Source organism: Haliotis rubra, unplaced genomic scaffold (assembly GCF_003918875.1).
Source record: "Haliotis rubra isolate DU_JTF1 unplaced genomic scaffold, ASM391887v1 Scf323, whole genome shotgun sequence".
NCBI lineage: Eukaryota > Metazoa > Mollusca > Gastropoda > Lepetellida > Haliotidae > Haliotis > Haliotis rubra.
Genome location: NW_025766995.1, coordinates 1,069,405 through 1,141,493, shown reverse-complemented (window position 1 = coordinate 1,141,493; position 72,089 = coordinate 1,069,405). Strand labels below are relative to the sequence as shown.

Below are 72,089 nucleotides of genomic sequence, written 5' to 3'. Positions count from 1 at the left end.
GGGAGCAAACTACTCAATAAACTGCTGAAAAACATGGCACAAAATTGAAAACAAAAATAACTGCCAAACGGTACATTTTAGCGACTTGATACGTCCAGGCAAGATTATTTGGAATTCGATTGTGCATCTGTACAAGAGATTTGGAAGTGTTGGAACAATTAGTTCTTGAGATATTTGCTGTCAAACTTTGAAATTTTGGAATTAATCTTGAATTATCTCCCCTTTGCTATCGGGCCTAGAGCCTAGATATTTTTAAGGGGAATATCTTCACCTTGGTGGGCATCTGTGTGATTGTTTGTAAGCGATTCGGAGCATTGGCTTAGGAGGTATGTTTGGTACAAAAATAGGAGGAATAATAATAAATAATATTAATAATAATAAGACTTGACTGATCCCAAAAACTTCCGCCCTATCACATGTTTGAATACACAATACAAAATATTCACAGGGTGTTTGACAAACCTCGTGTCATCTTACTGCTCTTCCAATGACATAATTTACAGAGAGCAGAAGTGAGCGAGAAAGGGATGTTGGGGGTGCAAGGATCAACTTCTTGTACAGAAAATGATTTTGGAAGAGGCTAAAACATATCACCGCAACCTCTCCATTTGCTGGATTGACTACAAAAAAGCATACGACTCTGTCCCTCACGAACGGATTCTGAAGTCTCTGCGTTGTTTTGACCTCCCGGAGCGACTACTTGATTTACTCAAGTCTTTAATGAGTTGCTGGTCGACTCAACTTGAGATGTACTCGCAAGGGCAGGTGCAGACTTTGGAATCTATTCCAATCAGAAGTGGAATTTTCCAGGGGGACTCATTCAGTCCTTTGCTTTTTTGTTTGTCTCTATATCCTTTGAGTTTTCTGCTCAATAAAGAGGAGGGTTACCATCCCGGACCTCCTCAGCACAGATCCCCAACACCGCTTACTCATCTCCTTTACATGGATGACGTCGAGCTCCTTGCCAAAGGAGATACCAATTTGAAAGAACAGGTTCTCCTTGTCGAGTCCTATTCTAATGATATTGGCTCGACAAATGTAATACTCTTCATCTGAAACGTGGCAAGGTAGTTAATGGTGGATCGGTCAAGTTACAGGAGGGAGGAGTTATTGAGCATCTCTTGGAAGATCAGGCCTACACCTATCTTGGAATGCAAGTTCGAGACAAACACCAGAATGCCAAAAATTCAAGACAAACTTCCTGCCGAGTACAAATCTCGTTTCAATAAAGTCACAAAACTGCATGGTTCAGTACTAGTCGTAGATAACCGTGTCAGCTCTACAATTCGGCAGGCGGTCGTGCCGGTTTAGACAGAATTAACTCTGCGGTTGTTACGATTATTGGTAATATTTCTAAAAATACTATGCTGTAACTTACATTTATCATTTGGCACCATTTTTTCCCATTCCATTCCCTTGCTTTATGCTAGACTTACACTATTTTCCCGGCGGCCACAGCAGCCCCGTTTACCGGGATTTTGGCCATTTGTTCACCTCCAAAGTCAAGTTTTGTTAGCGCCTGCTAAATTTTCTCACGGTCCCGAAAGTTAAAAGGCGCACTACGGTTCGGCCCGCAAGTCCATAAATGGTGTCATTACTTTCCTCCCGGTGTGTCTAGTTCTGATGGGTTCATCAAGGTTTTGGCACGTTTTGCACGTTCTATCATGATGCGACCTCTCTCTGAAAAAAATTGTATATCATACTGCTATCATCCTGATAACAATCCACACTATGAACACTGTAATCGGTAGTTTCCGCCTGTGGTCGACAAGTGCTTGTCCAATTTTTTTAAAGGTTCTTTCATCTTTATTCGAACTCATGTTCCCAGCTCATTAAAGTTGAGCTCGTTCGGGTTCGAGTCTGGGAACGGGAACACCATTGTTACATAAGAAATTGTCAGAACTGTAGTATTGGGCATAACGTTGCCCTGTTGAAATGTCAGTTCTAGACATTGTAACTGCATGAATGGCAGAAGTACTAGTTATGAAAGTTTGCCCCTATATTCTCTCTGAACACCAGCCCGTAAAGGTCCGAGTTCAGCAAACCATGCTTGTCGTAGGAGGCGACTAACGGGATCAGGTGGTCATATGTCATCGGTTCCCAATTGCGCAGACCGCAGATTGTCTGGTCCAGACTCGATTATTTACAGACCGCCATCATATAGCTGGAATATTGCTGAGTGCGGCGTTAAACAACCAACCAACCAACCTCTCTGGATAGACTATTTGTTAAAGTGGAGGTTGCTGGCATGCAACTGTTGCGGATATGATGTATCCTGATTTGTATATCATCTGACACAGTGGCCCATGCCTTGTGCGATCTGAAAGGGCGCTTGTTTGTTGCATACGATACCACCGACTGTGTTGTCGGACTCAGTAGGCCTGGGCGCGTGAAACTGCTGTGCAACGTATTGTGCCAAGCCACTACCCTCTTACGTTGCTGATGTGCGAATCTGTACATGAACTTACTGGGTCTTTGTTATATGAAACTTGCTACGTTTATGCTTTCCTATGCTTGTATTGCAATGCAAGTGTTATCGATAGGATGAGCACGCAACTCGTTGTACGTTATGACTGTTTTCCACGCATTATGACCATTTCTTCAGTCGTCTAGGCTGTGTTCAAACAGCCTTCGTCATTGTCGAGTGTATTGCTCAAGAAACGGAAAAAACCCAACTATTATCAATAATGCGGGTGTCGAGTATAAATGGCCTTCTTCTTATTTATATCCTCAGTTTTGCACAAAACTCACCACATCTGCAATTATATTGGGAACAAGAACAAAATATCAACAATATTCACTATTTATTGAACCAAAGCATTTTTACATTTTTAACGAATTTCGAAAGATAAATACCATAGAAATTCCACGAGTTTCGAAAGATAAATACGATAGGAATTTCACGACATTCGGGAGATAAATGCAATAGGAATTTCAAAAGTTTCGAAAGGTAAATGCGAAAGGAATTTCACGAGTTTCGCAAAGTCGGATACGACTGAAAGGCCAGAGGTCAAGTACATAAATAAATTCTATAAATAGAATGAAAACTACATGCACAGACCTATGCATAATATAAAATACACTTACACCCATACAATAATACCTACAAACATACAATAGAACATATGTACAAATAATACGAACATAAAAGTATATCAACGAACATACATTCAATGATACCTACAAACATCCAATGGTTCCTACTAACAATGCCTACACATATACAGTATACTTACGTATATACTTACAATGATACCTACATACAGTAATACCTACCTACCTACATACATACATAGCATTATGTCAGCATTATGTGTTCAAGAAACATATCTGAAAAATGCAGATAATTATAGGAGTATATACGGCAGTACAGTGATCATAAGTCATTCTCTCCTCCAACAGATAAAGCGAGTGGAGGTGCTTCTAGTATTGGTGCGGCGGGGTATAATACCTAGCCTCTGAATACAAACTTTTAAACTGTAGCTGTTCTTTTGACCCTGCCCGTTGCGTTGACACTGTGTAGCTTATATATCCCTCCCTCTTCCGATATCCCACAGTCGGATCTTCTTCCGAAATCATGTATCATCATAGGCGATCTGAACGAACACAACCTACTTTGGGGAAGTGTCCATACTATCAATAAAGGTAAAATCCTTCAGCAATTTATTTCAGAGAATGATCTCTGTATATTAATATTTAATGATGAATCAAACACTTATCTACATCCAGCTATTGGAACATATTCTGCCCTTGTCTTGGGTCTTTTAGAACTTCTCCTGTTGACAGTTTCTACATCAAAGCGGATGAGCCACCCCTTAACCAACGCAGTATACAACTATCCTTACAGTACATAACCAAATTATATTCCAACGAGTCTAACCTGGCATTTAAATCTATGAGGATTTGTACAACAAGAAGTCATCTCTTATTCCACCTCTAGAAATGAGAATAAACAAATTCCTTTCTGCGGCTGGCATTGAGCTACAAACTATAGGCAACAGCTCTATTTTTACAGTAGAAGCAAACGCAATATTAACGACTCTTAAATATCAAGACACACCCTACATATAAACAATATATAACATTTTCAGATTCCCTTTCGTGTATAGATGACACGTAGAGCGACACGCATCGTTACAGCTCTCCAGAAGAAAAGATTGTGTTATTAATATCTCGGACGAGTTAACATCATAAACGTATAGAGTTTTGAAGCTCAAACCATGGAGAAAAGGAATAAGTGAAAATGGATTTGCGCCGCATTGGCAGTAACCTGTTTTTTCCAACAAATTACTTCCGTAGCGACCAGTGGCGTCTATGACAACCATCATGGCCGTTACGGCCGTTACGACGCGATTCGCTTTGGGAGGGAGCAGCTCCTTCAATTACAAGGATTGAATGATGTAAGTCATTTGAAAATGTATCTGCAACCGGAATGTGCATGCTACAATGATAACAGTAAAGGAAACGAGGAAAGCGAGGGGGGCTTTGACAAAAGGTGAGAACCCGGAAGTACAAACCGCCTCTCCCAACAATTTTTCTATCACATGTCAGAAGTCTACGTCGCCAAATAAATGAAATTGAGGCTTGTGTAAAGTATATGTATGAGTTCCGAGAAAGCTGTCTCCCGTGCTTTACGGAGACATGGTTGAACGAGTCTGTGGACAACACAAGTTTGGAACTCAGTGGATTCGGATCACCGATTCGGCTGGATAGGGATGCGGCAAAGACCGGGAACAGTGTCGGAGGAGGTGTGTGCGTTTATGTAAACGAACGCTGGTGCAAGCAGGTTCGAGAATCTATCCGCATCAAGGACATTGAACTTATGTGCATTTCACTCAGGCCATATTATCTTCCTAGAGAATTCGGACCAGTTTTTTGGACCACTGTATATTTTCCGCCGGATGCTAATGTGAAACGAACTGCCGACACTATTCAAACCACTATGGACAAACTTAACGGTTTTTCACCAGAGGCACCAACATTCATACTCGGAGATTTCAGTGCATGTGACTTAAAACATGTTCTGCCATCATACCATCAGTATGTAAAGTGTCCGACACAGATCTAGAAAAACTATTCACTTGTGCTATGGTCTATTGCCATGAAATGTTTGGAGCGTATTGTTAAGATCTCATTGTTGAATGTGAAGTCAGCCATGTCCTTGACCCATTATAATTTGCATACAGAACATGGCGTGGGATAGATGATGCAACAATCACTCTGTTAAACAATGTCGATAAGCATTTAGAAAACTATGGTACTTATGTGAGAATAATGTTTGTTGATTTTTCATCTGCCTTTAATACTATTCAACCTCATTGTTAATTGATTAACTTTTCAAAATGAATGTTAATTCTAACATCATCAAATGGATTAATTCATTTCTAGCTAACAGACAACAATTTGTACAGGTTAATAATGTGAAATCATCAATTGTAAACACATCAACTGGCGATCCACAAGGTTGCATTATTTCACCAATTTTGTTTATATAGTATAACCAATGACTGTGTATCCAACACAGAAACATACTTTACAGTCAAATTCGCGGATGCTGCTGCATTGGTAGGCCTTGTTTGGGAATCAGAACTTAGTTACAGAGCTGAAATTTCAAAATTTGTAGAATGGTGTAAATCAAAAATGTTATTTTTGAATGTGCAAAAATCCAAAGAAATGACCATAGATTTTAGAAAAGCTAAGTCAACAATAAATGCTGTAGCAATTGAAGATAATGAAATCGAAAGAGTAACTGAATACACATATTTGGGTACTGTCTTAGATTCGAAACTCTCCTGGAACAAAAACACTGAGAAAATATGTAAAAAAGGACAGCAACGCTTGCATTTTTTGTGGAAGTTGAAACATTTTAAAATCGACCAAACTATCATGATGTTATTTTACAAAAACCTTTATTCAAAATGTCATAAACTTTAATTTCTTGAGTTGGTTCGGGAACCTGTCTGTTCAGAATAAAAACAAACTTTCAGAAATCGTAAACACTGCGTCTAAAATTATTGGGCTTGTTATCGAAAGTATCGGCAGTTGTTATGAGCAGCAAATTTAAAAAATTGCAAACAAAATTTTAAGTGATCCTACTCACATACTCTTTTCTGAATATTCATCATTACCTTCTGGACGCAGGCTGCGTATGCCGACTTTTAGAACAAACAGGGTTCGCCACTCATTTGTTCCAGCTAGTATTAGATGCATTAACAACAAATTATGTGAATGACTTGTCTTTTAATTGTCCAAATTCTATTCAATATCTATTCTTGCGTACTAAATTGATGTATTTATATCCTGATTAGTTCAAGATTACCAATTGCAATGTTATGTATGGCTGCTTTATGAATGAAAAACTGGAGAACGTATGATTCAAAACAAATTTCCCTTGGGACAATAACGAATTATCTTACATACCACATGTCACATATCACATACTAATTACTGTCATATCGGCAGTATTTCAGCCATATCGTGACTATATCAAGTTATCTATTTATAATAATTATAGGTAAATTTTAAAAACCTGTCAACGAAGGACAGTAAAACAACACGTTTATCACAGATATAAATTTAAAAAACTAGTAATCAATTTTAAAACATTTTACTATACAAGACGAAACAATATAAAAACAGGGTATAGACTGCCAACAACCGAAGATAGATCACCATACTAGAGACGATGGGGACTTACAGAAAAGAGTAGGGGGAGTAAGTGAGTGGATTAGTTACAATTACAGTCACAACGGCATTATTTCAGCCATATCGTAACTACAACAACTTATGTTGTAAACTCTGTCGACAAAAGCAGTGTATGAAATAAACCGAAAACCCAGCCAGACATCTGGGCTGGTAACTTAAAAAACTTACCAGCCCAGAAGAGATTTAACCAGTCCTTCTTAAATACTAAATAGACAGTGCCAATGGACACGTTATCTGAATATTTTTTTTTACCTGTCCATCGGGCTGGCTAGCTGTAAAATTAGAAAGCCCGGCAGAAATCTAGCCCGCCTCGGGCTGTCGGACGGGCGGACGGGCGGACGGGCCTTATTTCATACACTGACAAAAGACATTAAAATCTAGACTATCACCGTTAGGTAATTAAAACTAGCATGGATCTTTAAAATGGACACTATAATATAAAAACGGGCTCGTGACACGATGGACAAGTTCACAAACCATACTGCCACTAAGGACATTACAACGCAAGCCAAAGTGGGCAAGAGGAATAGATAATAATAGTCCTGAAACTCAGTTTAGTAAATTCCACAGACGTAATATTGATTCAAAGCACAAGTGTTTGCCACTAATATGTCAATGTCCACCGCCGCTAAAGAATGGAATAATCATAACATATTTACTGCTTTTAATGTTTTCCTCACATACAAGATGCCTGAAATGACTGGTGTCTGTATATCACCCAATATAGGCAGTCGACATAATTGAAGACATTGGGTACAACAGTTCATGCCATATCTTGTTAACAAGAATCGGGACTTACGTACGGACGGACGGACGCCGCTGAAAACATAGTCCCCCGTTCCGCGTTGCGGCGGGGGAAAATCGAACTCATTTCCACTTGTCTGAGAATTTTGGAATCTGGATGCAGCTTCTCACGTCTGGCGTCATCCTTGTATTTACTATATCACATTTGCATTGTTTCCATGAGGATCTTTGCCCTTCATGAGGTCAACTTAAATGTCCGACTTGTACAAGCTCACTCAATGAAATCACATAACATGTCCTAAATAAATACATGAATGCACCAGAGCATATAGCAAACATACAGTATCCATACCTCGTCAGTCGTAGATGTGTCTCTGGCACAGTGGACAGGTAATATACTACAGGAACTGTCAAGTCGGTGACGATGATGGTGATTTTAAAGGGGGACCCATTTTGTTCTGGGGAGCTACGGGGGTCAGCAAGTTTGTACACACGTACTGGTGGGGGTGGGGGTTCAGCAATTTTGTACATAACTATATGTTTAAAATTATGGTTAGAAATTATGGGGAGGGAAGGGGGTCATTGATTGTGTACATGACATGCAGGGGGGTCACTTATTTTGTACATTAATTTTAGGGGGGTTAATTCACATTGTACATGCTTCTACATAAAAATCATCATCACTCCGCCTAGCCATACATTATGTACGGTCCCGTAATTGAGTTTAGTAAATTTCACAAACGTAATAGAGATTCAAAGTACAGTAAATATCATCCCACTTGAAGTCATAGAATTTTGGAAGTTGGATGCAATCACCATTACCATAAGGTTCGTAGGGCCCCCATGGTGGGGATGTGACGGTGGTGTTGTCAAGCCACTGCCACTTCTTCACATCATCATTAAATCGGGCTCCAATCCAAAATCCGTCATCAAGGGCAGCTGCAAATTGTCAAATTATGAAGTTAGTTTGCTGGATTGTTTCACACCACATTATATTTATTGTAGATTAAGACAAAATAAACAGAGAGAGTTTGGGTTGTCTTGGTACACTCGGGCTTATCATTATATCAGGTACCCTTGCCCTACACGTAACTCAGACAACAAATGGGACTTCTCCAGGAAGCACTGCCTTGTCAAACCCAAGAACGTTTCGAAGAGTACAGGTGTGTAGACTCCTACCTATCTACCTGCGTCGGTGTATTCATATTCATATAAAAACCTTGTCGCTGGCGCGGATAGTTAATGTTTTGCCTCGTAAGGTTGGCGTACTTGGGTATGCATGTGTCCCAAGGCTGCTTTAGTAATTTGTCATTAATGTGTGTAACTTCCGGCAAGACTGCTGGCTTTGCACACTCTGAAAGTGAGGATTGTAGGTGTTGCGCCCAGTATATTTTGGGACCGGCTCTTGGCCTCTCCCTAGGAGTACATGTTTCTCCATGAAAACCATCACACACACACACACACACACACACACACACACACACACACACACACACACACACACACTCACACACTCACTCACTCTGATCGGTGCCTTTGTATTTATTGTCCAAAATGCAGAACAGAAAGTGTAGTGCACATATTGCATTTAAAAGATGCCTTTGATAAATATTGGCTAACTGCATGATACACCTCACACTGAATTCATTGCACAAAATATATATTGTTATAACTTAAACACCCACATATTTATATATGCTGAATCCCAACATGTAGAGGAATGATTGCTGACAACAGAACGTTTAAAATGAAGTGAGTCAGTGAGTTAAGATTTATAGTCGCACCGGAAATATTTTAGCCATATCGAGAGTGCAAAAAGTTAAGAATACATGATAAACGCAATTAAATTATAAAAGTCTGTCAACAAAGGACAGTAAAATAACTAGATTACCACAGATAGAGAATTAAAATAGCATGTAACTGCTTTTTGTGGACAGTACAATCTAACAAGAGTCATCAGAAGATGACATACCCCCCTGGCCCCCACATATTTGAAAGAACAAATCATCTGACAGTTACTTAAAGTCCAGCTTGGTTATCTTTTAGACTAAATCCAAATCGTTTCCATGGAAATCATGAGTAATATCAATGCCAAAAATATGTTAATAGCAAAAGGCACCATTTCAAAAGGTGCCTAATATATCTGCCAAGTTCTGTTGAAAGATATTGAATGTTTTTCAAGTTGTGCTCCGGAAACGAAACCCGCCCCTCCGTTTTGAGACTAAGTCCGAATCGTTTCCATGGAGACCAGGAAAAATAAAAATGCCCCAAACCTGCAAATACCAAAAGGCACCACTTAAGGTTTAGTCTCATATATCTGCCAAGTTTGGCTGAAATATATTAAGAAGTTTTCGATGATTGATCATTGTTTCATACATAAAGCTCTTTTAAGTTTACTTGACTATATTGATTTTTCCATCACAAGGAATAAATATTTAAATGTCAAAACAGGGAAGGATCTCTTGAATGTCAGTTATCATTTAATTATTGCATTTCTAAAATAAATATAATTGCTAGATATATTTTAATAAGTGGTTTGTAAATAGCTAAATATTTTAGTATTGGTAGTTTAGATTAGTAACTGAGAATGTTAGTGGCTGTACCCTCAAAGGTGGTTGAAGGATTGCAAAATTATTGTCCTCCTGAGAGGGTACGTAAGTCAAAAACATTCAAAGTCAGTTTAAATCTATCCAACCTTTTTAATCGTAGAATATGTGTATTTTTAATGTATGGCCAAGTATGTCTAAGCTGCTAACGGCTGAAGGGATGGTGTAAATCCAGATTGGGTCCATGCAGGAAGCAAGTATACTGTAAGTCCCTAGTATGGTGATCTACCTTCAACTGTTGGCAATCTATACATTGTCTTGTCATTTATAGTAAAAATGTTTTAGATTTTATGACTAGTTTGGTAATGGATATCTGTGATACACTAGTAGTTTTCCTGTTCTTCGTCAACAGGTTTTAATTTCTATTTGTATTGATATATGACATAATCATTAATTGTTCTCGTCACGATATGGCTGAAATATTGCCGATGTGACGATAAATATTAACTCACTCACACTTTTAAGTTTAAATGTTATTTGTGTGGAGGAACTTCTACTTTGTGAGTGTGTGAGTTAATATTTAACATCACATCGGCAATTTGTCAGCCATTTGGAGAGGAGAATAATTTTACGTTTTTAAAGAATGTATGTATATATGTATGTATGTATGTATGTATGTATGTATGTATGTATGTATGTATGTATGTATGTATGTATGTATGTATGTATGTATGTATGTATGTATGTATGTATGTATGTATGTATGTATGTATGTATGTATGTATGTTATAAAATATTATAAAACCTGTCGTCAAAGGACCGTAAAGCAACTAGACTACCACAGTTCTCCTTTGTGTTATGTTTCATATGTATTATCATGATATAAGTATGGAATGTTTCATACGTAAATCAGTTTCCCTTAGAAGATTCCTCAATGTGCCAGTCTTGTTAGCATTGTCAGGTCTAATGAGATGTCCATGGCTCATGGTGCAGTTTCTTTCAGCCTCAGCCCAGGTCATCTTCACTCTTCTTTCAATCATGTAGCACATGGCAGTGTCGGAATCCCATGTGTAACCAGACGACGATGCACAGGCAACTGAAGAATAAACAATAATATGCTGATTTATGCTCCCCCCAAAACCATTGCTTATAGTTTCTGCACAATATTAATTTTGCATATTGGTCTTGACACATTCTTATGTAATGGTATTGTATATCCCAGTTTAACAGTTTAAATGTATATAAAACCTCAAAGTCAGGCACACCGTGGTGGAGAGGTTAGGTGAGCAAACTGCCTTACTTAAAAAAAATGTCCACTTTTCAATTTCTGCGAAACAATTTTACTTAATGTTGAATCAACTATGTTTAATTTGTAGACTATTTTTTAAGGAGACAAAAACATCATGTCGCACACAAAAATTGCTTTCAACTGATTCAGTTCCAAGGGTTGTAACTGCCAATACTTTTCTAAATAACACCAGTGCATCTGAAAATATGGAATGTTGGCGAAGAATAAGTGGGTTTTGAGAATCAGGGTGTTCATAAAAATTATATTTATCCATATGGTGAAACATAACCAGTGTCATATATATCATATGTGCACATGTGCACATATTACTTTTGCCTAGCAACTACTGTTTCCGTATATTATCGTCTGTGATGTCATTTAACAATTGAACGTGACGTCAATGAACAGGGCTGTCACACTTGCTTACCGTGTTTTACTGCACAAATGTACATGAATAAAAAGGATAATAAAGAAATTATTACACCCGCAAGTGTGCCACACGACTGATACGAAACTCGTGCAAAATTGCGTATTGCCCTCGGTCTCGCTCGGGCAATACAAAATTTCACACTCGACTCGTATAGGTCATATGACACACTTGCTCGTGTATTAATCTCATTTTATATAGTCTCACTGAGTTTATTGGAGGCACCCTGATCAACAAGCAAAACCTGCTAAACAGTTGAGTATACCTTTGACATTGCGACATGTGTTACCACGAAGGTTGTACCCAATGTCACAACTACAGGCACCTTGGTGACAACGAGAGTTGAGAAGCGTTTTGCAATCCACGTCCAATTCACAGCCAGAACCAAACCTTGGCAAAGCTGAAAGAGTGGTATTTCATTTTTAATTTGGACCTTGTGTACTTTTCTTGTTATCTGTCGTTTGAAGACAGTCTAGAAATAACTTACTGATGATTTGTTTGTTATTTAACTCCACACTCAGCAATATTGAAGGTATATGACAGATAATCCAGTGATCAACAATCTAATGTTAGATCCTCTCATCCTTGGTTTGTCTGAACCATACATTGTGCTTTCATTTGTTTCGCCATAGTGGGAACACTTCGATCTTATCGGATTCTCCTCCCTGAAGATACTGATATAGATCCTACCACTGTGCTGACGCTTTACGTAGGCTTCTTGCACATCAGTGACGAACACTTTCGGTATACAGATGCATCTGTAACCTAGATCAACTTCTCACGTTATTGTATTGGTGTTTGGGCTGTTATGGATGGAGCAGAATATAAGATGACAGTAACAAAAACAAACATCATGAACATCGATCTACGCAATTGGGATTAATTTTGTTCATTTGTTTGCGCTGAACGATGTCACATCTGTTCAATTAGTCTCCGAGTTTTACGTTTTGATGAATCAATAAACAGAGTTAGTATTTGTCACAAACAAACGTGAAGATAGTGAGCTATGTGAAAATACACAGCGTGTGTGCGTCATATCCTTTGTTTTGAGAAACGGCTTTAATTCCTTGATAAGTTTAGCAAGATTAACGCCGAACACAAGTCAAATCAATCGAAAGTATAGTCCATGAAAAGCAAAGTTTGATTCCATGAAGAAAATTAATACTTCAATATTTTCAAAGTTTGAGTGTTTAAGTGAACACCACCGTTATTGGAATATTACAAACCAGCATGAAATCCAACTCACTCACTAACTCTGCCCTGAGGTGGCAAAAAAGGTGGCTAACACTGTTAAAGAACCACTAAACTTTGTTTTTTGTTACTCTTTTAAGCATTACATATGAAAGATTTGTGGTTAGTCTTATGCGGAACACCAAATTTATTCTTTAAAAACTTGTGGTTGATTAATACCGAGCGATTAAAAGTGGCCAAAAAAGTCGCCTGCTTCCCTCTCGCCCGCCAACGAAACCACAGACAGGTTACGTAACTCTGTCGCCAGAGCACTGCAGTGACGTCATATGAGGAACGATTTTCAGTTAGTTGTATAGAAAATGTGTAGCACGCTCATCATTTTGATGATTTCTCGACATCAACGATGACATGCCGAATCGTTGCTTTGTCGTCAATTGCTCCTAGGGGTCGGGCGATGGTGTCCCCATGCACAGATTTCCACAGGACCCCGCAGTTCGTGCTAAATCGGTTATGTTTGTGAGTGCGAAGCGAGCGTTGTGGAAGCCTGAAACGATATCTTACTTGTGTTCAGATCGCTTCACTGAAGTTAAAGAATCAAAACTACTTACTAGTTGTTGTAAAATATGCATATGATTGGTGACCATAAAGATTTTCTATGACACAACTTGTAACATAACGATTTCTTCCTCGGAAGTGAGGTTGTGGTCGAAGTAACAATAATATTGTAAGTAGTATTATATTGACACCCACCTCGCTGCCAGGAGAGAAATTGTTATGTTATACGCTATGTCATGCAAAATCCTATTGGCCATCAATAAAATACATATTTTACTACCAGTAGAAAGTAGTTTTGATTTTGTAACTCGGTGAAAACAAACCTAAATACCATTTATCCTCAGACTGGCGGATGTTCCCGACAGGGCGCCGCCATTTTTAAAAATAAAAAAATCTGTTAGAATTAATGAGATTATAGTTTGTTTTCATCAAGTTAGATAATCAAGACTACTTTCTACTCGTAGTTAAATATGTATTGGAATCATAACCAAACGGATTTTGCATGACACAACTTATAACATCGCGATTTCTTCCACGGAAGCGAGGTGGGGGTCGAAGTCACAATACTGCGCGATAAATTTCTTGCTACATTCCCATGGTTAATGTCCACTCACCAGTATGTAGATACTAGTCAATGTGCGTCTTTATATTTGGTCTTATAATCCTAATTAGTTTATTATCATACTTGTATGCATTTTGAAACTAAATAAAAAGCAGACGATCTGCTGATACTTATAGTGAATTTATAACAGAACTGTAATATCTAGACATTTTATAGTTTGCCAATGTGAATCATAATTCGCACACACACCCTAGTACATGTTGTCTGACTCATTACACTTCACGGCGAAAACAATGATTCTGTTGAATGCTACGACCAATGAATAAAATCAAAATGCAAATATTAAAATTAAAACAGATTAAAGTTATAGGAACAATATCAGGCCATTACCTTGTTCGAGGAATGTATCCATCAATATCCACAAAACTGTTCCAAATGATGTGTCTTTTAACAGTTTAATATACGAAAAAGTGATAAATCTTTTCAGGTATTGGTGTATAGTCTCATTGGTCACCCAAGATAGCACACCTGGCAACTAATTGCATAATGTCCGCCTTTCTTTAAAAACAGTAATTTAGTTAGCCAATAATGGGCAATCAATCAATGTATTGCCGGTTAATCCTTTGAAAGAAGGACGTTGTTTTTACGCAGACACCGACACGACAGAGTGTATTCAGTATAGATTAGTAAATCTACATACATGAACACTACCTTTTGACAATTCCGCTGTGTAAGATAAAAGTAATTAATCAATCAGCGTGTTATCGGTTAATCCTTTGATCGATGTTTATAATGTTGAATATTTACTCCAGACACAAGAAATGCCAAATGGGAACCTTTGTCGGGTAATCTAAGTGTGTTACCACTAATTATACCTGTTATAAATTCATTAACTGACCATCAAGTGAATGATGACAAATAACATGTGTAGGTTTATACCACCTAACACGGGTTACAACAAGGGAGTATTAATTGCTGTATTGCATGTGAAAACTCATGGGCCGACACTGTTTTGAGAATACAAACAGATTTTTACATGACATGATTAAATATCGAGGTAAAAAAACACAGAAATGGGATCGATTTGGATCAGTCATTATACAAATAGGGCCTAACGACACCAATCGATTTTGACAGAATCGTCTATGAAAACAAGTTGTAACTCGGAAACTAGGCAAAGCAGGAGACAAAATTAAATGACAGTAGATTGTGAGAACATATAGCTTTTATTTTCCACAACAATTGTCACGATTTCAGGTTTATACAAGCCTGTAAACAAGATAATTTAACCCCTTAAATGTAGATGAATTCTGCATCGGCCCTCAAAGCTATTCCTCATATGACGTCACAGACGCGCGCCGCTCTGATTGGTTGAAATTTCGTTCGCGGGTGAGAATTGTGCACTGTTGTCAAAAAGGTCGATTTAAGTCAATTAAAGGTCGAAATGAGTAGTTTTAATGACGGGGTTTCATTTATAACGATGCCAGTTAGTGATTTATGTATTTGTACCCCCTAGGGTTTATGTGACCTTTAACATTCACATTGATCACTGTTTACATGAGAATATCTAATAGTCACAACACACAACCTCTTTATTGAATGGCCACTTTTACCTTAAATCCAGCTTCACTGACAGGTGCTTGTGTGTCGCAAATGTTCTGTTCTCAAAACAATCAAACATTCACTGTCAATACATCACTTTACTTTTGATACAGTTCAGGGCCCCGTTTCACAAAGCCCTCAAAAGCCTAAGATCTCGTAACTTTTCTCGTAGCATTCGTACCTCCTATGTTACAGTATAGGAGGTACGAATGCTACGAGAAAAGTTACGAGATCTTAGGCATACGAGTGCTTTTTGAAACGGGGACCTGAGCTTGAAATAAGGAACAACATATTTCCATATAAAGATACAAACCCAAAAGGAACACGGTTATCAATAATATACACATACAGATCACGTTCCAGCCCTGACTGAGTGCCATTTTCTCATCCCCGTTAAATATGATTTAATTAAAGCACTATTGCTACCTTTTGCTCTCCATCCCATTTGACAAAAACAGGGATTTATTCAAAGTTTATGGATTTTGCTGGGGTGAATATTGTCTCAATTTCCGTACTCGTACGTTACTGCTAATAGTTTCCGATTAAAATAAGCTTAAATTCAGGGCATCGTTATTGAGTATTTTGGTATGTTTGTTGTTTAACACGGCACTATGCAATATGACAGCGGTCTGGGCCAGAGAGATTAGTGATCGACATCCTGAGCATCGGACTATGCAGTTCTGATACGATGACAGGTGTCAGACAAGTCAGTGAGCCTAACCAGCCGATCCCGTTAGTCACCTCTTACCAAGGGCATGGGATACTCAAGACCAATTCCAACCCGGATCTTCACGGGTACCAACTATGAAGAAAGGGCAAGGCAGGGACTATACAAGGTATGATGATCATCACATACAATACTGGTCTTCTTGTGACTTCTTGTTATGTAAGATGAGAGGCAAGACTTAATGCCCCGTATATACCTACGAAAAAGATGATTCTGCTTTCAGGTCCAGATAATTCTGTATTTTCTAGTACATATCTAAATATAGCACAAAACCGTTGCTCTATAAATATCACACATCCAGTGTAAACATAACATAACATTTGATAGTATTTCGATATGGCTGCAATATTGCCGATGTGACGTAAAACTGTAGTTTGTTAACATTTTAGTTATGACCTCCTTTAAATTATATTGCAGATCTGCTTGACTGTAACTTAAATGAGATTCTATAATGAATGTATTCTTACTGTCTTCAGCAACACATGCTCGTGGTGAGAAGAGACTTCACAGAATCTGTTGGTCAGACTCCCTGACTTGGTTGACACATGTCATTGTATCCCCCGATATATCGATGCTCATGCTGTTGACCACTGGATTGTTTCCCGGGTAGGATCTGTCGTCCAATGGTTGATATTCGAGAGGTATCACATCTTTTTTTGAATAGTACAATGTAATGAGAATTGAAAGATATGGTCCTTGCGCACTTTCCATACGCGACAGAGGGAAAGAGAGTTTGGCTGAGAAGACAGACCGTTATGTCTTATGATGCCCAACAGTCGTATAGACTTTACACATTGTTGGGTCACGTGATGCTTGATCGATCAGATCGTCGGTTATCATTAGCTTATGTTGTTTGGGTTCCATCGAATTCGCCAATTCGTTTAGACTTTCTTCGCATGGTAATCCTTTTATGGAATTCTAAGAGCGGTTGATGTGCATTTTCTCCTGCATTTCTTTCCAAAGAGTCGTAGGTATCTTGCCACACAGAATAACAATATAGTATTTTCATTACTTTTCTTTCGAACATGGCGTCAACATTTTCTATCAATCTCTTGGTGAAGGTAGATTTCCCGGCTAGCCTAGCGCCGCTAATGAAAATAGTGGTCTGGGCGAGTAGAAGTAAGGTCGTCGACAACACTTCACAGCATCATCTGTAGTACCCTGTACTCTGTCTCGAGCGGTAGTCATCATATCGTGGTTGTTGCACACGGTTTAATAGTAGACACAGTAGTGAGATAATACAGTTAATGTCTCAGTATATATCGGTATACATAACATTCCTTCTGTATGTTCATTATCTCTCGCACTATGACTTTCCTGGTTTTATCGACCTGAAATCCTTCCCCGAATTCCGCGTACACAATACACGTGACCGTTTCCGGAAGAGCAGTGGCGAATTGAGCTTCCAGACGGAGGTTACCTTGTTTTTGCAGATTTAGATAGGATTGTTTGTGGCTTCGTCTGAAGATTGGTTAAAAAAAAAGACGTATAGGCCGTAATCTGGATAGACTCTGCTTTGTGAATTGATACCTCCTCCGTGAGCCGTTTTGACCTCGCTTTTTGTCAAATTGAAGTTTCATAGGTCCCGATTCTCCAACGTATCGTCCGTCGCAGTTGAGTGCTATCTGAGATAGATCGTAGTTGGCGAAGTTGAAAGGATTTCGACTATAATCTCCAGCTACTGCATTGGAAGGTATGAAGCCTACGACCAACTTGTTGGGTCGCACGCCTTGAAAGATATTATCGCATGTGAATGCCATTTGACCTGGGTATGGACATCATTTTCACTTCCGTGTGAGGGTAAAAATACTTAGCCGTTGTCGTAGAAAGAGCGGTGTTGTGTCTGTATATCAGACCGGGGTTCACCTCGACTCTCATGATGCGAAGGACGATGTCGTCTATGTGTCCCGTGTAATTTTCATCCGTTTTGGTGGCCATCAAGAGAGTGAGTGAGTGAGTGAGTTGAGTTTTACGCCGCACTCAGCAATATTCCAGCTATATGGCGGCGGTCTGTAAGTAATCGAGTCTGGACCAGACAATCCAGTGATCAACAGCATGAGCATCGATCTGCCCAATTGGGAACCGATGACATGTGTCAACAAAGTTAGCGAGCCTGCCCACCCGATCCCATTAGTCGCCTCACAAGAAAAAAAAATGGTGATTTCCAAAAATTTCCAATTTGGAAAGGTGATATTTCCAAAAATTTCCAAAATTGGAAAGATGATATTTCCAAGGCTTGGAAATCTTTGGAAATTTAGGAAGGATTTTACCACTACTTCTTTCAGTTTCTCCTTTTCCCAAGGATCCCCGTGAGTGTATAGACTGTGTATTCGTCCTCCTAGGAGTGTATTCGTCCTCCTATGCGATCAACTATAAGCAGGGAGACTATAAGACGTTGTAGATTATTCCTGGTATAACTTCTCTCGTCTGCTTCCTTGTTGTTCTAGGTGTCAAAAATTGGCATTAACTGTCATATTTGCCCTGATATGGCTAGCATTTTCCAAAATACAGTTTTAAGTGTATGGTTTACTTATTATCCACAAAAGCGCAAATAGTTTTTGACCTGTCACGGTTTGCATAAACACAAATTACATAGACCTACGTTACATCATTGATTAAATAAAAGTTTACCGGACCCACTGACTGACTGGCCATGGTTTATTACATGTCATAAAAGTGAACCCTTGCCAGGGAATAATAGGCTTATTGTAGTAGAATACATTCTTTAATGGTACCCTCTAATTAACACCTGACACAAGGGATGGACCGTTTAGGTGGTTTATCATTGCGAAATCAACAGTCAACAGACCATGAAATGTTGTTTTAAGACTGTGAGCGAATAGAGAGCAACCCGTTTGGGTTTGTGGTCAGAGACGGTGTTATGCAGTTGGTGTATTCACGAAATATCATGAACTTAATAATAGATAATTGGTTATATTGTCCACACACAGGCGGACTGGGGCAAAAAGAACCCAAATGAATCCCTTCTTAAAAACTTCATAGTGTAACTAATTAATTTGGTCATATACAATAAAAGGTGACTAAATGTTTAATTTTAGATAACGTTAAATAATTTCTAGAGAAACCACTACACAAGTTCATATCACAGATGATTCCAGAGACAAATAGTTTATGAGATTCTAGTTTATGAAAAGCATTAAATTCCAAACAAGCCAATCTGTTCTCTAATGCTCGGGAATTATTACCACTTACATACCATAGTTTGAGATGTCGACTCAGGAAGATGATGATTTGGAGTTTAACGTCGGCTTTTAGCTGAAGCCAATGTCGCCGACGGGGTAGGTGGTAGGTAAGATAATAATAAATAGGTTTAAACTAAGGAGTAAACCACCGTACCCAAAAAAATATAAATGATGGGGCATTAACCTAAGTTGGAATTTGGAAGTGAAAAACTTTAAAAACACGAGAAAAAAGAAATAAAAAGCCGATGTTAAGGAGGGAATGGGAGAGAAAAAGAAAAAGCAATATAATTGAATTTATTAGTGGTAAGAGATAGAGTTATAGCTGAGTAGTGGTAGTGAAAATGTTGGACCTATGGTGTGGGGGGGGGGGGAGGAGATGATAAGGAAGTATAGCATAGTGGGGCATGTATAAGACTGCAGGTAAGCTGCATAATTAGTATAAGGGGATTTAATAAAGAAAGAAAAATGGGTTAAGTTGGTGGGGGGTGGGGAGTGGGGGTGAGGGAGCGAAGAAGGCTGTGGGTGACGGGCCGAGGCTGTAAGTGAAGGTTGGAGGTAAGCTGGCTTGGGTGGATGGCATTGACCTTACGTTAGAGGGGTTGGGCTGGTTTGTTTATGTTTTAGTGGACTGTGATTGGCTAGGGGATGGGCGCGGACCTCGCAGCGGATTTAGAGCACTGTTGATGACTGAAATTGAGTCCCAGGTCTAAATGTGTAGGCTTGTGCTGGTGATAGAGTGATAGTATGATTGAATTAAATTTTGACGCCTGATCTGAATATATAAGATAGAAGTGAGTGATAATGAGAGGGTTTGTTTGGGAGGTTCTAAATTTTTTGGAGTAAGTTAGAGTTTTCAAGGAAGGTGGCTATGGCTTGGAGTATATTGGGCGGGTTGTGGGGGTTGAGAAGGAGGTGGATGTTATTGTGGTATTTGGTGGGAATGTTGTTGTGTAATTGCTTAATGTTTGTTTGTTGCAGCTGGCAGTGTGTGAATATGTGGTTTATGTCTTCCTGTGTGTTGCAGTGAGTGCATAATCCGTCCGGATGTCTGTTTTGTTTATAGAGTGTGTAGTTTAAGTTAGTGATGCCTGTGATTAGTCTGGTTATTGCCCGACTCAGGAAGCCGACCTTTCGATTCTTATTAGGCTCAGGACATTGACAAGGGGTACGCTTTAAAGTTTGGGTGTTATTTTAGCACATGGCTAATCTCATGTGACGTGTTATTACAAGCTGGTGGTTGATGGAAGTGAACACATCGCACACTGAAGCCGACCGTGTAAAAACATGATCAAAACAATCATATGGTAAACACATTTAACAAGGCACTGATCCAGAGCAATTTCCGCGCACTGGTTGTTGCTTTTGTTATTGCTTTTCTCCCCTGAGTACCCGGATGATATCCCAGTACTTTCGATTGGTTCGTGACCTTTGCTGCGCAACCCGCATGCGCAATTGTTCGTATAGGTGTAGATTGATCAACAAAAATAAAATCTTTTTTACTCGATAATATTTCCATCATTTTGAAAATGAAATGAAAACACTTTGAAGTTTAATCATCTGCCAGTGGTAAAAATGTCAGGACTGAAAAAAACGAAGTCAATGTATGTCTATATATTTTGTCTTATAATCCTAATTATTATATTGCCATATTTGGCATGCATTTTGAAACTTAATAAAAAGCATACGATTATACTTATAGCGTATTTATAACATGACTGTAATATCTAGACATTTTATAGAATGCCAACAAGAATCATATTTCACACACACCCTAGGTATGACCTAGTGTATGTTGTCTGTCTCATTACGGCGAAAACAAATGATTCTGTTGAATGCTACCACAAATGAATAAAAACAAAATGCAAATATTAGAAATAAAACCGACTAAAGTCTGCAACAATGTCAGGTTATTACCTTGTTCGAGGAATGTTTCCATCAATATCCACATAGGTTAAGTCCCGATTTTGACAGCCTCAAATTTGGATATAGGAGCCAACAGAGCTTTGGTCTGGATGTGTATGCTGTTTGTCCCATCTTCTGACAACAGTCCCATCTGCTGTTGTAGTGACTGAGGCTGTTTTCAGGCACTGATATCTCCATATAATGGTACCATTCGTGCTGGCAGTTCGTCTCGTATTAGTTTGTATTAGTGTTGAAGAATTTTACTTGTTCTGCACTTCTCTCAGGTGATTGCATTAACATAACTACCCTTAATTGGTGCAGCTAGTTATCCCAGGCTTGAGAGCGAAACTTCGCGAATCAGTGACCAAGACGCTGTCAAAAATGGGACACTACCTCCACATAAAGGAACAATATGCCATTGATCTGCAGCTGACAAAGAATCCCGTTCCATGCCAAGTGTCTTTTAACAGTCTAATACCCGAAAAAGGGATACATCGATTCAGTTTTCACATTGGTGTATAATCTCATTGGTCAACTCATTGCATGATGTCCGCCATTCTTTAAAAAGGTAATCTAATTAGCCAATAATGAGCATTAAATCCACTTGTGTTTTTCTTGGCTTGGTCATCTCCTCCCCCACACTCCCCACCCACCCGTACCATTGTCTTGCTAATTAACATGGTCTGGTGATCCTCTTACGCCTTAAATAAACAACTTGCCCGACTGGCAAAGAGGAACACCCCATCAACTTACTGGCGGTTAATACATTGAAGGAAAGATGTTGTTTTTACACAGGTACAGGGTACAGGACAGGGTGTAATCAGTATAGATTAGTAAATCTACATACATAAACATTACCTTTTGACAAATCCACTGTGCAAGAAAAAAGTAATTAATCAATCAGCGTGTTATCGGTTAATCCTTTGATCAATGTTTGTTTTGTATCTCAGCTGATAATTCGTCTTGCTGCAGTTCCATGAGCATATTACATAACATGTAATACATTTGTCACATCAGACCTCAATTCATAATGCTGAGTACATGTATTTACTCCAGACACAAGAAATGCAACATGGGAACCTTTGGCGGGTAACCTGAGTGGTATTACCATCATACCTGTTATAAATGCATTAATTGACCATCAAGTGAATGATGACAAATAACATGTGTAGGTTTATACCACCAAACACTCAGCTAGTTACAGCAAAGGGGATAGTAATCGCTGAATTGCATGCAATGTTAATTGCCTGAAAAAAGTTATGGGCCGACACTGTTTGGAGGATACGAACGGAATTTCATTGTTGCATAAGAAATACATATAAGCATTGGATGTGTACTGAAGTTAAAATTGTATATACCTAAGTACATTTTCATTTGTCATAAATATAATATGTAATAGACATCATATGTTTACATGGCATGATTAAATATCGAGGTAAAAAAACACAGAAATAAGATCAAATTGAAAAATTGGATCAGTCACTATGCCATCTATGCATTAAAAAATCCGAAAAGCATATACACTGCTGGTATACTTTATTGCAATCAGACAGGAACTACTGGGGGTATTCTCAAATACATGTAACAGCATCTGATGAGCATCCACCCTTCCTAATGTCCCGCTGTTTGGGTTGAAGTAATTTTGTCAAGGTGGCCAGAAGCCCAGTCCCTGTGTCCGTCACGGTCGAGGGAGCAGATACCGACAAGCTTGCAGTTTGGTTTGGTAATTAGACTGTTGGCGAGAAACATTAATCGCTCTGGATCAGTTCCCCTCTAATTATATTGGGATATATACATGTAATGAGAAGAAGCATGAAAGTGTACATTCGATTTCGAAATGGCTAATGCTCAACTTGAACATAAGTTTATTCCTACACCTCGTTGGTGCAATATGCCGAAGGCCAAAGACAACCCACGACGAAGAAGACCGATACCTTGAACGACATCTTCAAGAACTGAGACACCAGTTTCAAAATAAAATGGAATCTTAACTGTTAGACAGTTTGCTGATTCAGCGTCTCTTCTTTCACATCTTTAATATATTTATAATGTACTTATAAATGTGTATGTATATTTATAATTATGTAATATTTTGAAACATTTCACAATATGATGTAATATAACTATTTATAAAAAAATCCTGAAATATGTAGCATGTTGTAACATGATTAAAAAAAATCTGTCCATATAGTCTCCCGTTACCACTCGTGGCTTACGCCTTCTATGTGTTTTATGTGTTTTATATTTCAATGTTTATATGCTGAGACTGAAATGAAACACTATCTTTATACGTATATTTGGCTCGTTTTCTCATTAGGTGTGCTCTCATTCGCATAATCCGCAATATCCTCTTCTATCAACACGTAGGCCTATCATTGTCTCTATAATCCAATGTTAATTTGCTAACGGACGGGACATCAACATTTCTCTTAACTCATCTGTTTGGACCAAAGGTCGATAGAGGGGAGTTTCCATGTATATTCTCACGCCGTTATCAAGATAACAGTTACCAGGTGAACAGAAGTATATATGCATAGTGACTAGCAGCAAATTAACACCAGGTGATTCAGCAAGTAGCACATCGTTGGGGGCATGAGGAGAGTAAGATCAACAAGTCTAAATCCACTCCTTTGTCCAAGTGATGGAATCAATCAACATTCAATCAGCTTGTCTATCCTGAACGTTGTACATCGACATGCCGCTCTATGCAATAAACAGGGGAGTTGTTATCACATAAGTGCTATGTTTCGTTGTGTATCCCCATACTGTTTACTGCAGTATAAGTGAAATCTGCTTCACTTTGCGAATGACCAATCTTTTGAAGTTGATTTAAGTTCTACTTAAGTAAACTGCTACCTAACAGATTAATCTCAGATTAAAACATCTCATTCCAAAGTCGTGTTTTCTATTTCAGGTACTAAGAAATACTGAATTTTTACATATTAGATATAAATCTATCGGTACCAGTTTGACGTGTCTGGTCATGAGTTAACTCACATAGTGATTATATATTTTTGACCATTACACGTGTCATTCACACGTCACGTATGCCATTCTAATGTTCTCTGATCCATTTCATCATACAGCATTTATGTCATTCAATGTTTTGAAGCTCATATGAAAACATGAAAAATGTTACTGTTCCAGTTCCTTTTGAAGAGTGAAATTATTTTTGTTCTTGGAGTGTTCCATCCAATATAGTCATTATGGTTACAATCGGCCTGATTTTAATTAATACCTATCAAGTTATAGATGTTATACACGCGTGCATGCACACACACACACACACACACACAAAACATCCGTAATTTGTGAATTCTGTTCGGACGATAAAGAAATATCTAATTTCATAAGAATCACTCTATAAATTATCAAAAATGTGGAACAAACTTCCGTATACTACCATTTCAGAAACATTGCGATATTGACCATGGAATAATGTTAACAATATGCAACCAACCCAATGTAATACAATACAATTTTCACCGTCTGTGCATACCACACTGTTGACGAATCTCTCAGATGTGTTAGAGCGATAATCACATCGCGACATGATTAACAAACCTACAGCTCAGCAGATTTTAATAACTTACTTTTTTAATAAGAAAAACAAGATTTATGGATGTCTACTTCTTTATTGTGAATAACACGAAGTTTCGGAGCATATGCTTGCTCCTTCATCAGGTGAAAATCAGGTCACAGTAATGCATTCCACTTCTTAATGCCCATCAAAGATTTAACTTACTTCCAGAGACTTCTTTAAGAGGCATAAGGCCAAGGCAGTAGGCCTTGTTAATTGGTGACTCTTAACTGCCTTGACTCACTCATCAATCAACAAGGGATTAGGTCCTGGGGCGTGCAAAGAACAATAATTTACCATCACCCACCAGTTATCTCCCCTTGTGGACATTTCCAAAATTGTACATTTTTGGAAATCTCATATTTCCAAAATTGGAAACATTGTTCTTGAATATGTCATGCTTTTTGCATATTTCATGCAATTCGAACAGCAACTGTTTGACTGCGTTATTCCTTTTTAACACATCCTTGCACTTTGCTATTGCTAGAAGACTCTGAAAATTTACTTAGGTAAATAGGTAAATACAGCTTTAGCACACATCAAATGCTTATATGTATTTCTTTTGCAACAATGAAGTTCTGTCCGTATTCTCAAAATAGTGTCGGCCCATAGGATTTCACATGCAATTAAAATTGCATGCAGTACAGCAATTAATACTCCCTTGTTGTAACCCGTGTTATGTGGTATAAACCTACACATGTCATTTGTCATCATTCACTTGATGGTCAGTTAATGAATTTATAACAGGTATAATTAGTGGTAACACCACTTAGATAACTCGACAAAGGTTCCCATTTTGCATTTCTTGTGTCTGGAGTAAATACTCAACAGTATAAACATCGATCAAAGGATTAACCCATACTTTTATCTTACACAGCGGATTTGTCAAAAGGTAGTGTTTATGTATGTACATTTACTAATCAATACTAAATACACTCTGTCGTGTCTGTGTCTGCGTAAAACAACTTCCTTCTTTCAAAGGATTAACCGCCAAGACATTGATTCTCATTATTGACTAACTAAATTACTTTTTTGTAAAGAATGGCGGAGATTATGCAATTAGTTCCCAGGTATGCTATCTTGGGTGACAAATGCGACTATATACCAATGTGAAATACCTGAAACGATATATCACTTTTCGTGAACATGTATTAGACTGTTAAAAGACACATCATTTGGAACAGCTGCAGGTGAATGGCATACGGCTCGTTTTTGTGGATATTGATGGATACATTCCTCGAACAAAGTAATAGCCTGACATCATTATAACTACCTGTTTTAGTTTTAATAATTGCATTTTGTTTTTATTCATTTGTCGCAGCATTCCACAGAATCCATGATTTCGTCGTGAAGTAATGAGACAGACAACATACACTAGGGCGTGCGTGCGAATTATGATTTACAATGTCTAGATATTCAAGTTATAAGTAAAGGCAGATCGCCTGATAATAAACTAATTAGGATTATAAGACCAAATAGAAAGACGCACGTTGACTAGTATCTACATACTGGTGAGTGGACATTAACCATGGGAATGTAGCAAGATATTTATTGCGCAGTATGTCACTTCGACCCCCACCTCGCTTCCGAGGAAGAAATCGTAAGTTATAAGTTGTGTCATGCAAAATCCGTTTGGTTATGATTCCAATACATATTTAACTACGAGTAGAAAGTAGTTTTGCTTTTCTAACTTGATGAAAACAAACCATAATCTCATTAATTCTTTAACAGACTTTAGCCCGTCATGTTACGATTATTAAAAATGGCAGCGCACTGTCGCGAACATCCGCGAGTCTGAGAATAAATGCTATTTAGGTTTGTTTTCACCGAGTTACAAAATCAAAAACTACTTTCTACTGGTAGTACAATATGTATTTGATTGATGTCCAATAGGGATTTGCGTGACATATCTTATATCATAACAATTTCTCTCGAGGAAGCGAGGTGGGTGTCAATATAACACTACTTACAATATTATTGTCACTTCCACCACGACCTCGCTTCCGAGAAAGAAATCTTTATGCTTCAAGTTGTGTCATGGAAAATATGTTTGGTCATCAATCATATATATATTGTACTACAAGTAGTAACACAGCAAAAATAAACTGGTTTCCGCAATGCGGAAACCTGGTGGAAAGTGGACTGAAACTTAAGTTTCCACCTAGAATCCAGTGAGTTTCCGTTCTTTTACATTGAGTTTCCGCAATAACGGAAACTTACAATTACCCACTTTCTAAGGGTTTCCGCAAGGTTTCCGTTACCCACAATCCAACAGGTTTCCGCAAGGTATCCGTTACCCACACTCCGACAAGTTTCCGTTGAGTTTCAGTTAACTTTGAATCCATCAGGTTTCCGCAAGGTTTCAGTTATTAATAAGACTCCAACAGGTTTCCGCATAGTTTCAGTTACCAACAATCCGAGATAGTTTCCGCATAATTTCAGTTACCAACAATCTGACATAGTTTCCGCATAGTTTCAGTTACCAACAATCCGACATAGTTTCCGCATAGTTTCAGTTACCCGTTTCAATTTCAGGTTCACAGGTTTTCATATGCGCTTCAAATAGTCAAATTTAACCATTCTTCTTTATTCATATCATAAACTCTTGTTAAAAACAATATAAGCAATTTGTTATTATCATGACATTTACTTAAAGAAAAACAGAATATATAATTAGATTCATTGTTTTATTTTCTTAACATGAATATGAATTAGCATTTCAGGCAAATAAAGATCATACATATAACTAGTAATATAGCACTCAAAAACAGAGCAAAACATTTTGGCATAACTCAATCCAATTTAAGAAAGCATATATAATTAATAACAAAGTAGTAATTTTTCATCAGTTAAACTTTCATTCACTTATTATCTTGAAATAGCATGTAAGATATGAAATTTATTTCAAAAATCATGCTAATGGTGAAAAATAACAATAACATACAAATTAGTACAGTAATTAAACATAGCTGCATCGGACATTTATTTGCACGCCTTGGTATTCTGCCACACACAACTATCGCCAAACATCCACTATGATATACATCATACAATAACACAACATACTGCTTACAATACAAAAATAAAATAAAATAAAAATTACATTATGAAATTGAAAATAAATTCAATTATATTGCAAGAGTTGGTCAGTTAGCCCAATAAGGGGCATCCCTGAGCGGAGATCCCTCCGGTTGGTTGGATGCCTCATTCTCGTCCTCACGTTGGCCATGACGAGAGCAGTAGAGGTGTAGATTCTTTCCAAGTTCAGTGTCGTCGTGTATGCCCTAAGCTTGCTGGACTCCCAGACAAAGGAGACGGAATGCAACTTGTTGACGTCATCTTCGTCACTCACGACTGGTGATGTCATGTCTATGGTGAGTGTTGTCGCTACCTTTTCTTTCGTCTATCTGGCCAATCGATAGATGCAAGTCTGTTTAGGCGATGTGCAAGTTTCTGCAAATGGCAGGTAATAACGAATTACTAGGTTATTTTGATAAATTACACAAACATCAATCAACAACAAACTGAAAATGCCAAGGGTGATTTAAAATGTGTAATCCAAAAGGAAGTTTGAATAAAAGAGAACTAAATTGAACAATCACACTTTGCACTAGTTTTCTGAAAACTCAAATTATGCAATTCATCACACGTCATTGACCGAATGAAATATCTTATTTTCTAAAGAAGACACACAATCTATACAACATTTGCTCTGGAGTTACATGATTCCCAGACCAGACGTAGTAATACGTTATGTATATATCTGAACATTTATTGCATTTTCTATATAGCAATAATGGTACTAGTAATAGATTTTCATCAAATTGTCATATTCAATCTCTTACAGTTCGTATTGAGCCCATTTCTGGTGTCCCCCGCCGTGATGTTGCTGGAATATTGCTAAAAGCGGCGTAAAACCAAACTCAGTCAGTCAGTCGTATTGTTGAAGGCACAAGTATATTCACCCAGTAGTGACTGTATGTTTACACCATAAAGTCTCTGAGGTGTATTTTGAAGTGAATAATACAAGACATGAATGTTTACGGATGTCAACGTCTTTATTATGTGAAAACACAATGTTTCGGGGTGAATGCTTACACCTGACGAAGGGGTAATCATCCACTCTGAAACATGTTTTCACATAATAAAGGAGTTGACATCCATACACCTTGTCTCTACACTATTAATTTGAAATTATTTACTATTTATAATAAAAGTCAGTACAGATAGGTCAAAATTACCTTCACATGTTCCTGCTGACCATCCTTGGTCATTCATTATACAGTCTCCAGACACATCATCAGCTTTGCTAAAAAAAAACCCAATAACACGTTACTTTTCTTTGCATTTCTTAATTCATCCATTCGAGTTTTAAAAAAAAGCCCAAACAATTGCAGCAACATTTATACCAGCAAGCAAACTACAGATTTATCACTTTTGGTTATGCAATCAGTAAGTGAACGGCCTGCCGTTCAACATCCTGATGAATGGAGTTTAGTTATCTCATGTGACATAACCTTGGAGAAATTACGGTATTGTAAAATCAAGGGGTCAGTTTGACTGCAATTTCACACAGGTGTGAAGTTAAGATTTATTTGGTCCAATTAGAAATCATGATTAAGTTACCGGTTATTCAAATCCATTTGCAAATGAAACTTTAGTATGGTTCATTTTGTGAAAATGTATCTAGGGAAGCATAATAATACAATATTCAAGGTGAAATTATGTCTATGTTTCATAGTACCATAAACACATACCTTCAGTAAGAGAGGGTGATCTTTTCCTCCAGGAGTAGTCGTGACACATGTTTCCTCACAACAGCCTAAATGAATAAAACAAATCCATTAATATATAATCTATTTGCTATATTTTTCAAACTTGTAGTGTTTTTTTAGATAGACTTATTTTACTTCACCATCGTTTGAAAATAATTCGAGCAAAACTGTACAGTCGTGGGACCTAAATATACTTCAGTCGGCAAGATTCTCATAGACTTGCATGCTTTTTTAGTGTAGCTGTGTAATTTTCATTAATTCAGTTTTCCATATTTGGTTGTCAAATTTTGAAGGTTGTTAGGAAATCATCTTGGTCACAGATACATAATTTTCCGCATTGTAGTTACATGAGCAACATATATATATATATATATATATAACATTGAGTATTCTTTCCCCATAGACCGCCATGTTAAAAATTGCCATAACCATGACACGCACTGAATTGAAAATAAAACGGAAATTATGTCTTTGTAGCTGAGATGATTCATGACCCATGTGCAAAATATGAACAATATCAAACGGATATTAAATAAATTCAATGTCTAGCTGCACCAAATTAACATGTAAGTCGAATAATGCATAGAGACGAATACCTATGGCCAGTGGCTGTAATTCGACAGATTAGCTTGTTTACCAATCCGGATTTCAGTACGTAAAGTAAATAATAATTCATTAAACGTTATTTGACAACAAAATAACTTGGTCTTACCTGACAGGGTCGTTCTACTGCGAGTTTTTCGCAGCCATTTCCATCTTTCTTTTCCAGGTAGCGAATTCTCTCTTCCAGTGCTTTGAGGAAAACTGATGCGGCTATGAAAATCGCGTCTCGCAAAGACTCACGGGAAAAACACTTTGTTGTTGTTTTTTAATCTAAATCTAACATTACAGTTTGACAATATCTTTCCGCGTTATACAACAAAATAAACATACACTGTATACCTAAAATGTCAGCTGTGTGTTTTTATAATGATTTAGGTAGTCTCGCGTGGACGTGATCCGGTCGCCATTGTTTTATTTGTTTACATTGCCGACATCAAAGGGGACCGCGAAAGGTGGAAATGAGCAGATTGAATGTGAGTACCCAAAGTGACAGCAGTGGGCTGTTATGAGCTTAAGGGTCTTTTCATCGCATTATGGGCACTAATTGCTCCTCCTCAGTGTCAAGCATCAACATGTAGGCCTAGAGATAATTAACAGTGAATAAATCTGAAAACATATTCACGTTACTTTAAAAGTCCTGATCGAGCTTCATGAGTCCTACTCATGAGAACTTGTCTTAGTGGCAAATAGGTGATTTTTCAAAACCCTGTCAGGAGAAGGCAATATACGAAAATATTTCTGCTTGACGTAAAACTTCATCATGTAAGTAATTTACCTATTGAGCTCAAAACATGCAAGTGCATTAGACATGCTTATATCATGTTCATTCTTTTTCAGTTCTACACCTAGATCTACGTATGCTATTCCCATGCATTATAAGTTTACTTATTACTAGTCTATATGTAATGTCAGCTCATTATATCTGAGTGAGTGAGTTTAGTATTACGCCGCACTCAGCAATATTCCAGCTATATGGCGGTATTTATCCAATTATACCAGTTCATCTATTTTAGTGTCAACATATTTTATTCAAAACAAATTGAACCAGGATTGGTAAACAAGCCGCAATGACTTATTTGAATACCTCTCCATTTCATTGATACACGAACAAAACAAATAATAAATAGGGGTTATAGCTAAAACGGAACCACAGCAGAACGGTACCAAAATCGTTTGGCGAAAACGGCACCGTATTGGCGAAAACGGGTACTGATTTCTGAGCTAAAACGGCACCATATACAAAACACAGTATGCTGTTGACATTTTTTATGTTCTTAAGTTCGTTTAATTATAACATTAGAATGAACATATAAAAAACACAGTATGACGTTGACTTATGGTTTTTTATTTCATTTCAACATTAGCAAGATTATAACACGCGATATATAACTGGAATATTGCTAAAAGCGGCGCAAAATCATAACTCACGCAATCACCCATTACATTAAAATAACCAGATTATAATAAAGACGATAACAAACCGCCAACATAACACATGTTCACACGTCCATATTTGGCCGGATGCTTATTTGGCCGAATGTCTTCATGAATTGCACTAAACGATTGGTAAAAGATTCGGCATGTTGATTCTTCCTGACAGTCTTATCGCATACGACACAGTGGTGAGACATTGTGATGATTGATATGTAATGTGTACATTCTTGCGTTTTAAATACAGTTTCATTTTGACACTGAGTTTGGGCGATTTGAGTTGAGTAAATGTACTTAAAACATCATAGGTTGTGATGTTTTCACGCTAAATTTACAGGCTTTTCCAATCACTCTCGGCACAGTAGATGTTTTGACTATCGAAACATTCTACAAGCCGATTATCAGTCAGACTCATTCATTATCTAAACATACTGGAATCCGATTATCAGCTAACACAAACTTTCCAATCACTGTCGGCAGAGTAGACGGCTTCCAAAATTCTGTATTCAGATTATCTAATGACAAATAAGATGTTCCCAATAATTAGGATTTTATTTGGTGCCGTTTTCACCATAATATTTGTAGCCGTTTTGGCAAAGTCGAGGTTCCGTTATGTCCAAATGGTGCCGTTTTCGCCTGGTGCCGTTTTGCTGTGGTTCCGTTTTAGCCTGCACCCATAAATAGTATGCAGCATGATAGGAAAGCAAGCAACTCATCTAGTTTATCATTTTATAACCATTAAAACAATTATTACATATACTTTACACTCATAGCTTTGTGTAATAATTTGTGTAATCAATTATTAAACCTCTTAGCCTTACAATGCATTGACACAATTCACGTATAAAATTTCTAAAATAATCATTTTTTCAATTTACAGATACGTGTTGTGGATCCACTGACTTGTTGGAGATTGATAAGAGGCTTGGCTTGGTAATCATTTATAGTTACACCATACCATGCTCCTAATTTCATTAAAGGAAATCTTAAAGCAATACTTTTTATTCATCAGCATTTAGTCAAAAACAAGTAAACACTAAATCGATACATAGAATAAATTTCTTTATCTTTGTGAAAAATATAATCACTCAAAATGTAACAGTGCGTGGATTCCAGTGTAATTATAAGTTGATATGTTTTTCAGTTCCAAGAAAAAAGACCAGTTTTCTGTCCGCACTGCCAGTCGTTTGTTTCAAGGAAACAAGGAATCCGTCTGGGATGGACGGCAGTTTCTCACCAGGTTAGTCGTCAAAGATGCTTCACTTCATAGGTTTCACATAACGACTTCAGTTTGATCTGTCCCTTAATTATCCATCATATATCAATAACGAATATATTCAATTATTGTATATCAGATATGTAACTGTAACTGAAAGTGAATAAGTTGTGTTACACATCTTACAGTTTTTAAATTAAAGTAAAGGTCACATTAAAAAATAATATTTTATGTTATTATATTGCTGTGAATGTTTCCTTAGAGGGTTGATAAAACTAAGAAATACCCACGATTTTTTCATTCATGGGAAATGTTAGGTTTTGTATGCTTTTCTCAGTTGAGTTGGTCATTTCAATTTGAAATGAATAAGATCACATATATAATCAGGTATTACATTCAGTGTTTAAACATGATTCGTGTCTATTTAAAATATGTATGCGCCCTCTTACCTATGCTTAGATTTCAATTGGCGATTTGGTAGTAGATGTTACCTTGAATATGAGTACAGTAACAGTAATAAATATTACCACAATTTGCTTCAGAATACTGGGTTGGCTACTATTTTCTGGTTCCAATCAATCAAATAAGTGACATGTCCAATGGAAGATACAATATATATGTATACTACAGATCTTTCCTTTGTAATTGTGAAAAAGATCGTTTGATTACATCTACAAATTAGTCGTTCTAATTTTATAATTTCATTGTGATCAGATGTACCACTGTGCATGTTTTTGAATATGTATACATGAGTTACTTTGGCTGTTTTCGTATTTTTACTAAGCATTGTATGTATTGTATTTGCAGGATGATGCAGAGTCTGTGTGGGATGATGAGCATGGCAACGATGTTGTGCCAGACATCAACCAGGAAATCTTCATATTCACCTACAGATCTTAAGTAGAGCATACACCATCTGTTTGTGGTTGTGGACTGGTTCAAGCCTTGTTGTAATCAACTTGGTTATATTTCCCCTTTCTCTGTGTTGCAAAACAAATGTCTCATCTCAGGCTCTGTTTCATATGTACCAGATCAGAGGATGGCTGTCTGCTCAGTATGAGAGCAATAGAAGCTTCATGATTGTCAGCAAGTTGCCAAGTCTTTACTATGTGAGATTGTTAGTGTGTATATGTTAAGATACATTGAGGCAGCTTCAAATGTACATTTCATGTATATGGGCCCATGACCTTTCATACAATAAACATTTGAATTTGAAATCTGTTTAATAAATACCACAGCAAGTATGTTATGCCTGCACTAGTAGACATCATTTCATCATATGCATAAAATGTTGTAGGGTTTTGACATATTTGTATTTGCATATTCATGTAGAAGTGGAAATGTGAGCTATTCACAATAATGAAACAGATGAATCATATCAGTGACTGTGTTTGTTGTTTTTCGTGTACAATGTAATACATAGTACATTCACAAGTTATGCAGAATGGTAGTGAGTTACAAAGTAACATCGGCAGCCATATCGTGACTAGGAAAGTCGTAAATCTAAATTTGTAAATGTGTACATGAAATAAAAACAAACTTAGGTACTTACCTGTCTTCGAAGGACAGTAAAAACTAGTCTATCACAAATGTACACTAAAAACTGGCATGTAACCATAAACACTTTAACAGTACAGTATAAAAATGGGTTATAGATTGCAAACACCTGAAGGTTGATCAACATACTAGGGACTACGGAACGTACAGTAAGGTGCTTCCCGCATGGACCCTAGCTGGATTCTGTATATAGAAATTATCTTGCAAATGTAACAGTAAGTAAATATTGTTCCCCACTGGAACAGCACAAAGCTAAGTTTGCCATTTTATCTAAGCTGAAACCAACAGAAACCTAGCGGAAACCTACATTACCCAGTATCCAATAGGTTTCCGCAATAACGGAAACTAAGTCATTTTGCTATGAATGTTTCAGCGAACTGAAACTAAATGGAAACGCATAATGATAGTTTCAGTTGTAGAAACCTGACGGAAACCTAGATTTGTTAGTTTCAGTTTTGTAAACTATGCGGAAACTCGCATTGTCTGTTTCCGCACACTGAAATCTAGCGGAAACCTACATTACCCAGTATCCATTAGGTTTCCGCAAGAACGGAAACTAAGTTATTTTTGCTGTGTAAGTAGTTTGATTCTTTAACTTCCGCGAAGCGATCTGGACAAATTTAAGATATCGTTCCAAGCTTCCACAACGCTTGTTTCGCACTCACAAACATAACTCATTTACTAAATGATTTAGCACGAACTGCGGGGTCCGGTGGAAATTAGTGCATGGTGACACCATCACTCGACCCCCCAGGACGGCAACGCAACGATTGACAGCAACGCAACGATTCGTTTTGCTTTGAGTAAGTTTCGTTGTTCAGACCATCCTTTAATGTTGGAATAACGGTGAAAAGTAAATATAAAACAACATGAGTGATTCTACCCTCAGTGTATTGTACTTACCATTGAATCAGAGTACCAATTCTTTATTGAATGTTCATTTTACTGCGATCTGAGAAACGGCCTTCTCCCACAATACTACATAAATAATCCATGTGAAACATTGACAAAAAGAGCGAAGTTTTTGAATATAGAGTATAAGATTAAATTAGACATTGTACACGTTAGCATACAGCTTAATATTATATATGGCGCTGGATTGTATTTTCATCTTTATTATATGGTCTCTGCTTATGATGATACATATTTAAACTCAACGTGACAAATTCACTTTTCACCCACAACACTGAACACTTAAAATGTTGTTCACTGCAATTTCGACTAGTCGATAATCCTTTCGTTAACCCCTTAAACAATCATTACTAAAACAACACCAAACATCAAAGACTACCGCCAGTCGCCTTAACGACCCCATGAAACACTCATGCCGCCCCATGCCACTATTTCAATTAGCCCATGCAGAACAATAATTTACCATCACCCACCAGTTATCTCCCCTTGCGGATATTTCCAAGATTGGAAATTTTTGGAAACATCATCTTTCCAAAATTGGAAAGTCTTGGAAACATCATCTTTCCAAAATTGGAAATGTCTTGGAAACATCATCTTTCCAAGACATTTCCAAGCTTGGAAAGATGGATTTTTTTTCCAGTGCCTTTTACGACAAGCATAGTCGCCTTTTATAGCAAGCATGGGTTGCTGAAGGGCTATTTTACCCCGGACCTTCACGGGTCGGCCATCAAAAGAAAGTGAGTGAGTGAGTGAGTTAAGATTTTAAGTCACATCGGCAATATTTCAGCCATATCGTGACTAAAGCAAGTTATAAATATATCAACAAATTAAGTGTTGTGTCTGTATATCAGACCGGGGTTCACCTCGACTCTCATGATGCGAAGGACGATGTCGTCTATGTGTCCCGTGTAATTTTCATCCGTTTTGGTGGCCATCAAGAGAGTGAGTGAGTGAGTGAGTTGAGTTTTACGCCGCACTCAGCAATATTCCAGCTATATGGCGGCGGTCTGTAAGTAATCGAGTCTGGACCAGACAATCCAGTGATCAACAGCATGAGCATCGATCTGCACAATTGGGAACCGATGACATGTGTCAACAAAGTTAGCGAGCCTGACCACCCGATCCCGTTAGTCGCCTTTTACGACAAGCATAGTCGCCTTTTATAGCAAGCATGGGTTGCTGAAGGGCTATTCAACCCCGGACCTTCACGGGTCGGCCATCAAAAGAAAGTGAGTGAGTGAGTGAGTTAAGATTTTAAGTCACATCGGCAATATTTCAGCCATATCGTGACTAAAGCAAGTTATAAATATATCAACAAATTAAGTGAAATTATAAAATTCTGCCGACGAAGGACAGTAAAATAACTAGAGTATCACAGATATAGATAAAACTAGTAACTAAATCTAAAACATTTGAACTATACAAGACGATACAATATAAAAAACAGGCTATTGATCGCCAACAACTGAAGGTAGATCACCATACTAGGGACCATGGGGACTTACAGTACATTTGCTTCCTGCATGGACACTAGCTGGATTTACACCATCCCTTCAGCCGTTAGCAATTAAACAAAATTAGCCATACATTAAAAGAACAGGTATTCTACGATTAAAAAAGTGGAACATTTTAATTTACTTCGAATGTTGTGGGACTTACATACCCTCTCAGGAGGACAATAATTTTACAGTACTTTAACCCCCCTCGAGGATACAGCCACTAACAATCTTAGTTACTAATTCAAACTTCCAATCTTAAAATATTTATGTATTTACAAATCATTTAACAAATCTAATTCCTTTAAAAATGCAATAATTAAATGAGAACTGATACTATTAAAAGATCCTTCATAGTTCGTGATTTAAAATATTTATCCCTTGTGATGGAATACTCAACACAGTCAAGCAAGACATGCTTGACCGTGATTCTTTCATCACAAGGGATACAAAATGGAGGATCCTCACCTTTCAATAGGTATTCGTGAGTATATCTTGTGTGGCCAATACGACATCGTCGCATAATGACCTCTTCAAATCTGGACTGACAACCCAAGTAAGTGTAACCGATATAGGGTTTTATTTCATGTAATTTATTGATACCTACTTGGGTATCCCACTTCTTTTGCATCAGATCACGGATATAAGATCTTATAGCAGCTTTGTAATCAGAGTATGGGATCAGAAGTGGTGTCACAGATTTGTTGAGTGCTGCCTTAGCAGCAATATCAGCCATTGTGTTCCCAGAAATGCCAACATGGCTGGGTAACCAACAAAGACGATGTCGCATTGGCCAGTAGCAAGTTCATTGTACAATTCAATAATTTCTAATAAAAGTGGATGTTTGCAAGAAAGATTTTTAACAGCCTGAAGACACGAAAGAGAAACTGAAAAGATGATATATTGTTTATATTTACGGTGTTTATTAATATATTTAAGAGCTGTTAGTATTGCGTTTGCTTCTGCTGTGAAAATTGAACTGTCATTGGGTAATCTGGAAGATATTGTTTTGGACCCAATGACAGTGGCACAAGCCACCGCGCCACCATCCTTGGATCCATCTGTATATAAGGATTTATAGGTATTATATTTATTTCTTAATTGACTAAATTCTTGTTTATACTGTAAATCATTAGTTTCTGATTTTTTAAATGTAGTTAATGTTAAGTCAACTTCTGGCCTCACCAATTGCCAAGGGGGAGAAGAAAGAAGACGAGAAGGAGATATATTCTCCGGCTCAATACCAGCAGCAGAAAGGAATGGTTTAATTCTGTGCCCAAGAGGCGGAACAAGAGAAGGCTTTTTGTTATACAAATCCTCATAAAGAGGATTGAAGACACAGTTAAATGCAGGGTTAGACTCGTTAGAATATAGTTTGGTAATATATTGTAAGGATAATTTAATAGGGCGTTGGGAAAGAGAAGGCTCATCAGCCTCAACATAGAGACTATCAACTGGAGAAGTTCTAAATGATCCAAGACAGAGTCTTAGACCTTGGTGGTGAACAGAATCAAGTAGTTTAAGGTTGCTTTTGCAGGCTCCGCCATATACGATCGAGCCATAATCAAGTTTAGATCGTACCAATGATCGGTATAAGTGAAGGAGGGTAGTTTGATCCCCTCCCCACTTTGAATTGGAGACAACCTTTAACAAATCGAGTGCCTTCAGGCATTTAGCTTTAAGGGATTTAATATGTGGCAGGAATGTTAAATGGGAATCGAAAATTAGGCCCAAGAATTTGGCCTCCTTTACAACTTTGATGGGAATGCCATTTAAAGATAGTTCTGGGTCTTTATGCGGCTTATATTTTCTACAAAAGTGTAGACAATTAGTTTTGGTCTTGGAACATTTAAAGCCGTTTTCAAGACACCATTTATTTATTTTATTTAAACACAACTGCAATTGCCGTTCAATAGTATGCATATTTTTACCACGACAAGAAATATTAAAATCATCCACAAAAAGTGATCCATCGATTGAATCGTTTAAAACCTTGGATAAACTGTTAATCTTGATACTAAATAAAGTGACAGACAAAATACTGCCTTGAGGGACACCCTGATCCTGATTGTAATGGTCAGACAGGGTTGAACCCACTCGGACTTGAAATTGCCTGCCTTTTAAAAACTGTGATATAAAAAGAGGCAAACGGCCCCTCAAACCAAAATCATGTAAGTCCTGCAAAATGCCATGCTTCCAGGTGGTATCGTATGCTTTCTCGAGATCAAAGAATATCGATACTGCATGTTGTTTATTTACTATTGCATTTTTGACGAAGGACTCTAAACGTACCAAATGATCAATGGTACTACGATTTTTCCTGAAACCACATTGGATATTGGTGATAAGGTTATTGGTTCAAGATACCATGTTAATCGATTATTTACTATTCGTTCCATGGTTTTACAGACACAACTCGTTAAAGAGATTGGTCTGTAATTAGACGGATCAGTATGATCCCGGCCAGGTTTTGGAATGGGGACTACAATGGCATTACGCCAGGAAGTTGGGAAATTCCCTGTAGTCCATATCATATCAAATATATTTAGCAGTGTTTCCAAACACGATTCAGGCAAATGCTTTAGGAGCTGATAGTGGATATCATCATCCCCTGTTGCTGTATCATGAGCTTGCTCAAGAGCGGTATGTAGCTCATGGAGTGAAAATAGTTCATTATAATCTTCACCATTGTCTGAGTTAAAATTTATTCTTTTCTTCTCCTGTTGTTTCTGGTGTTTTTGAAATTCAGGGACATAATTTGATGAAGAAGAATGTTTGGCAAGAGTTTCGCCAATTTTATTTGCTATGTCAGTTTTATTAGTTAAGAGATTATCACCATCCTTCAGATGGTGTACAGCAGATTTAGAACCTTTGCCCTTAATTATTTGGACCATGTTCCACACCTTGGACATAGGTGTACGTGAGTTTATTTTGGAAACAAAATTCCTCCAAGACTGACGCTTATTTTGTTTAAAGGCACGTCGAGCCTTGGCATTTGATATTTTAACTTTGTCTAAATTATGGACTGTAGGATGTTTGCGAAAATATTTTTCCGCTTTCTTCCTGCACTTTCTGGCCTGTTTACATTCATTATTAAACCATGGTTTACGAATGTGTGGAGTTGCAGAGGACTGTGAAATTGTTTTGTCAGCAATGTCATTTAAAATATCCGAAAAAGACTGTATAGGATCTTCACTGTTCCTAAAAAGATCATGCTTAATGTCTTCAACACACAGAGTCTTATATAATGACCAATCAGCCCTGGCAAAGTTCCTTCTGAATATGGGTGGATCATCACCAGGGTTGATGTTTTTGAGAATGGTTGGGAAGTGATCACTCCCACATAGGTCATCATGTACCGTCCATTCAAATTCATTATATAAGGTTGAATCAGTAAGTGATAAATCCAGGGAAGAATATGTTCCCGTAGCTGGATGTAAATAGGTGGCTGAATCGTCATTGAAAATACATAAATTGTTATCGGAAATGAAATCCTCAAGTATTTTACCTTTAGTATTAATGTGGGCACTTCCCCAAAGCGGGTTGTGTCCGTTAAGATCGCCCATAATGAGACATGGCTTCGGAAGTTGATCATATAAATTTTGGAAGATCTGACAGTCGAATGTCAGAAGAAAGAGGATATACAAGCTGCACAGAGTCAAAGCAATGTGCAAGGTCAGCCGAACAGCTACAGTTTGAAGATTGGTATTCAGAGATACAGGGCTATGAATAATACCCTGGCGCACCAAAATGGTAGCACCCCCAGTTGCTTTATCTCCTGGAGGAGAAAAGGAGTGATAATCAGTATACTGTCTCAGATTAAAGTTATCGGTATTTTTTAGATAAGTCTCTTGAAGACATAATGCTGATGGTTTACAATCTTGTATCAACAAGTGAATCTCATTGAAGTTATTTTTTAATCCTCTGCAATTCCACTGCATTAAAGTCGACAACTGAGTCATGGTGGCTCAATTGGCGATCGTTCCCTTGAATGTGAGGAGGAACTGTTCCTCTGTCTGTCTTGTGTAGACAGAGTAACCTCCATATCTAGAGGCCCAAAAGAGTTTTCTAGAGGAACCTCTGAAGATGAAGGGATGGTAGGGTTGTTTTGTTTAGTTTCCTTTCTTTCTTATTTTTCTTTGTATTTGCACTTGACGGTTGAGACGAAGACGTTTGATATGAATTGCCAGGCAGACGGTCTGTTTGGCTTCCCGACGTAGATGTAGTGACCTGGGCTGGAGACTGAGTGACTGCAGCCGTAGTTAGAGTAACTGACACGATAGGTTTCTCTGACTTGACCCAAGTCAAGTCAGTCTGACAGGAAATAGAAGACGTTGCTACAGAGCGTGTAACTGCAGCAGAATATGTGACAGTGGATGGAGTTGATGTTTGGCCTGATAACATTTTTTTTGCCTCAAAGTACGAAATATTGTTTTCACACTTAAGTCTCATGATTTTGGACTCTTTTTGCCACACAGGGCATGCCCTGGATGAAGCAGGATGCTGACCCTCACAGTTTGCGCACTTGTGATCTTTCTGACAATCTGGTTCCTCATGGTGGTCTGAACAACGGGGACACACCAGAGAGTTACGACAAGACTGTGATCCGTGGCCAAACTTCTGACATTTATAACACCGGAGTGGATTGGGGACATACACCTCCACTCCGATGTTGAAATATCCTGCTTTAATTGATGTTGGAATATGAGACCGAGCAAACGTCAAAAGATACGTATTGGTGTTAATGATAACACCATCTCTCTTGACTGTAAAACGTTTTACTGCCGTCACTGCTTGTTCTTTTAGTTCTGTGGCAATGTCCTCTTCACTCATGTCAGCAAGACATCTGGCTCTGTCACGAACAATGCCGCGACAGGAATTTAACGTTCTGTGCACAGACACAGCAACCTCAATGTTGGCAAATGTTTTGATGGATAACAAATTGACAGATTGCTGTCTCCGTGCACACTCCACAAGAAGTGAACCACTACGAAGACGGGTGACATTCTTTACTTCACCACAAATACCAGAAACAGCCTTTGAAATGGCAAACGGATTTAATTTGATTGGCAGGAAATCTGCAGCCTCAATGACTAAAAATCGTGGCCAAGAATCACTGTCAGAAGAATTTGATACAGATGTGGGATCTAAATCTTCAAAACGTCTTTTCTTTTCACTACGAGATGAACCAGAATGTGATAGTGCCATGGCGAAAGGAAATGATTCGACACCCCTGCTCCCCACCCACCATGGAGTGTCAACAAGGACTGTGTCAATATGCATCGGATATCCAAGATGCTGACACCAGGGATACAGGGGTGTTATACTCCAGAGAATATGACATGAATAGCTGTATTTATCTACCAATTTAATGCCAGACTGGTTCGGCCCTTGACAAGAAATTGGACACATACATTACCCAGGGGTCAACATCACCAGATTGACCCATGAGCCACCGCCTTCTGGCATAGGACTCTAGGCAATTTAAAGTTATGAATAATTTAAACATTGAAAATCAAAATTTCCAAGACCCAATCATAATTTATTGTGCAAATATAACCACCATGCACAGGGCTTGACGTGACCAGCCGATTGATAGAACCGGGCCAGTTCTACCACCCGTCTAGGTGAAGTAAGCGCCGAAGTGGTGTGTTGGGCAACAGGAACACGGTTCCAGGATCCTATTGCCCTCAACCACCCGATCCCGTTAGTCGCCTTTTACGACAAGCATAGTCGCCTTTTATAGCAAGCATGGGTTGCTGAAGGGCTATTCTACCCCGGACCTTCACGGGTCGGCCATCAAAAGAAAGCTCGGCGGAGATCTGTATAGTTTCACTTGCACGTCGATTTGGTTCATGATGTAGCGTCTAAGCTGAAAGAGATCATGCATAATAGGACCTTCCATGTTGAAGCTCTTACTCTCCGACATAAGCTTCTGTTAGTCGAGTTTGGCTTTGTAACGTCCATGTTTTCCTTGATGAATAGTTGTGATGTCAGCTTGGAGTTGGCGTCGACTTCATTTGTATTTAACAACGTTTTAATGATGGCTTTATACAGATAATGATTGTTTGTGGAATTGATGAGGCGACTCTGTAGCCACACGTCCACTTGAGACAATAGTGAGTGCAGAAAAAGATTGACCGGAGAGCAGTCGTCGGTTAGCGCTAGACTGGTTCCGTCTGCTTTGGTCACGTGACATTTGAGGTACAAGGACGAGCAGCTGAGATCTATGTAATCTAGACTGTTTTGTTCGCTAATGTGAAATTTGATAGGAGCTGATCCGGACAGGGGTGAAATAAGGCCACAGTCTTGTAGATACGTCCTTTCTACTGCCGTTTGCGTCGGAGGTAGACTAAATAGATCCAGTTCTGGTGGTTGGGTCTGTAGAGAATATGGTAGACATAATTAGCTAAATATATCTCTGTATGAGAGCGATTTCCTTGTTTTCGCTCTTTTCCCATGTGTGGATAGTTTCCTCGGCTTCTCGTTTCTGGTTGGAGCTTTCTTCGCTTTCTTCTTGTGCAGATTTTTGTTCGTACGTCTGCCTTTCGTAAGGGACTTCTTCCAACTGCCCACCCCATGCTTGCGACTTTATTTTTTAATCCTCATACCTTCGTTTATGGCTGTCTTGGACACGGTGTCTTTGATCTCCAACTTGGCTTGTTCTACTGCCTGTTCTACCAGACTCAGGAGATTTATATCCCTTGCGACATATACCACTCGTTCGACACGCGGCTTCGGGAGAGTTGACATGTCACGTGGTGAGTTGATGATCATCAGATTTGATGCGGAAACTGGTGACATGGTCGTGACATTGTTTCTGGAGTTATTGTTTTGGTGAAAATAGGGAGAGAACGTAGCCTTCCACGTCGATGCTGTTGACTGTTGCACTCGTCTCAACAGGGGTTGACGTTGGCCGTGTACTATGATCGGTTCGCAAATGGAACAGAATATATACAACATTCCATTCAAAACATATCTTTTCTCATTGGCGTTCTTTCTTTCTGGGGTATACTTCTCGTAGCGATATGGTCCAATGTCAGATAAGTCTGAGTGGTTGTTTCAGGTAGATGGAAAATTTATAAGGTTTATTTTCAGGAAAATACTCAACGCTGTTGTCGCTTTTAGTCACAATCAATTCCGTTGACGTCATGTCATTCTCTCAACGCATGTACGTTCTTGATTTGGTCAGCGTCGATCCATGAATTGAATTTCTTTGGATATCCGAACCACTTCAATAAAACATGTTTGGTCCTTTTCTTATTTCCTTTCTTACCAACACATTTCGTTTTGAGTATTTGTTCAACTCGCCAATTCACTTCGTTGGGATCGTGAGGATATTTATTCAACTCGTTTCGATAAAAGAATCCTTAAATGGGATCGGATTGGAGGTCTTCTAGCCAATGACGCTGACATCATAAATACTTCTTCCGACCATTTCTGTTCGTATTCCTTCTCGAACGTTCTCTTGACCAATGATACTCTGACGTTGTCTCCTACTTTAAATGCAAAGTTGTTGTTTCATAGAGTTTTGTTTTTCGCTTTGTCCGCGTATATATCCAACCATATGCTAGCTTTGTTTGATGGTTTCACTTCCACGGGTGCTCTTCCTCTCAGGCTCCTGTGCGGGTGATGGTTGTAGTTATAAACAAGGTCTTGTCATACGTCGATGTACCTATGGGTATGACTGTACGTGAGGAATCGATACGTCATAGATATCAAAGTACGAATGAAACGTTTGGCGTAGTTTGCTTTAATGTCTGAGTTTTACGTAACAAAATGTTTGACGTTAAATAGAGTGTAAATCTGTCACACTGTTTGATTATTAAATTCTGTTCCTTTGTCCATTCTTAGACTGTATGGCGGTTTCTCCATGGATGACAATAGTTCCCTCATCGCTTTGGCGGTCGTGTTTGATTCTTTAGTTTCCATAGGTTGGACCAAGATATATCTCGAAAAGCAGTCGATTACGATGAGAATATACTTATTTCCGTCGTTGTCTTGCGCTTGCCTACAAGTCTCCTTCTGCTTGTACGTAGATTCCTCCCACGATGACTTTATTTCTTGAAAATCGTTTGTTGGGTAAACGATGTAGGTTGTAGGCGTCTTGCGCTCTCATCCATCTTCGTACGCCATGAGAAGAGACGTTAGGGTTACGACGCTTCAGAGCGGGGTAAAAAAAATCTTTTACCCGAAAGCGCCTTTTTTCCTAGGATCATAGTATTCCTGTTGATAATCAACCTGCATGACTATACTTTCCCACACCAACGTTTAACTGTCCGTTTGATATGGTTCATCCACTGGTCGGTTTTGACACTGATTTCTCGGTAGTCTCTACTTTGATATTTCAGAAAATATAATGGAGAGATGACGCATAGATACGGATCACCATCCACGTACTGACGTCACTTCAGAATTACCGCATCTTCGTCTATCGCTTTCATAGACGTCTGACAACGTGCATCGAAATCATGCTCTGTCTCCCTCTCATACGTTTTTATGAATTTCTATACCACTGCGTCATAGGCGCACGATAGGTAGTATTCCAAATATGCTGTTACTCTAGAGTCTATTTCGTTGAAGCATTCATTGCTCAGGTATATCTTTATAAGCTGTGTCCAACATTTAAGTCAGGCTGCTTTTATAATGCATGAGATATATTTTTGTTGCCACACACTCGGATACTGTGGGTCAAAAAGTCCTTCACAAAGGCATTTGTGTCAATGAATTTACCTCGTCGAAACTGATCAGAGTCTGTCTCAAACTAAGGACCGCCTCCGTGGTGTAGTGGTCAGAGCGTCTGCCTGGAGAGCGGAAGGTCGCAGGTTCGATACCCAACTGCGTCATACCAAAAGACGTTAAAATATGGTACTTATTTTCCCCTGCCTGGCATTCGGCATTAATGGGTACAACAAGGACTGGTCGGCTCAGATTCAGTCTCATGTGTCCGAGTGGGGTATTCATGCTTCACCGCGGCATGGTATCTCAGTGGGCTAGCACTATAAAACCAGCTTAAGTCTGGGCTAGTACAAGCAGCCGTACATACACATACACACGCATGCACGTCGTCATATGAGCGAAATGTTCTCAAGCATGACGTAAAACCCAATTTCACCTCTACTCACCTCATTATATTTTGGATTTTTAAAAAGAAATAACTTTGATTCATAAATTGTGACGTACATAGAAATGGGTTTTTTTAAATAATTTGGTAGGAAATAATTATAAACAGAGATTGATTCTGGCTGTGCCATCGATGACGATTGAAGAACTGTAAAATTAGTGTCCCCCTCACAGGGTACATAAGATCGCCCGAGGAGCTGCCGTTAAAATGTTACCACCCAAGACAAGGACCGCTACATCTGTGTTGCTCACGTGTGCCAGTCATGAGGACTGCAGAACACAAACCTGATTTGAGGAAAACTTCACACCCAACTGTCAGGAATCGATTGTGTGAAGTGGGGATTCGATCGTGAAGGACAGTTTTCGCCCATGATTTGAGAGACTTCCATCGCAAAGTCGTTTGAAGTGGTGTCGTAGTGTCCGGAACTGGAACCTTAGAAACTGCAGTGGAGTCTGGTTCAGTGATACATCACGATTTCGTCTTCACTGGCGAGGTGGACGACAGCATGTTTACACTTTGCCCCTAATTGCATTCGACAGGTCGACAGATTCGGGGGCAAGAGTGTCAACGTGTGGGGCGCGATATCCAGTACACTAAAGATCTGACTTAGTGGTGGGTCAGGGGAATTTGACACGTCACATGCTTCCGATTATGGACCGGCAGAGGGAGCATGACAACACTACTTCACATAAAGCACGCGTCACGTCTGCTGTCGAACTCAATCGATGCGTACATCGAAGTCAAAACACTCCTCAGACACTTCCAGAACTGGCCATCGCATTGTAGGAAGAATTCTGCTAGAGCGACTTCGGACTGACTTAGACACCATCTTCTGGACTCCAATAAACACAACAATAAGGGCTGCTGTTGTGTTGACGAACTCTTTGTCTAGAGACGTGTAAACTTTCACCTTTTGAACATTGAAATTACGTGAAATAATTGCTCTTAAACTGATGCAAAAAAATATTCTAAAAATGCCTTGTCCGTTCCGTCATTTGAAGAGTGTATAGTTTTTTTCCAGCAAACCAAAACAAATGAATTTTGAAATTAAGTTTTGCTCGCTAGGGGGTCAAAATGTTTTCCCCATTGTGGACTGACATGTATTAAAACGAATAACGCATAATACATTTTGTGTCATGATACTTATAAACATACTTTCATTCATTTACAACCTCCAAACATGAATTGTTTTGCAAACGTAAACATGGGCGAGGTAGTTATCAAACTAAGTTTTCGAACAATTGTTTTCATCCTTAGCATATATTCATGGATTTTCTGGACTTTTGGGTTTCCAGAATTAAATTGTGACGTGTTATTCATTTTAATGATGAATGAAGTAACAGAAAAATCACTGCCTCTAACCCTAATTAAAATAATCAGACTGGGCAGAACCCACGCGTATTTGAAATCATGGATATGAATTGAGGAAATGGCCTCACAATCCACAATCATGTAAATCTATAACGTGTATAAAATGTTGTAATGTCTGCGGAAACCATGCGTGTAAATAGAACTTTCTATAAATGAGATAGATTTGTTTCAAGATACAAGAAAACACTTGCATCCACATTGGTCCTTATCACCCTATACTGGTCAGCAGCATGCCAGTCCTCGAAGTGGCATTAAACCAATCTGGTTCTCTGTGGCGCTCACTGATATTGGTTCCAATGCGGACGTTATTAGCGTTACCCAGCACCAACCACGAGGAGGCTGCTCTTCAGGACCTTTTACGACCAGCAATTGATGCTGTGGACACATTCTGCATCGGTCCACACGAGGAAAGAGCTATTAGCGTTACCCACCACGAATGACTCCTCTTTAATAACGGGGCGATGGGGTAGCCTAATGGTTAAAGCGTTGGCTCGTCACGCCGAAGACCCGGGTTCGAATCCCCACATGGGCACAATGTGTGAAGCCCATTTCTGGTGTCCCCTCCGTGATGTTGCTGGAATATTGCTAAAAGCGGCGTAAAACCAAACTCAGTCAGTCAGTCAGTCGTCACGCCAAAGACCCGGTTTCGAATCCCCACATCAGCACATTGTGTGAAGCCCATTTCTGGTGTCCCCCGCCGTGATATTGCTGGAATATTACTGAAAGCGGCGTCAAAACTAAACTCACTCACTCTTTAATAATACTGACATGGGCAATGTAATGGCATTGAACCAAGATGATTCTTTGATATCACTGATATTGGTTCAAATCTGGGCTTAGATTTTCGAAGCTCTCGTAGCGCAAAGATAGTCGTAATTTAATGTTAATGTATGTAACTTACGAGTATCTAAGCGCTAAGAGAGCTTCGAAAATCTAAGCCAGGACGTTAGCGACTGTTATATAACCTCCGATTACGGCACACAGTGATAAACTGAGTGACATGCATGCAATGTGTCGAAAGAATTATCACAGTAAATGGGCACATGGCCGTTTTAAGATTTCGGAACATCGTCACACAATATACTTACGTTTGTCAGTTTGGAAGAGCTGATACCCAGGGGCAGCAATCGTCTTCGCAGTGACTCCTCTGAAACGTTCGCTGAGAGTGACACAGGTTGGCCCGCCGGAGAAGAATTGAAAACTTGTGCAGTACGTCTCTTCCGAACATGCACGAGTACAGTCGATCATGCTCCTAACTGTGAAGGTGTGTATTTCTGACTCTACAATCTTCCTATTGTCATACTCCATAAGGCGTCGCGCATTCAGAAAGGTGTAGGTCTCAGCGGCTGTGATAGAAGAAAACACAGTGAGACCAATGAAGTAGATACACCTGAAGAGCAGACAGGAGAGAGATAGCATCTTCATGTTGCGACTCAGCATTCTTTGGTAATACAGATTCAGCTGACAGAGAACTCTTTCAGGGGAACAGTCCTTCAACGGGATGAGAACCAGCCACACTATAGAAAGTATGAATATCCAAAGTTACACTATTCCTGTATGTGACTAATGTTGTGATCCGTATCTCTTGTATGGAGATTTTAAAACTCAAAACGAAAGAATTGATCTGGTGGTATATTCGCAAGAAGTGTTTGTTCAGCTAGCACTGCACAACACCACCCAACTGTCATCATTTATGCAAAGAAAACAGACTGAATCAATATCTGCTTTCGTAGTATGTTCAAAGATGTCTACACAAACAATAGAGGCACACTGGTGTCTTTTGAGTCATGTATATATACTCAGTAGCAAAACAAACGTCAGTACGAATTCAAAATTAGATAGGCACTGTAATCAAATCATTACCGAAATGGACATAATAAGCGGATCAACAACATTTTTTGTGTACAACATCTTGACACATCAATGAATACCTCAGCACAATTCCAAGACATTACGTGAACGCTTGCAGTCCAATCAGACTCTTGACCTCAGTAGTGTGACCACCACGAGCGGCAATAACTGCAGCACATCGTCTATGCATGGAGTGCACCAATCGATTGATGAAGGCCATTGGCACCTTGTACCACACTATGAGAAAGGCATGGCGCAATAAATCGGCTGTGCCTTGTTATGACATTATTCAGTCTCCTCTGAATTTCATCCCAAAGATGTTCAACTTGGTTTAAATCAGGACTAAGGGCTGCTTCCTGCATAATGTTGACACCGTTCTGCTGTAGGAAGTCCCGTGTAGCTCTGGCAGTATGGGCCCGGGCGTTATCATGCTGGAAAATGTTGTTCCGGTGACGTGCGAAATGTGGTATGAGAGCTTGGTCGATGTAGGCCACTGTTGTGATGCCGCCTCCTCTCCCTGGACCAAGGTTCTGGAACACAACAGGACCCACTCTCTGGTTCAGTGTATCGCCAGTTTTGGTGTTGTAGGGCAAACTGTAGATGTTCACTCCAATGACGAGGGGTGAGGATAGGTTCACGGTAAGGTCTACGGCAATGGAGGTTCCCGCTGTTAAGATGTCGGCATACTGTATCAGTACTGATTGGTCTTCCGTGTGTTCCCACTGTCTGGCGTGCTATTTCGGATGTCTGCATGAAGGGATTCTGTACATGCTGTCGCACAACATGGCGGTCTTGTCGCTATGTGGTCACCCTTGGTCTGCCAGTACGGGGCGATCATTAGTGGTGTTGGTGGCCCGGAAACGTTGCTGCAGCATGTAGATTGTCAGAACGTTAACCTGGAAGGGATTGGCAAGGGCTTGTGTAGTGTGGCCAGCTTCAAGTCTTCTTAGCGCCTGGTTCCTCTGAGCTGGGGCATCCTGCTGACGTTGTAATGTGAATGTTTCAACCAGGTTTGGGGGTGCATTTTATAGGGCTGGTACTTGTGAACAGCACATGTATCATGAGTTGAATGAAAAACATGGATAACACCGTACCATCTCCGAGATCAGGCTGCGTTATTGAGACCATTTCCTGGGTTCCATTCTGAGTTTAGGAAGGAATGTCTTTGCTCGGGTAAAGTCAAAAATATACAATCAAAACATGAAATGAGTTTACAATTATCCCTTTGCTGCTTAGTATATAATGAAGAGAACAGCTGAAGTGTTCCATGTGTAATTCTCTGTGGAAATTCTCAGATCGTTCAATGTGTTTTGAGCTTTATCTGTGTGCAATAATGGAAGAAGGGAACTTAAAAGAAATATATATTATAGATGGTATGTCAATAAGTGTAAGTCAATTAGTGTAATAGGGAAATAGTCAGCTAGCATTGAAGCATTACATAGCACAGCAGAATGGCTATTGTCCTTCATCTTAACATGGCACGTGACGTACGTTATATGTTGTTACTTGCATATATTTTAATATTTATATATGTATTTGTCTTCACTAAATGATTACGCAAGATTATGCACGCACACAAATTTATTCTTCGTATAATCTCACCAAAACGTAAAGCATCATGTCAGTTGAAGATTAGAAATTCGTTGACCACAATGACAAAATAGTATTTGAATTATCTTTTTGGTTTTTACGAAAAAATATAGTTTCTGAATATTTGTTTTACAAAAAATTCCTTGCAACTGTTGATTGCTACAGTATTACACTTGTTGACAATCTCAGCAGATTCTCAGCACGGTTTATGTAAATATAGTTTCTTATGGAAGCATGTTATTATTTTATCTTTCTCACAAATGTTAATATGATTTCAAGACATGGATGGTGACATTGATCATACCCCTCTTCTGCCTAAACCCAACCAAAAGAGGAAGAGGAAGGCTGCAGCTGATACTCGGGAGTGCAGAAGGCTCGTGGTTGACCAAGTTCAAGTGCAGATAATGTTTTTTAAATGAATGTTCATTCTCATTTCATCTTTGCTAATTAGTAATATTTAAGTATATTTTATTATTAGCTTTTACTTTGTTTAAAAGTACGTCGAGCCTTGGCATTATTCATTTTTAAAGTATTGAAATTGTGGACTGTAGGATGGCGGCGAAAGCATTTCTCTGCCTTCTTCCTACACTTCCTAGCTTGTTTACAATCGTCAGTAAACCATGGTTTACGAATGTGTGGCTTAGCAGAAGCCTTAGGAATAGTTTCATCGGCAATATTATTTAGTTTATCAGAGAACAGCTGAATCGAATCTGGAGCATTGACAAACAATTCTGATTTCAAGTTGTCAGCACATAGTGTCTGAAATAATGGCCAGTTGGCCTTATTAAAATTCCACCTTGTTGCAGGTGGGTCATCAGTCGGGATTATAGCTGAAAGTATTGCGGGAAAATGGTCACTTCCACAAAGGTCATCATGAACTGACCAGTCGAATTCGTTATAAATACTTGGATCTGTGAGCGACAGATCGAGTGCAGAATAAGTTCCCGAACCAGGGTGTAAATATGTGACAGATCCATCATTAAATATGCATAAATTATTGTTTGAAATTAAGTCCTCAAGATTTTTTCCTTTATTATTGGTATCGGTACTTCCCCACAAAGGGTTATGTCCGTTAAGATCACCCATGATTAGAAATGGTTGAGGAAGCTGTTCAAAAAGATCCTGGAGGTCAGACTGCTGAAGAGTTGAGAAGGAGAAATATATAAAGAACAAAGTGTAAAGGTTATCTGTAAAGTAAGACGGACAGCAACAGCTTGAAGATTGCTTTTTAGGGTAACCGGGCTATGGATAACACCCTGCCTCACTAGAATAGAAGCGCCGCCAGTTGCTTTATCACCTGGAGGGGAGAATGAATGAAAGGAATTGTATTGACGCAATTCAAATTTATCAGTACTTTTCAGGAATGTCTCTTGTAAACTAAAAGCCGATGGTTTAATATCTTGCGATAGTAATTGTAGGTCATTAAAATTGTTCCTAAGGCCTCTGCAATTCCATTGTAGTAATTTCATAAAACAAATTTAAGGAGGTTCAACTGGAGATCGTGAACGCATGGAAGTGCAACTCCTACACCCTGTTTGTGAGTGAGTGATCTCCATATCAAGTGGTTCAAATGGATTTTGAGCCGTCACAGGAGGTGTCGACGAAGGAGAATCTTCCAAATGTTGAAGAGCTCTGGTCTTTCTTCTCAATTTATTCTTTTCCTTATTCGACAGGTGGACAACGCTCTCTGTTGCCTGTGTTGAATTAATATCATCTGGCTGTGATTTCTCAGTCTGGGATGCTGATGAGCGCTGACAATCTTGTGATATTGAAGTATTGTCACTCAAGTTCATCTGAGTTGCATTTACCCAGGATAAGTCAGTCTGACAGGAAGTTGAAACTGTTCTTTTAATAGATGGCGAAACAGAAGAAGAAACTGTGGCCGAATATGTTTGACCAAGAGAAGATTTTGACTGAGCGTTAACTAATTTCTTTGCCTCAAAGTACGAGATGTTATTCATGCATTTGATTTTAAGAATTTGGTTTTCATATTCAAACTTTGGGCAAGATTTAGACGAAGCCAGATGCTCACCACTGCAATTTGCGCACTTCATGTTACCAGTGCAATCGGTACTGTCATGGGTTCCACTGCAGCGTGAGCAGATAGACTTGCCAGTACATCATCTTGCACCATGGCCAAACTTTTGGCACTTATAACACCGGAATGGATTTGGTACATATACCTCCACTCCGATATTACAGTATCCAGCCTTAATAGATTGAGGAAGCATAGTTAGACCAAAAGTGAAGAGGTAAGTCTTTGTTTTTATCACGTTTGAATCCTGTTTCCGGGTGAAACGCTTCACAGAAATAACACCTTGATCCGTCAACTCTGCCACAATATCTTCTTCAGACATGTCTGATAAACAACGCGACCTGTCTCTAACAATACCTCTACAAGTGTTCAGCGTCTTGTGAACCGAGACAACAACCTGTTTATTCACAAACTGCTGCAATCCCAGCAGATTGCCAGATTGCTGTCGCCGTATACATTCCACCAAAAGTGAACCGATTCTGAGGCGAGTGACATTCTTTACCTCTCCGCAGACACCTTGGATGCCCTTGGAGACGGCAAAAGGATTAATATTCAATGGACTTCCATCATCAGTAGAAATAACCAAAAATCGTGGCCAAGAATCTTTCATGAAAGGGGATACTTCTTCGTCAGATGATGAAGAAAGATGTCTCCGCTTATTTGTCTTTGATGAACCAGATTGAGTGTTTTTAGCCATGGTGTAATAATATAATTCAGCAGCCCTGCCCCCCACCCGCCATCGAGTGTCAACAAGGACGGTAGCGCAGTGGAAACCAGACAGCAATACCAGGGTTACAGGGATGCCATACTCCAGAAAATACAGACTTGAAAAGCCATGGTATCTTAAAGAATAAGTGCCAGGCTGGTTCGGCCCATGACGTTTTTCTAAAGAAAACGGAATTCAGAGGTCTATATCACCAGATTGGCCCATGAGCCACCGCCTTCTGGCATAGGACTCTAGGCAATTAGATACATTCATAATTTATACACTGAAAGTTTAAACGACCAAATACCCAATAATAGAAATGTGCAAAAATATTCGCCATGCACAGGGCTTGACGTGACCAGCCGATTGATTGAACCGGGACAGTTCAACCACCCGTCTAGGTGAAGTAAGGGGCGAAGTGGTGTGTTGGGCAAAGGAACACTGTTCCTGGAACCAGTGCCCTCAACCACCAGACTCCCGTCCTCCACCGACACAGGGGCGCAACCCACGGCAAACAGGTTGGTGGACCAAATATCCCCCCGGCTCCACAACGGGGGGTCGAAGAGCGCTTAGCGTTACCCAGCACCCACCACGAGGAGGTTGCTCTTCACGGGTGCCGTATCAAGAAGGAACTTTGCCAGGGCTGATTGGTCATTATATAAGACTCTGTGTGTTGAACACTTGAAGCATGATCTTTTTAGGAACAGTGAAGATCCTATACAGTCGTTTTCGGATATACTAAATCACATTGCTGACAAAACAATTCCAAAGTCCTCCATAGTTCCACATATTCGTAAACCATGGTTCAATAATGAATGTAAACAGGCCAGAACATGTAGGAAGAAAGCCGAAAAATATTTTCGCAAACACCCTACTGTCCATATTCTAGACAAAGTCAAAATTACTAATACTAAGGCTAGACGTTCTTTTAAACAAAATAAGCGTCAGTTTTGGCGAAATTATGTTTCTAAAATAAATTCACGTACACCTGTGTCAAAGGTGTGGAACATGATCCAAAAAATAAAGGGCAAAGGTTCCAAATCTACTGTTCATCATTTGAAGGACGGTAATAATTTATTGACTAATAAAACTGACATTGCAAATAAACTTTTTGAAACTCTTGCCAAACATTCATCTTCATCAAATTATGTCCCTGAGTTTCAAAAGTATCAGAAACAACAGGAGAAGAAAAGAATAAATTTTAACTCAGACAATGGTGAAGATTATAATGAACTATTTTCGTTACATGAGCTCCATACCGCCCTTGAGCAAGCTCATGATACAGCAACAGGAGCTGATAACACTCACTATCAGCTATTGAAACATTTACCGGAATCATGTTTAGAAATCCTTTTAGGAATTTTTGATCAAATATGGACTTCAGGGACTTTCCCAACTTCATGCCGTAAAACCATAGTAGTCCCTATACCAAAGCCTGACCGGGATCCGTCTAATTACAGACTAATCTCTTTAACGAGTTGCGTCTGTAAAACCATGGAACGAATAGTAAATAATAGATGAACATGGTATCTTGAAACCAATAATCTCATAACAAATATTCAATGTGGTTTCAGGAAAAATCGTAGTACCATTGATCATTTGGTACGTTTAGAATCCTTTGTTAAAAATGCTATTATAAATAAACAACATGCTGTATCGATATTCTTTGATCTCGAGAAAGCGTACCACCTGGAAGCATGGCATTTTAAAGGATTTACATGATTTTGATTTAAGGGGTCGTTTACCTCTTTTTATCTCGCAGTTTTTAACCGACAGGCAATTTCAAGTCCGAGTGGGTTCAACCCTGTCTGACCATTACAATCAGGATCAGGGTGTCCCACAAGGCAGTATTTTGTCTGTAACATTGTTTAGTATTAAGATCAACAGTTTATCCAAGGTTTTAAATGATTCAATTGATGGATCACTTTTTGTGGATTATTTTAACATTTCTTGTCGCGGTAAGAATATGCATACTATTGAATGGCAACTACAGTTGTGTTTAAACAAAATAAATAAATGGTGTCTTGAGAACTGCTTTAAATTTTCTAAATCCAAAACTAATTGTATACATTTCTGCCGTAAATATAAACCACATAAAGACCCAGAACTGTTTTTAAATGGCACTCCCATCAAGGTTGTAAAAGAGGCGAAGTTCTTGGGTCTGATTTTTGACTCCCATTTAACCTTTCTTCCGCATATCAAGTCCCTAAAAACTAAATGCCTGAAGGCACTTGATTTATTGAAAGTCGTTTCTAATTCAAAGTGAGTGAGTGAGTGAGTTAGTTAAGATTTAAAGTCACATCGGCAATATTTCAGCCATATCGTGACTTAAACTAGTTCTAACTTTGTAATACAGACATATAATATATAAAACCCTGTCAACGAAGGACAGTAAAAATACTAGATATCACAGATATCAATATAAAACTAGCGAACAAAGCTAAAACATTCCAATTAAAGAAGACAATGCAATGTAAAAATGGTCTATAGATCGCCAACAACTGAAGGTAGATCACCATACTAGGGACCATGGGGACTTACAGTGCCTTTGCTACCTGCATGGACCCTAGCTGGATTTACACCATCTTTTAAAAATTCAATTATTAAATGATAATTAACATTATAAAAAAGATCCTTCAATGTTTTGACATTAAAATACTTATCCCTTGTGATGGAATATTCAACACAGTCAAGCAGGACATGCTTGACCGTGATTCTTTCATCACAAGGGATACAAAACGGAGGATCCTCACCTTTCAATAGGTACGCATGAGTATATCTTGTGTGGCCAATACGACATCGTCGTATGATGACCTCTTCAAATCTGGACTGACAACCCAAGTAGGTGTAACCGATATAGGGTTTTATTTCATGTAATTTATTGATACCTACTTGGGTGTCCCACTTCTTCTGTATCAGATCACGGATGTAAGTTCTAATGCTAGCTTTGTAATCAGAGTATGGAATTAGAAGTGGTGTCACAGATTTGTTAAGTGCTGCCTTAGCAGCAAGATCGGCCATTGTATTCCCAGAAATGCCAACGTGGCTGGGTAACCAACAAAAGACGATGTCGCATTGGCCAGTAGCAAGCTCATTATACAATTCAATAATTTCTAATAAAAGTGGATGTTTACAAGAAATATTTTTAATAGCCTGAAGGCAAGAAAGAGTCAGAAAAGATGATATATTGTTGATATTTACGGTGTTTCTGAATATATTTTAAGGCCGTTAATATGGCGTTAGCTTCTGCTGTAAAAATAGAGCTGTTATCTGGTAAACGAGAAGAGATTGTTCTGGATCCAATGACAGTGGCACAAGCCACCGCGCCACCATCCTTGGACCCATCTGTAAATAAGGATTTATATGTATTATATTTACTTTTTAATTGATTATATTCTTGTTTATATTGTAATTCATTAGTTTCTGCTTTTTTAAATGCTGTTAATGTTAGGTCAACTTGTGGTCTAACCAACTGCCAAGGAGGAGAAGAAAGAAGACGGGAAGCAGCTATATTGTCCAGCTCAATGCCGGCAGCAGAAATGAATGGTTTAATTCTTAAACCAAGAGGTGGAACAAGAGATGGCTTTTTGTTGTATAAATCCTTATAAAGAGGATTAAATACACAGTTAAATGCAGGGTTAGACTCGTTAGAATAAAGTTTTGTTATATACTGCAAGGACAATTTTATACGGCGTTGTGTAAGAGATGGTTCATCTGCCTCGACGTAAGGCTGTCAACAGGAGATGTTCTAAAGGATCCAAGACAAAGTCTTAGACCTTGGTGATGGACAGAATCTAATAGTTGTAAGTTGCTCTTGCAGGCTCCACCATATACGATGGAGCCATAATCAAGTTTCGAGCGGACCAATGATCGATATAGGTGTAGGAGAGTGGCTTGATCCCCTCCCCACTTAGAATTTGAAACAACTTTCAACAAGTCAAGTGCCTTCAGGCATTTAGTTTTAAGGGATTTAATATGCGGCAGAAACGTTAAATGAGAGTCAAAAATTAAACCCAAGAACTTGGCCTCCTTTACAACTTTGATGGGAGTGCCATTGAGAAACATTTCTGGGTCTTTATGCGGTTTATATTTTCTACAAAAATGTATACAATTAGTTTTGGATTTAGAAAATTTAAAACCGTTTTCAATTGACCATTTATGAATTTTATTGAGACATAGTTGTAGTTGCCTCTCTATTGTATGCATATTTTTACCACGACAAGACACATTAAAATCATCCACAAAAAGTGATCCATCAATTGAATCATTTAAAACCCTTGACAGGCTGTTTATTTTAATACTAAATAATGTTACAGACAAAATACTGCCTTGTGGAACACCCTGATCCTGATTGTAATGGTCAGACAGGGTTGAACCCACTCGGACTTGAAATTGTCTGTTTGTTAAAAATTGTGAGATAAAACGAGGTAAACGACCTCTCAGACCGAAATCATGTAAATCCTTCAAAATGCGGTACTTCCAAGTAGTATCATAAGCTTTCTCCAGATCAAAGAAAATTGATACTACGTGTTGCTTATTAACAATGGCATTCTTAACATAGGATTCTAATCGTACTAAATGATCAATAGTACTTCGGTTTTTCCTGAAACCACATTGAATATCTGTAATTAGATTGTTGGTTTCCAAATAGCAAACTAATCTATTGTTCACTATGCGTTCCATGGTTTTACAAACGCAACTGGTTAACGATATAGGGCGATAATTTGAGGGGTCTGTGTGATCCCGGCCCGGCTTTGGTATGGGGATTACAATGGCATTGTGCCAGGAAGGAGGAAAATTCCCTGAAGTCCAAATATGGTCAAATATTTCTAAAAGTGTCAAAAGACATGATTGAGGCATGTGCTTTAGTAACTGGTAATGAATGTTGTCATCACCAGCTGCAGTATCATGAGCTTGCTCGAGAGCGGTATGTAGCTCATGTAATGAAAACACTTCATTATAATCTTCACCGTTATTAGAATCAGAATTATGTTTTTGTTTTTCTTGGCGATTTTTATATTTCTGAAATTCAGGGATATAGTTTGATGATGAAGAATTTCTGGAAAGAGTTTCACCAATTTTATTGGCAATATCACACTTACCAGTTATCAATTTATCACCTTCTTTAAGATGTTTAACAGAAGACTTGGAGCCTTTGCCTTTTATTCTCTGGACCATATTCCATACCTTGGACATAGGTGTGCGCGAATTAATGTTGGAGACATATTTCCTCCAAGACTGGCGCTTGTTTTGTTGATAAGCACGTCGTGCCTTGGCATTTGTAATTTTAACATTATTTAAGTTATGAACTGTAGGATGTCTGCGGAAATACTTTTCTGCTTTCTTTCTACACTTCCTTGCTTGTTTACAGTCATTGTTAAACCATGGCTTACGAATATGAGGAGTTGCAGAGGACTTAGGAATTGACTGGTCAGCAATTTCATTCAACAGAGCTGAAAACAACTCTATAGGATCTGGTACATTTTTAAAATTGTCCGGTATTAATTTATCCATACACAATGTTTCATACAAAGACCAATTTGCCTTCGTAAAATTCCATCGTGATAAAGATGGTTCATCATTCGGTTTTATAGTTTTTAGGACAGTTGGGAAGTGATCACTTCCACAAAGGTCATCATGAACGGACCATTCAAATTCGTTGTATATATTCGAATCAGCGAGGGACAAATCAAGGGTTGAATAAGTTCCTGTAGCAGGATGTAAATAGGTGCTTGAATCATCATTACAAATACACAAACTATTATCAGAAACAAAATCTTCAATAACTTTGCCTTTATTATTTATATTTGTACCTCCCCATAGAGGGTTATGCCCGTTTAAATCACCCATGATGACACAGGGTTTGGGGAGCTGATCGTATAAAGCTTGTAGATCTGCCTGCTGTAAAGTCGAGGAGGGAGGGATATACAAAGAGCAGAGTGTTAAGGCAATGTGAAATGTTAGCCGAACTGCAACAGCCTGAAGGTTGGTTGTAAGCGGAACAACACTATGCAGGACATCCTGTCTTACCAAGATGGAGGAACCTCCAGTGACTTTTGCACCTGGAGGGGAAAAGTGATTATACAAATTGTATTTTCTGATATCACATTTGTCTGTGTCTCGAAGATATGTTTCTTGTAGACACATCGCTGATGGTGTAAAATCCTGTATTAAAATCTGTAAATCGTTAAAGTTATTCCTAAATCCTCTACAATTCCATTGGATTATGTTGGACGATTGATTCATGGTGGCTCAATCGGCGAACGTTCTCGTCGTGGGGGCAGGTTCCTACCGCCCTGTGACGGAGGGGTTATGTCCATATCAAGAGCTTCAAAGGAGTTATGGACGACAATCTCTGAAGCTGAAGGTTTTTTGTTTGCCTGTTTCTATTTTTTTTTCTTTTCATTTCTGGTCAAAGGTTGTACAACTGGTTCAGCTGTGACTGATACACTGGGGGTATCAGGTACATCGTAATTAATTTGAGAATGATTCACAGTTTGAGTTGACGACGTGTCGGAATTACTGATAGAAGTTAACCTGATAGGCTGATTCGAATTGATCCATGACAAATCAGTCTGAACAGAAACAGATGTGCAAGGAGAAGCGGTATGGGCTACAACTGCAGAATATGATCTATTTAGAGGCAGTATTTGAATCTGATTTTCTACAAGTTTCTTTGCTTCCTGAAACGTAATGTTTTTCTCGTGTTTTAACTTTAGTATTTTTGACTGGTTTTGCCACACAGGACATAACCTTGAGGAAGCTACATGTTGACCTTTACAGTTTGCACACTGTATTTCAGCTGAGCAGTCAGTGTTCTCGTGTCCCTCTCCACAGCGGTGACACACAGCAGATCTATTGCAAGATTTCGAGCCATGTCCAAATTTCTGACACTTAAAACATCGGAGTGGATTGGGGACATACACCTCCACTCCGATGTTCACATAACCAGCTTTTATTGATTTCGGCAGGACCGACAATGAAAATATGAAAAGATACGTACTAGACGGAACTATGTCACCGTCTCGTGTTTTCATTGTAAAACGTTTGACTGTGGTCACACCTTGGTTTGTCAGTTCAGTCGCGATTTCTTCCTCAGACATATCGGACAGGCAACGTGCTCTGTCGCGAATAATGCCACGGCAAGAATTCAAGGTTTTGTGCATAGACACAACAACCTCAATGTTCGCAAATGTTTGAAGTGATAACAAGTTCACAGATTGTTGTCTCCTTGAACACTCAATAAGCAGTGATCCACTTCGAAGACGTGTCACGTTCTTCACTTCGCCACAAATTCCTGAAACAGCTTTTGAAATAGCGAAGGGATTAAGTTTAATTGGTTGTTTATCTGCTGCCTCGATAACACTTAAGTTTTCTAAACTGCTTCGTTTGTTTTTAGAAACAAGAATACCAAGCCGCCTCCTGTCACCGACAGTCAATTTTCTGGGCCTACCTACACCTCCCTGGTGCTCAATGTCATATCCATTTGCAATACTTTTCAAAACACGATAAACAGTGGATAAAGGGATGCCTGTTCTACTTGAAATCACTTTAGCTGATCTGATGTCCTTGTTATAATACTCTAAAATCAACTTCCTCTTCTCTAAACCATCCATACTGAGGATTACTGAAAATGTCGTCTGCTAGCAAGTAAACAAAGGGGGATAACTCTTCACAAACTAATGAAAAAGGATTAAGGGAGTTGTCTCTCTTGAATAAAACCAAGCATTTAATAGCTGGTCAAGGTTGTTTATACTAGAAATCCAATTAAACATATTCCAAAAATTCTCAATAATTTCTGGTCACACTATACTAGCCACATAAAGAAACTGTGCATTCTCAAAATATTATCCCAGTTGATAAGTACGATAACAATGTCAAAGGTACATATAAACTTTAATGGAGGGATCATGAGACCATAACAAGTCGGGAGAATTTCAATTGAAAAGTCAATCACAATGACGTCACGAGTCCTCAAGCGGGACAGGGGTCAAACGACCATGTCACAAGCTCAATAACGGGTATGTTCACCATCGGCATTGAGAACAGCAGTGCATCGACGACGCATAGAGCCTATCAAACGTGCAAGGAAGGCTTGTGGGATGTCACGCCAGATTCCCTCAAGTTCTGTTGCAAGGTCAAGGACGTTATCTGGCGGATGAGGAGGACGGCGTAGACGTCGATCCACCTCGTCCCAAACATGCTCAATCGGGGAGAGATCCGGTGAATTTGCAGGCCAAGGCAGTAAGTCAACGTTGTGGTGTTGCAAGAAATTCATAGTAACCCTTGCCGTATGAGGGCGGGCATTGTCCTGTTGGAATGTTAACCCAGGGCCATGGCATTGCAGAAAAGGAATTGCCACAGGTCGAAGAATCTGATCCCTGTAGCCCACACCAGTTAAGTTGCCCTGAACAATCATCAAAGGAGTTCTTTGGCGTGCTGTTATTCCACCCCAAATCATCACGGAACCACCACCAAAGCGATTCCTCTCCAAGACACAGGCCTGTGCATAACGTTCTCCCACGCGTCTATAGGCACGTTGAGGTCCATCACTATGGGAAATGTTAAACCTGGACTCATCTGTAAAAAACCCATTTCTCCACCAAAACAAGGGTCTGCGGACATGATTTCGGCACCACATTCGGCGAGCTTGTCGATGACGTTTTGTCAGGATAGGCCGTATGGCGGGACGTCGTGGTCTGATCCCGTGATGACGTAACCGTTGTCGAACTGTGTTGGGGTGGATACGGCGAAGTCCTGGGATGGTTCGGGCAGTCATCACTGCAGTCTGGAACCTGTGGCGAAGATGGTCCACCCTTATCCATCTGTCCTGTCTTGGCGTTGTTACACGTGGACGTCCAGAACGTGGCCGATCGATTACGTCATTTGTGTTCTGGTGGCGTCTCACCAGTGCAGTAATGGTGTCCCGGTGGCAGTGGAAGTGTGCAGCAACTTGTCGTTGAGACATTCCCCCACGGACCATCCCAATGGCCTCATGACGTTGTGTGGCACCCGTGAAGGGCCACCTCCTCGTGGTGGGTGCTGGGTAACGCTAAGCGCCCTTCGACCCCCCGTTGTGGACCCGGGGGGATATTTTGGTCCACCAACCCGTTTGCCGTGGGTTGCGCCCCTGTGTCGGTGGAGGACGGGAGGCTGGTGGTTGAGGGCACTGGTTCCAGGAACAGTGTTCCTTTGCCCAACACACCACTTCGCCCCTTACTTCACCTAGACGGGTGGTTGAACTGGCCCGGTTCAATCAATTGGCTGGTCACGCCAAGCCCTGTGCATGGTTACTATTTTTGCACATTTTTAGTATTGGGTATTTGGTCATTTACACTTTCAGTGTATAAATTATGAATGTATCTAATTGCCTAGAGTCCCATGCCAGAAGGCGGTGGCTCATGGGCCAATCTGGTTATATAGACCTCTGAATTCTGTGTTCTTTAGAACAGCGTCATGGGCCGAACCAGCCTGGCACTTATTCTTTAAGATATCATGGCTTTTCAAGTCTGTATTTTCTGGAGTATGGCATCCCTGTAACCCTGGTATTGCTGTCTGGTATCCACTCCAATACCGTCCTTGTTGACACTCGATGGCGGGTGGGGGGCAGGGCTGCTGAATTATATTATTACACCATGGATAACCCCACTCAATCCACTGGTTCTTCCAAAACGAGCAAACGTCGTCACATGTCCTCTTCATCCGACGAAGAGATATCTTCTTTCATTAAAGATTCCTGGCCAAGGTTTTTGGTCATTGACAGTTCTGATGGCAACCCTTTAAGGATCAATCCCTTTGCCGTCTCCAAGGGTATTCAAGGTATCTGCAGAGAGGTTAAAAACGTCACTCGTCTACGAAATGGTTCTCTTTTAATTGAATGTTTGCGTAGGCAACAGTCTGTTAATCTTCTGGGTTTAAAGTAGTTTGTAAACAACCAGGTAGTTGTTTCTGTTCATAAAACTCTCAACACATGTAGAGGTATTATCAGAGACAGGACCCGCTGTCTGTCCGATATGACAGAAGATGAGATTGTAGCAGAACTGACAGACCAGGGTGTTACTTCTGTTAAACGTTTTAACAGGAAACAAGAGTCAACTTTTGTCAAAACAAATACATATCTGTTCACTTTTGGTTTGACAATTCTTCCAAAATTCATAAAAGCTGGTTACTGTAATATCGGAGTGGAGGTATATGTACCAAATCCACTCCGGTGTTACAAATGCCAAAAATTTGGACATGGTGCAAGATCTTGCACAGGTAAGTCAGTGTGCTCACGCTGTAGTGGGGCTCATGAAAGCACCGAATGTACTAATGACATGAAGTGTGCAAACTGCAGTGGTGAGCATCTGTCATCATAGAAATCTTGTCCAAAATTTGAGTATGAGTGCAAAATTCTATAATTGAAGTGCAATAATAATATTTCATACTTTGAAGCAAAGAAATTGGTTCAGGCTCAGTCAAGACCAGCAACAGGTCTTACCTATTCTGCCACAGTATCTTCTACTGTTCTCTCTACTGTTAAAAAAGCTGCATCCGTTTCAACATCTTGTCAGACTGACATATCTTGGGTGAATGACGCTCAGATAACCTTGGATGACACGACTCAATCATCACAGAAGTGTCAACGCTCATCAGCATCCCAGACTGAGGAGAACCAACCAGGACAAATATCAGATATTGATTTAACTCCAGATACTCGGGGCGTTGTTAAACTCACAAATAAAGAAAAGGAAAAGTTGAGAAGAAAGACCAGAGCCCTTCATCCTTTAGAAGAGCCTTCTCCCATAACACATTCTGTGGCGGTTCAAAATCTGTTCGAACCGCTTGACATGGAGATCACTCCTTCACAAAAAGCTTGTAGGAGTGGCTGCCGCGCCTCACGATCTCCAGTTGAAGCTCCTAAACATTTTAATGAACTTAATACAATGGAATTGCAGAGGCCTTAGGAACAATTTTAACGATCTGCAATTATTATCTCAAGATTTTACACCTTCGGCTTTTAGTCTACAAGAGACTTATCTGAAAAGTTCAGATAAATTTGAATTACGTCGGTACAATTCATATCATTCGTTTTCACCCCAAGGTGAAAGAGCCACTGGTGGCGCTTCTATTTTGGTTAGACAGGGTGTTATTCATAGCCCTGTCCCTCTTAAAAGCAATCTTCAGGCTGTTGCTGTCCGTCTAACTTTACAGGTAACCTTTACTCTTTGTTCTTTGTACATTTCTCCTTCTTCTGCTCTTCAGCAGTCTGATCTTCAGGATCTATTTGACCAGCTTCCCAAACCCTGTATCATAATGGGTGATCTTAATGGCCATAACCCTTTGTGGGGAAGTGCCAATATTAACAGTAAAGGAGAATCCTTGAAGACTTCATGTTTAATAATAATTTATGTCTTTTCAATGATGGATCAGCCACATTTACATCCTGGTTCTGGAACTTATTCTGCACTTGATCTGTCCCTCACGGACCCAAATATTTATAATGAATTTGACTGGTCGGTACACGATGACCTGTGTGGAAGTGATCATTTCCCCACAATCCTTTCTGCTATAAACCCAACCGATGATCCACCAACAACAAGGTGGAATTTTAATAAGGCCAACTGGCCATTATTTCAGACACTGTGTGCTGCCACATTACAGTCCGACCTTTTTGTTAATGTTACAGATCCGATTCAGTTGTTCTCTGATAAACTGAAAAACATTGCCGATGAAACTATTCCTAAGGCTTCTGATAAACCACATATTCGAAAACCATGGTTTACTGACAATTGTAAACAAGCTAGAAAGTGTAGGAAAAAGGCAGAGAAATACTTTCGCCGCCACCCTACAGTTCACAATGTCAATAATTTTAAAATAAACAATGCCAAGGCTCGATGTACATTTCAACAAAGTAAACGTCAGTCATGGAAGAACCTTGTATCCAAGATTAATTCCCGTACACCAATGACGAAGGTATTGAACATGGTACAGAGAATCAAGGGCAAAGGTAGAAATTCAAGTGTTCATCATCTCAAAGATGGCCACGATTTAATAACTGATAAAATTGACATTGCAAACAAGTTGGGTGAAACTTTAGCTAGACATTCTTCTTCATCCAACTACAATCCACAGTTTCAGAAATATAAAGATCAGCAAGAAAAAATTAAAATTAACTTTCATTCTGATAATGGTGAAGATTATAATGAAGTATTTTCCCTACATGAGCTGAATACTGCTTTAGCGCAAGCTCATGATACGGCAACAGGTGCTGATAATATCCACTATCAGCTCCTGAAACATTTACCTAATGCTTGTCTTGAAACACTTCTGAACATTTTTGATAATATTTGGATGACAGGGCATTTTCCTCCTTCGTGGCGTCATGCCATTGTTGTCGCAATACCTAAGCCTGGCCGGGATCATACAGATCCATCAAACTACAGACCTATTTCATTAACTAGCTGCGTTTGCAAGACCATGGAACGCATGGTCAATAATAGATTAGTGTGGTTTCTAGAATCCAATAATCTAATTACTAACATTCAATGTGGTTTTCGTAAAAAATAGAAGCACTATTGACCATTTGGTTCGACTAGAATCATTTGTTAAAAATTCCATTGTAAATAACCAGCATGCTGTATCAATTTTTTTCGACCTAGAGAAAGCTTATGATACAACATGGAAACATGGTATTTTAAGAGATATACATGACTTTGGTTTGAGAGGCCGTTTGCCTCATTTTATATCACAGTTTTTAGCTGACAGGCAATTTCAAGTGCGTGTTGGATCAACCCTGTCTGACCATTATAATCAGGATCAGGGGGTTCCACAAGGCAGTATTTTGTCCGTTACTTTGTTTAGCATAAAAATCAATAGTCTTTCAAAAGTATTAAATGACTCAATAGATGGGTCATTGTTTGTGGATGATTTTAACGTTTCATGTCGTGGTAAAAAATATGCATACCATTGAGAGACAATTACAGATGTGTTTAAATAAAATTCATAAATGGTCACTTGAGAATGGCTTTAAATTTTCACAGATAAAGACCAAATGTATACATTTCTGTCGAAAATATAAGCCTCATAAAGATCCCGAACTGTACTTGGATGGCTCTCCAATTAACGTTGTAAAGGAAGCCAAGTTTTTGGGACTGAATTTTGACAAGCATTTGACCTTTTTACCACATATTAAGTCTTTGAAGACTAAATGCCTGAAGGCATTACATCTATTAAAAGTCGTGTCCAATTCAAAGTGGGGAGGGGATCAAACTACTCTCCTTCATTTGTACAGATCACTCATCCGGTCAAAACTTGATTATGGCTCCATTGTATATGGTGGAGCCTGTAAAAGCAATTTGAAACTACTGGATTCTGTCCATTACCAAGGTCTCCGACTTTGTCTTGGATCTTTCCGAACTGCTCCTATTGATAGTATTTATGTTGAAGCTGACGAGCCTTCTCTCAAGCAACGCCGTATCAAATTGTCTTTGCAGTATATTACTAAACTATCTTCTAATCAGTCGAACCCTGCATATAACTGTGTCTTCCGTCCTCTCTATGAGGATCTGTACAACAAAAAGTCTTCTCTTGTTCCGCCTCTTGGGCACAGAATTAAACCATTCATTGCTGCTGCCGGCATTGAGCTGGAAAATATAGCTCCTTCCCGTTTGCTTTCTTCTCCTCCTTGGCAATTGGTGAGGCCAGATGTTGACTTAACATTAACCACATTTAAAAAATCCGAAACTAATGATTTACAGTATAAACAAGAATTTAGTCAATTAAGAAATAAATATAATACATATAAATCCTTATTTACGGATGGATCCAAGGATGGTGGCGCGGTGGCTTGTGCCACTGTCATTGGGTCCAAAACAATATCTTCTCGGCTACCAAATAATAGTTCTATTTTCACAGCAGAAGCTAACGCCATATTAACAGCTCTTAAATATATAAATAAACACCTTAAATATAAACAATACATCATCTTTTCAGATTCTCTCTCTTGCCTTCAGGCTATTAAAAACCTTTCTTGCAATCATCCACTTTTATTAGAAATTATTGAATTGTATAATGAGCTTGCTACTGGCCAATGCGACATCGTCTTTTGTTGGTTACCCAGCCACGTTGGCATTTCTGGGAACACAATGGTTGATATTGCTGTTAAAGCAGCACTCAACAAATCTGTGACACCACTTCTTATTCCATACTCTGATTACAAAGCTAGCATTAGAACTTACATCCGTGATCTGATGCAGAAGAAGTGGGACACCCAAGCAGGTATTAATAAATTACATGCAATAAAGCCAACTATCGGTTACACTTACTTGGGTTGTCAGTCCAGATTTGAAGAGGTCATCATACGACGATGTCGTATTGGCCACACAAGATATACGCATGAGTACCTATTAAAAGGTGAGGATCCTCCAGTTTGTATCCCTTTGTGATGAACGAATCACAGTCAAGCATGTCTTGCTTGACTGTGTTGAGTATTCCATCACAAGGATATCTATTTCAAATCACGAACGATGAAGGATCTTTTAATAATATCAGTTCTCATTTAGTTATTGCGTTTTTAAAAAGAATTAGATTTGTTGAATGAATTGTAAATAGATAAATATTTTATAATTGGTAGTTTAATTCAGCAGCTGAGATTGTTAGTGGCTGTATCCTCACAGGGGTTGAAGCACTGTAAAATTATTGTCCACCTGTGGGGTACGTAAGTCCCAAAACATTCAAACTAAATTTAAATATACCATTAGTTTTAATCGTAGAATATGTGTTATTTTAACTTATGGCTAATTTGTCAAAACTTGCTGACGGCTGAAGGGATGGTGTAAATCCAGCTAGGGTCCATGCAGGAAGCAAATGTACTGTACGTCCCCATGGTCCCTAGTATGGTGATCTACCTTCAGTTGTTAGCGATCTATAGCCCATTTTTATATTGTGTTGTCCCCCATAGTTAAAATGTTTTAGATTCAATTACTAGTTTTACATATATATCTGTGATAATCTAGTTATTTTACTGTCCTTCATTGGCAGAATTTTATAATTTCACTTAAATTGTTGATATATCTATAACTTGCTTTAGTCACGATATGGCTGAAATATTGCCGATGTGACTAAAAATCTTAACTCACTCACTCACTCACTCACTCATGACGTTGTGCAGACGTGAGCCTTGGCATGCTATGCGTTTGAATAGCCGTTTAATTTTTTGAACGATCGCAAGGGCAGGGGTTGAGCTTTCCAAAGTGACAGTATTGTGTGGCATTCATTTGCTCTGTTTCTCTTTCCCGGAATGCACGTGCAACAACGTATTGCACGTCTCAAGGACGAACCCACTGACGTCACGGAACGTGGCACGTGCATGCATGTTGGATACATGTCACTAATCTCTGAGTTTAAATCCTTATGTGTCTACACAGGTTTGATAAATTTAGATTTTAAATTTTTGTATGCACAGTTTCTTTATGTGCCTAGTATATATAAAATGTCTAGATATTACAGTCATGTTTTAAATACACTAGATGTCTAGATATTACAGTCACGTTATAAATACACTATAAGTATAAGCAGATCGTATGCTGTTCATTAAGTTTCAAAATGCATACAAATATGACAATAAAATAATTAGGACTATAAGACAAAATATAAAGACATACATTGACTTCGATATTTTTTAGTCCTGACGTTTTTAACCACTGGCAGATGATTAAACTTCAAAATGTTTTCATTTGTTATAATAAAAATGAAGATGGAAATATTATCGAGTAAAAAAGATTTAATTTTTGTTGATCAATCTATACCTACACTATCAATTGCGCATGCGGGTGGTGCAGCAAAGGTCACGAACCAGTCAAAAATACTGGGATATCATTAACAACAATAACAAAAGCAACAACCAGTGCGCGGAAATTGCTCTGAATCAGTGCCCTATTAAACGTGTTCATCATATGATTGTTTAATCATATTTTTACACGGTCGGCTTACGTGTGCGATGTGTTCACTTCTATCACCCACCAGCTTGTAATAACACGTCACATGAGATTAGCCATGTGCTAAAATAACACCAAAACTTCAAAGCGTACCCAATGTCAACGTCCTGAGCCTTATAAAAATCAAAAGGTCGGCTACCTGAGTCGACACCTTCTCGAACTATTGTTATGTAAGTGGTAATAATTCCTGAGCATTAGAGAACAGATTGGCTTGTTTATTTTGGAATGTAATGCTTTTCATAAACTAGAATCTCATGAACTATTTCTCTCTGGAATCATCTGTGATATGAACTTGTGTAGTGATTTCTCTAGAAATTATTTAACGTGATCTAAAATGAATAGTGCATTAAACAGTTAGTCACCTTTTGTTGTAAATGACCATTTTAATAAGTTACACTATGAAGTTTTTAAGAAGGAATTCTTTTGGGTTGTTTTTGCCTCAATCCGCCCGTGTGTGGACATGTGGATAACCAATTATCTATTACAAGTTTATGATATTTCGTGAATACACCAACTGCATAACACCGTCTCTGACCACAAACCCAAACGGGTTGTTCTCTATTCGCCTACATCCCAATTCCCCTACAGTCTTAAACCAACATTTCAGGGTCTGTTGACTGTTGATTACGCAATGATAAACCACCCAAACGTTCCATCCCTTGTGACAGGTGTTAATTAGAGGGTACGAATTAGAGAATGTATTCTACTACAATAGGCCTATTATTCCCTGGCAAGTGATTACTTTTATGACATGTAATAAACCTTGTCCAGTCAGTCAGTGGATCCGATAAACTTTTATTTAATCCATGAAGTAACGTAGGTCTATGTAATTTGTGTTTATGCAAACCGTGACAGGTCAAAAACTATTTGCGCTTCTGTGGATAATAAGTAAAACATACACTTAAAACGGTATTTTGGAAAATGCTAGCCATACCAAGGGGAAATATAACTGTCAATATCAATTTTTGACACTTAGAACAACAAGGATGCAGATGAGTGAAGTTATACCAGGGATAATCCACAACGTCTTATAGTCTCCCTGGTTATACTAATATATAGAGTTGGTTCTTATAGTTTGGAATGAAATGCATGTGGACCCGGTTTTTTTAAAATATCTCTTCATCCAATGACCCAATCGATTCAAACCGTGCAAGTGGATGTTTTGTCAGACAACCTAATCACATTGTAAATCACCGATTTTATGCATTTGTATTAAAGAATCTGTCATCGTAACTGTCAACAAAATAAACAGCCGAACGCCGATTGCTTGCAGAGGGAGGGAGCCAATGACCTGTAACAGCGGCAGTGGTGGGTCATAAAGGACAATGCACGTGCAGTTCATGATAGTTATCTGTGCACTGCACAGTGATTGAACGTTTGGATCATTCACATTGACTACTTCTAGCTGTCATCATGAAAGCTTATTCAGATCATGCTAAACGTTTAATTAGAAATGTGTTTAATTTTTTTTAAAAAGAGAGCAAACGTAGCAAACCGATTTATAAGGTCCACATGCATTTCATGCCAAACTATAGTTGATCGCATAGGAGGCCGAATACACTCCTAGAAGGACGAATACACAGTCTATACACATGGGGATCCTTGGGAAAAGGAGAAACTGAAAGAAGTAGTGGTAAAATCCTTCCTATATTTCCAAAAATGTCCAAGCCTTGGAAATATCATGTTTCCAATTTTGGAAATATGATATTTCCAAATTGGAAATTTTTGGAAATCACCATTTTTTTCTTGTGATCGTCAAGGTACATTGGCAAAGATAAAACTAACAGACATTTCTGAATGTATAACCAGTAACCAAACAAGAAAGTTGATGTGTCAGGTGAACAAGTGCAAATTAAAGCAACACAGCATGAGATACAAGTAACACGCGAATATACACCACTTAGGAAATATTCTAGCTGCATTACGGCTGTCCGTAAATGATCGAATCTGTACCAGGCAATCAAGTGAATGAAATTTCACATTTTCTACGAAACTAGAATGCAACGTCATTTATCAACATAGCCAGCAGACCTGACCATTTTATCGAGTTAGTCGCCTCTCACACCAAATATAAGTTGTTGGAGGCCAATTTTAACAGGATCTTAAATGATCATCGTGATGTTTTGCTTATGGTACGACACGGTTACGAACACACAGCCCTGATATGCGTAACGCGGTGACGTAAGACAACAAGCAAACTGATTTGTTGATAACTTTCGATTTATATTGCTGTTGCATTTTGGATTGGAGTCCGAAATAATCCTGACACTGCAGAGTGGCAGTGGCTTAACAAGACTCCCGTCACATCGCCTCTTTGGGGCACAGGAGAACCCAACGGGGATGGCAATTGCGTCCATTTTTTAAAATAGCTACAATACAATTGGAATGAAGCATCATGTTTAAGTCTTGAATA

At 38.9% G+C, this 72,089-nt stretch overlaps 1 protein-coding gene across 1 annotated transcript; it reads right to left on the bottom strand.

The window, feature by feature from the left end:
- Positions 1-11,940: 11,940 nt before the first annotated feature.
- LOC124283865 lies at positions 11,941-49,058 on the bottom strand. Its single transcript, XM_046719890.1, has 2 exons — positions 48,606-49,058; positions 11,941-12,110 (listed from the first exon to the last, which is right to left on the bottom strand). Exons 1-2 carry the CDS (start codon positions 48,955-48,957, stop codon positions 11,941-11,943), a joined length of 522 nt encoding a protein of 173 aa, XP_046575846.1. The 5' UTR covers positions 48,958-49,058.
- Positions 49,059-72,089: the final 23,031 nt, after the last annotated feature.

Bases quoted from the DNA above. Each gene is read 5' to 3' on its own strand.
- LOC124283865 (XM_046719890.1), bottom strand. From the start codon at position 48,957: ATGCTGAGTCGCAACATGAAGATGCTATCTCTCTCCTGTCTGCTCTTC. The intron at 12,111-48,605 runs GTAAGTATATTG...CCACTCTTTCAG, and splicing joins GCTCTTCCAAACTGACAAAC to CTTTGCCAAGGTTTGGTTCT.